The following is a 68,510-nucleotide window of genomic DNA, read 5'->3' as shown; positions in this document are numbered from 1 at the left end:
GGCCGTGCCTGGCCTTTGGAAGTAGGTGGCGGTGACTGCATGGTAGGTGGCAGATTGGGCATCCAAACACAAGAGTCAAACTGAAAGCAGAGAGGAGAAAATGAGACCGAGACTCTGGACTCCGTAACAATAGCTGTAGGGTTGACCTTTCCTTACCTGGCCTGCACTGACAGCTGCATGCTTGGCTGAGCAGGTGAATATCACCATGGTGACATACTGGACCAGGGCTTCCTGGGTATCCAACAAGGAGGGCATACCTGTCAGAAGAGCTGGGCTGGGGCCAGGCATCCTGGGGAACTGAGGACCTCACAGAGAGGCCGGGGTGGTGCTGTGCCCAAGGGCTAAGGTCCCTGTACCTGAGCTTTCTCTGCTGAGGAAGCCTTCAGAGAAGATCTCCCTCACCCAGGCCTGGAGCTCTTGGTCATCTTGGACAGATGTGTCACTTGGGTAGTAGATGCTGATTATCTCTGAGACAAAGCTGCAAGGAATACAGGCATTCAGACCCTGACTCCAACCCTGCTCCTCTCTGAGAAGCACCCTTGCCCGGGGTAACCCACACAAGGCCTCCTTGTTGTGAACCTTCCCAGTGCACCCCATCTCCTGCCCAGTCTTTCTGCCCACGTGGCTTCCTGGGGATGGCTCCCTCACCTCTGTATTGCTTTCCAGATCTGCATCCCATCGTCTCGGTAATAGTAGCCTGGGATGTCTTCTACCTCTCGGGCTCGGATATCTTCAGGGAGACACAGGACAGAATAGTTCAGCTGCTCCATGTTTCTCTTTATCAGGTCAGAGAATCCCCCAGTGCCAAGGCCTGTGGACTGAGGGAGAGAAGTCCTGGCTTCAAAAGCAGGGGCAGCAGAGGTGCTAGGGTAACAGGGGCCATGCCCACCCAGACCTCCATCTTCTTCCACCTGAACAGTGCCCAGCCCTACAAAGGCAGCTCCTACCTTGTCTACCACCTTCCCAGGGGCAATGAGCAGCTGACGGGCGAGCGTGTTGATGTGCAGTGTGTACCGCATGTGAGGAATCAACAGCTGCAAGGAGATGGCAAAATTGGGGAGCCGAAACCTGTCCCCACAAACCACCCACCCTGTGAGTCACACAGAAAGAGTCAGCTGGGACAGGAGGGCACAGTTTGTGACAGTGTTCCCTACCCAGTGAAGAAGGCTAGGCCCCATAGCACATCTCTAAGGCTTTCCAGGAGGCCTTTTCCTTCCTCTGACACCAGATCAATTTGTCAAATGAGCCTCTTGGGAACTTCCCAGGATTTCCTAGCCCCGTGGCAGGCAGAGCTCCTTTAGAAGCTGGGCTGGATCCTGGCCATGTGGAGCTGTTCCTCATAGCGCACCTCAGACAACCAGGTGCTGGGAGTCACAGTGAGAAGACTCAGAGTGAAGAGCACAGAACAGGCCTCCAGGGCCTCACGGGAGTCATTTGTTTCCTTCACCAAGTTAACCTTCCTCTGAGTAGGCAGGGCTTCCCCTCCCAGAGAGGCTTACATGTTCTGATTTCTCTTAGGCCTCAGATATGGCCTTACCTGTGTTCTTCAGTCAGATTGGGAGCCCTGCACCCAAGTGTGAGAGGATAAGGCCAACTGAGGAAAGGCTGCTTAGAAGAAGCACCACAGGACACCACATGATCCAAGGAATCTATAGGCATGGCTACAGGCTATGTAACCTTGTGTGTTTAGAGAAAGGGGCTCTGTGTAATACTCCTGGCTCTCCTGGAACTGTGCTATGGAGACCAGGCAGGTCTCAAACTCCTATGGGTCCTCCTGCCTCAGTCCCCCAGGTGCAGGGATTAAAGCTGTGTGTCACCATGTCTGGCTTGGGCCAACTTGTTGAGCCACTGACCTTGAAGAGAGGGTGACATTGGGGCAGCTGTCTCAGTGTGGCCAAGGCAAAGACTTCTGGGATCAGGTGGGCATGCAGCAGATGCGTGACAGCCTCGTGGATGGAAAACTCAGCGTTGCGTACCCAGGTCTTGGCCAGCAGCCAGTCCCACTTGTCATCGCTGGGCAGGAAGATGGGGTTGTCTGGCCCGGGAGTCTGGTTGAGCTGGTGGGCAAGGGCATCAGGGGGGCAGGCGGTGTCAGTATCTGTCACCCACTCAGTGGGACCCTGTGCACATTGCCCTTGCCCCTGTCTCCTGCCTTCTTACAGACCTGGATGGCGATGGGCAGCAGGGGTCCGGACCCTGAGCTCTGGTACAGCAGGGTCATCGGGGCTGCAGAGAACTGAGGTTTCCCATTGATGACGTTGGTCTGCACTCCAGAAAGAATGCCATGATCCACCAAGAACAGGGAGCCCTTCTGCAGGAGAAAGGGGAGCCCTGACTGCACCTGGCTTCCCAAAGCAGGGCCAGGGGGCAGGAAGAAGACCCAGGGTTACCCAGGGAGTGCATTTTGAGAGTTGGCTCTTGGCTTGCAAGGCATAAGTTGGTCCCTCTGTCTCCAGTAGCGGGGAGGAGCCTGAGGAAACTAATGGGGTTTGCAGAGCCTGCAGTCTGGGCCCCACCTACCTCCAACTCAGCCTGCAGACTGGTCCCAGGGCCCAGCACTGGAGCTACCATTTCATCAGTGACTGGGAAGTTCTCCGGGATTCTTCGACAGCGGCGAATCAGGACCGGGTTGATGCCATTTAGGAACTGGGAGGCAAAGAAGGCATCTTCCTGCCAGTGTGCGAACACATACTCTGCAGGAGGGGAGAGGGGGCCAGTCACCAAGGCTCCTGAAGGTCTCCTCCTCACTTGCATGGGGGAGTTCTCTTTTGTCTCTCCTGACTGCCTAGTTATTTATGAGAGTGATTTCGTGTGACCCCTTGGATTTGGTTACTGTCTATTCCCTAATGTCAGTCTGTCATCATACACACACGGTCGACCTGAACCCAGCCTGGGTGGCTGCTCACTAGCCTCCAGTGCAGGACAACTGTGGGCTCCTCTCCAGCTCAGCCTCCACTGTCTTCCTGGCATCCCCTTGACTGTGCATGCAGAGCCTAGAATCTCCCTAGGTAGCAACTTCCTTCTCCTCCCACTTAGCCACGGGCTCTCCCTCCTCGGTGTCTCTGCCCACCTGTCCACTGCATCCCTACACGGCCCTGGCCTGATGAAGCCACCAACCTCGTCCTCAGCTAGCACCCCGTGGCTGATCTTCCTGTCTCCTCAGCCTCCACCCAGTGCATGGCAGCACGTGAAGTGGTGCCGTCCCCAGCACTTGGCCAGTCACTGGCCTCATATTGTGCTTAGGAAAGCTTCCGCCTTGCCACAGCCCGCTCAAACATGGCCGTGACTTCTGCTCCCCGACTCTCTTTCCCTTAGTGCACTTGGGCTACAGCATCTTGTCTCTCTTACAGCTGTCCCATTCTTCCATCTTCACGGCCTTCATCTTTCCTTCCCCTGTCCCAACAGCCCTCGCTGCCCCATGCCCCTCATCCTCACTGAAAGCCCCTGCTAGAGCATCCTGGGACACCCTGAAAACCAGGTGGGTCCTGCTTTCACCTAATGATGTGACTTTGACTCTTATGAGAGACCACAGCCTGACTTCACTGTGAGGCCTGTGTCCACAGCCCCATCATAGTTTAACTTGGATTAGGTCAAGGGTCCCCTCTGCCTTCCACCTCTTTTGTGTCTATGGGAAATTTAAGGTCTAGGGGGAAGGGCAAGGAGCAGGTTAAAGTCACAAGGTGAATTGTTGCTCATCGTTAATTACATAATTAATTTTGTTCACGCCTCCTGGCAGAGATGGAACTGATATCCCAGAGAGCTTAGGATCCTGTCCCAGAGGCTCACCTGCTCCTGGAGTCTTGTGGAAGTTAAACATCCTTCTCATCTCCCTCAGACTCCTCCAGAGTCCTGTGCGGTCCAGGAGCCCTTTGATCTTCAGTTCTGTAAACCTGAGGGAAGATGGGGTGTGTGTGGGGGATGAGGCGCAAGGCCGAGAAGACCCTTCTCTGTCTGCCTAGGACAGTCAGTGCCCTAAGGTAGCCACTGTCCTGCAGGATAGGACACCACGCCTTGGGCAGGGCTAAGTGAACCATAGAAGTGAGGTAGGGAACTGAGGAGAAGAGAGAATGTAGGACTGTGGGCGACAGACAGGGAGGCATCCTCACGCTGAGTGGGCTTTAAGGAAGAATTTGGCATTCTTCATCGCAGAGTACTTGATGTTGAGGTCCAAGTCTTTCACAGTCTCGTGGTCGAGGCAGTGAGGCCAGCCTTCAATGTAAGTCTTCCAGCTGGAAGGGGGACAGGTGAATGAATGGTCAGCTGTGGCCTTAGGAACCCTTGCATGGAGACAGAAGAATCCCTGCCCCAGGGGACGCTGGCCTGGCCACAGTAGCCCCTTTCTGCCAGCAGGGGCTTCCCTGAGACACTCCCTGCCCCTAGGCTCACAGGATTGGATGCAGGCTACATGTCCCCACAGGGAGACTTCTGAGCACATGACCCAATTGGGTGAATTGGAGGAATTTGAGGTTGGAGCTGATCCAAAGCCCCGGGGTCTCTTGAGTATCTGGATTAAAGCATGTGAATGTTGGGCCTGTTACCTAGGAAGAGTGGGACTCCAGGAAAGCAGGGGGATGGGGGAGGAAAGGACGGGAAAAGGGAGAGCCAAGGAGAGAGGGGAGGAGGAAAAGCATCCTGAGAGGGAATCACCTAGATTTGTGGTCTGAGATGGGTCTATTTTCCCTGATAGCCCCTGTATTCTGCTGACACACGTCTCTTTTAATTGATCGGAACCACAGGATTCCCACACAGATGAACCCTGTGAAGGGATGGGGGCCTGGCGAGAGGTCACCCCAAGTGGTCACCGGCCTTGGCAGACATGTGACACAGGGGTGCTCAGCCTCCACATTGGGGACCATGTCGGTTCTACTCTGCCCTGGCCTAAGGTGACTGTGTCTAAGTCCCACAACCATGCAAGCCACAGCCAAAGACCTTTCAGGGAAATAATAAAATGTTGCTCCAACAAGCTTAACATTTGGTGTTTGGATCATATAAAAAACAGTCTTTTAGAGTTGAGGCTAATGTAGTGAGACGCTTACTCCAACCAAAATAATTTAAAAGGGTTGGGACCATGGCTCCGCAGTGGAGTCCCCGCCGAGGATGCACAAGGTCCTAGGTTCACTCTCCAGCATAAAAAATAAAACTAAATAAATAAAAAGTAAAAAATTAAGCATTAAACAGTTACTGCACATGTATGTGACCTCCACATACATGGAATAGCTTGTGGCATGTATGTGATAGGCCGTGTACATTCAGATGTACAGTGTAAAAAAATATGTAATTACGGGGTGTTTTTCTTTTTCTGATTTTTGGATTTTTGAGACAGGGTTTCTCTGTGTAGCCCTGGCTATCCTGGAACTGGCTCAGTAGATCAGGCTACTCTGAAAATCAGAGCTCAGTCTACCTCCTCCTCCAGAGTGCTGGGGATGAAGGGCAGCACAGCACTGCCTGGCGCACATCTATAAAAAAGTAACAAAATTAAGAGGGACCCGGGCATAAGTCAGTAATGTGTGTTTACTCAGAATGCAAAGGACTTAGGATCAATAACCAGTATCCAACAAACAATTGAACAATGAGAAATCTTTTAGATTTGAGCTTCTGATGTCAAAGGATGAGTTACAGTTAAAGTGGACTGCCGGACTGCCACCAGGTGGTGGCCAAACCATTTGTCTCAAGCAACCTAGTACTGGCTTCTTGGGGGAATCTTGGTAAAATGCAGATTCTCACTTAGTAGTATGGGGTGGCCTGAGTGCCCGCCTTTTCTGACATAATGCCAGGAGTGCCCCTTAAAAGCCTGGAGTTCTGACTGGATTTATGGCAGAAAGCAGCAACCCGACCAGTAAGAGAAAAGGAGAAGCAAAAGGACCAACTATCACAAGAGATGGAGAAGCAGAAGACACAGGGCAGGGTTGTTAGAACAGTGGGTTTCAAACTTCAGCGTGTGACAGTCACCAGAAAGGCGTGGTAAGATGCAAGTCTCTCTGCCCGGGACAGAGTCAGAGGTCCTGCCAATCTGCTTCTCTTGCAGGTGACCCCCTATTGCTAACACTGCTGGGTCTGGGGTTAGTCCTTGATTTGGCTGCTTTCAGTCCCATAAGTGAATCCTCCTGCAGAGGTCGCTATCTCCCTCCTCACCTGTACATGCCCTTCCTGGTCTCCAGCTCCTTCTGGCGCTGGTCCTGCAGTGTAGGGTGGTGGTCTTGCCAGGACACCTTGGCTGCGGGAGGGGGAGTGGATGGAATGGATACTCTTCTGATTCTCAGTCCTACTACTGTCAACCCTCTGGTGCCCTCACCCCGGGTACACTTCTTCCACTGCCAGCTGACTGCCACCACCTTCTGCTCCTGCCAGTCCCCTCCTTCCCCCTCTGCCCCTTCCTGGTGTCCACACCAGTTCACCTCTCCACTCCCCAAGCCCAGCCTCCTCTACCCTGCTGTGCGCCTCCTGCAGCCTCAGCCAGTCCAGTGGCGCCCTCACCTGCTCCCTCTCTCAGCACCAGCTCCCCCGCCCCTTCCAGCCACTGATAGCAGGGGAAGCGCAGTGCAGCCCCAGGCAGCCACTCCAGCTGGAACCAGCGGCAGAACCAGGCATCCAGAGGGAAAGACACCAGCGGGAAGGGCGACTCCGGGGGTGCCTTGCGGACTCGCAGCATCAGCACAGCGCCAACATCCTGGGGGAGCGTCACCTCGAAGTCTTCTTCCTAGGAAGGGCTGTTTAGTATGCCGAGGATGGCCCTCCCTAGGCCCCCTTCCTCCACAGTCGCCATTGCCCGCTCCCCAAGAACTCACAGCACCCGCGCTGAACTCCTTGCCCAGATGGTCCAGAGGTACTAAGGGGCTCTCTCCGTGGGTTCCCACGATGCTGACAGACACTTTGTCCCACGTGCCCGCCCCACAGGCCTCCCCGGTGGATACTCTCAGCCTGAATTTAGCCATCCCCCTGGCCAGTCTGACTCTCTACTGCAAGCTGAACTACCTGGCAGGATGATTTAACTTCAGGGATGCCCCGCCCCCAGGCCAGGTTAAGGGGAAATGTGTTTGCTACCCACTGGGTTCCAGTTCAGCTTCTTTGCCACCAGGAAGAGCCTTAAAATTTAGGGCAAGGAGTAGGTGGGTTGACACACTGAAACCTGGAGTGACAATGGGTGGCCCTGAGACAGGGAGGGGACTCCAGTTCTCAGGGCGAGTTCCAGATCCAACTGGGATGTGGGGTACAAGGATTAAGATGATTTTTGTGCTGTCTTAGCTTTAAATGTGTGCGAGGCTCCACTTGATTGTTCCTATAACTCTTCTCACACTACAAGGCTGCTTTCATTTCTTTTAAGAAGTGACTTTGAGAGCCATCACTGGCCAGGACTATTAGATGCTGCCAACACAGGTCCAGGCAAGACTCTCCTTTGCCTGCCTCTTTACTAAGATGAAGCATAGGGAGAAGACACTCAGAGACTCTAGGTATGTATTAGAGTTTTAGATGATGATGAATGCTGGGGAAGACATCAGACATTGCTGATGTGAGGACCTGAGAAGATGGGGTGGAGAGAAAGACCCTGAGAGACCCAGAGGAGGGGAGAGGTGAGCTCAGTCTATGTGTTTCTGGGCACCACTAATTGGACTCCGTGTGTTATTAACAAGGAAGAGGACCTGAAGTTGGGAGGGACATAAGGAAAGTCAGGGAGAGGTGTAGGGGGATGGGGTAGATATGATCAAATGCATTGTATGCATATGTGAAGTCTCAAATGATATATAAAAATGTTAAAAATATATTTTAAAAGGGTATGTCTAATGAAGCTCGTTTTCTGTTGGGGAATTATCTGTACAAAGGCCCTGAGGTCACTGGAGAAGGGAAGGCAGAGCTGGAGTGAGGGAGAGGGATGTCAGAAGGAAGATGGAGGCAGAGTTTACCCTTGAGGGAAACAATAGATTTGGGGGAGCTAGTCTGGAAATCCTCTTTCTGTGACCATTAGACATCCAAGTACAGTGGTCACCAAGGGTGTTTATATGGCAGTCATGGGCTCAGGGATGTGTCTGAGCCAGAGGCTAAGAGAATATTGCTGGAAAAGCACAGTGGATGCAGGCTTCAAGTTGCTAAAAAAATTTGAAAGCTTTGCAAAGGGGTAGAAACAACAACGATTATTCGGTGTGTGTGTCCCATCAGCTTTTTTGTTACTATGAAAAAGGAAACCTTTGTGTTGACCCCTAGGCTTGAGGTCCCACTCCCCACGGCTCTGGGGACTGATGGCTTGACCCAGAGGAGAGTTATGGTGACAATATGCTAGGCTAACATGGTTCCAGAGAAAGAAGCAACACATGCGCGCACGTGCACACACACACACTCAGTCACATACACACACACTGTTGTGTCACATCATTTCTGGGGAGATGAGAACAGCTATCTACTCACCCGATAAAGGGAACTAACAACTGATCAGAGTAGTGATACCACCCAGTCCAATCCATTGACTCAAATGGAGGTAACTTAAAGGAGTGTGGGGGAGGGGCTACTTAGAGGAGTGCAGCACCAGAGCCCATCCCAGTGTGGGTGACAGCTCAGGAGGTGGGACCCTGGAGCTCTCTGCATGACTGACAGGCAACTAACATGCTAGAGAGTCCCCCTCCTAGTCAGACCGTGCCTTTACATCCTTGGAAAGAGCCTGGAAATCTTCTAAGTTTCAGCTCTCCAGGGTCTGAGAAGATTGTTTAAATCTCAGAAAGGACTGTTTCAACTCAGAGAAAATTGCTACCCAGCACTCCCTGCCACCCCCATCTCTCCCACTCCTTCTGCTCCCTCTTGCAGCACAAGGTTCCCTGAGCTTGGGGGGACGTGACCTAGATGTCCATCTATGGCTACATGCCGGGTAACTGTCCACCACAGCAGCCATTTGTTCCCAGAAACCATCATTTTGGTAAAGTGGTTGTAGTCTCAGCACTCAAGAGGCAGACTCGGGCAGGTCTCTGTGAGTTTGAGGCCAGCCCGGTCTACACAGTGAGTCTCAGGACAGCAAGGGGTACACACAGAGAAATCCTGTCTGGAAAAACCACTTCCCACCCCTTTCACAAGGAAGTTTCCTTCCCTGACAGATTGGGGCTGACAGTGATCTGTGACTGAAAGCAAGAATAACTAGAGGACAAATTGACAGGTTCATCACGCCCTTTTAACAAAGCAACAGTAGTTGGATTGCCACCATTCACAGCTACAGGACTTTTATCTTGATTTGCAGTAGCATATGTGAGTTCCCTCCTGTGGGGGAGGCCTTAACTCCCATACTAAAGCACGTCACTCACATTGTATAGCAGGTGCATCCCGCCTGGTGTTTTGACCATAACTGATCAGCACTGCTGGTGACACCTGCTCTCCCGGCAGCCTGCATGGCACCTACAGCATCACAACAGCCAGTCAGTAATGTAGGAGCTTCCAGGTTTATTTCTTATAATGATAAGGTCAAGATAAGCACACCTGCCTGACAGGAAAGCCAAGCAGTGAAGAGAACGTCCTCAGGCATCAGTCAGCTGTGGAACTATAAAGAACACATCCACTGATACACTTCTCTTTCCCAGAGTTCCCTCTTCTGCTCTTACAGCCCAAGCCCCTGTCCCTGGACACACAGTACGCACTCCAAGGAGAGACCAGAGCCCTTCACTTGATCTCATAAAAGGACAATTCTGGCCATGTACAGAAGGGTCTTCTCTTTTAGGTCTATCAATTCTGATTTAACTTTTTTTCTTCTTAATTTTTGAGGCAAGTGGTGACCAACAGCAGTGGTCAAATAACCTTTATTTTATTTTGTTTTGTAATTTTGGAGACCATAGTAGTTTACTGCTACCAAGTTTGTAGGGAGGTAGCCAACCCTGGGGACTGAGATGAAACCATATAGCTTTGAGACAACCCTGTTGTCCTTCATCTCTAGATGTTTAGGAAATGGTTCTTTAAGCTGTTTGTCTTCATAAGACCCTCAGAGATTAGCACTGCCACACTCACTTGTGAAGCCTTTCACAGTCTCTGCAGGCTCACTGCTGTCCGTTCCAAGCCAGGGCTCAGTCGAGCTCAGATGAGAGCGGCTTAGGGCGCTGCTGAAGGTTAGCAAGGCAGGGACAGCAGACATTATACCAGTCAGCTCCCCCTACCCCATAGCCTTTCTCCCTGAGTCAGCCTGCTTCCTCTGGGGGCAACCTGTGGGGTGCAACCCCTTTGGGGGTACAATGACCCTTTCACAGGAGTCCATGGAAACACAGATATTTCTATTATGATTCATAACAATAGCAAAATTACACTTATGAAGTAGCAATTAAAGTAATGTTATGTTATGTGAGGGAGTCACCACAACCTGAGGAACCATATTAAAGGGTCGCAGCATTAGGAAGGCTGAGGCCCCTGCACTAGGGATGGGGCTACATTGCCTGTCCCCACACCTGAGAGATTTAGTGAGGATTGTTGAACAGCAGGCCAGGCCCCAGTCAAAGAGGACCAGGGCCATGTTGTGCCTGCCAATTCAGTTGGCTCCTCTGGCTTGACAGGCTGTAGGTTGTTGTCATTGCTATTTCCTCCTGTGTAGCAAGCTCAGTGGGCGCTAAACTTGGTCGCTGTGGCCACTGTCATTGTCCCTTTCCCAGCCACACCTGCCTGCTGTGATAACCCCAGGCTAGGTGGACAATATCCATTACCAGCATATTTCCTGCTGGAGGGAAATGAACACAGCTTACTGGGGGGATGGGGCATGGCTGCCCATCCTCTGTGAACATTGCTGGCCTTGCCCTGGGTGTATGGCTGTCTGTCCCATGGGGGTTTGTCTGGTGCTGTGTATTGAAATGCTAAATGCTGTACCCCAAGACAAGCAAATCCTTTCATATACCAGCCTTTGTTCTTTAAACCTTACTCCCCAATTTAAAGTTCACTGGTTTAGCTGGGCAGTGGTGGCGCACGCCTTTAATCCCAGCACTTGGGAGGCAGAGGCAGGCAGATTTCTGAGTTTGAGGCCAGCCTGCTCTACAGAGTGAGTTCCAGCATAACCAGAGCTACACAGAGAAACCCTGTCTTGAAAAAACCAAAAAAATTCACTGATTTATAAAAGGCCATAGCCTGTGATTGGGCAGTAGAGAGAGAAAGGAGGGGCTTCAGGATGGAGTGAGGGGTCTCTGCAGAGATCAGGGATGAAGGGGAAAGGAGAAGGGGAGGGGAGACCACCAGGGGAGGGGATGGATCACGCATGTGAGCAGCAGTGCTTCCTGAGGACAGGCTGACGGAGCAGAAAGACACCAGGAGAGACTCAGACAGCAAGTAGGAAGAGCTGAAGGTCGGGGGTGTAAGTCAGAATAGCTCACAACCTGCCAATCCAGGTTTACAGCTTGTAAATAAAATACTAGGATTTTCTGATTTTTATAAGGTCTAGCTAGGATAAATAATTGATATATGCATCAGGTTAAAGGCATATATGCAACAGGTTGATTTGCCGATGATTTTGCAATTTGGGTAGAGCTCCACGAACTGTCAGTCAGCTCCGTGACCTGGCCTTCCCACCCGTGACTCGCTGCCTCAGGCCTATCTGGAACGACTTCAGTGGCTCTGGGGCCTGGCAGGGCCACTCTCTCTGGCAGAATTGCTTCAGAAGCGTTTTATGGGCCAAAGACAGCTACAACCCAGCACTGTATCCAAACAGGGGAGAACTGGACTTCCCCTCTTGATCCAAAGAAGAAGGAAGAGTGGTTGATTAGCATTTTAATCGATCTTAGGGTCAGAGCTTAAAGTCAATCCTTCTGTTTTCTTCTAATTTTTTTCCTGTTGCATTTCTGGATCTGTAATTCCTGACTAATTTCACCAAAACCCATACCCTGTCACCTTTTATCATTTTCCATGTCCAGTCTCCCTCCTGGGAGCTGGGACGTGCATTCTGGGATTCGACTGACCTAGGAACATGAAGCCCGTGTTTAGGGCCCTGTGGTTCCTGTGACCTGCACACGTACAGACTCATTTTCTCCCCATGATTTCCTATACTCTGCGCCATCACTAGTATCTGCAGAGCCTTTGCATTGCTCCCGACACTGAGAGTCATCTAGAGGTGATTTAACGTGGATGGGAGCTGGGTGCCAGCTCTGCACACACTGTAGTTACATAAGAGACTTCAGAATTTGCAGACTTGGATATTTACAGAGGTCCTGGAAACAACCCGTCATGGATATCAAAAAACAGATACCCTTATGCTGACACCAGGAGTACCTATAGGTGCTTAGTGCTTCCTTCTCTTAGATGAATTAATAGAGACGTTACCTTGAGGTACTTAGTACTTAGTTCTCAGATGAATTCATACAGAGGTTTCAACTAAAAAAAAGAGTCATAGTAAAATATTTGCTCTTAATTTTGTTTTTTTGTGTCTTTCTTTCTTTGTAAGCTTATAAAATTATTAAAAATTAGTGAACAGGATTCGGAAGATGGCTCCCCAGGTAAAAATACTTGTCACATAAGCCTGACTATCCGAGTTTGATCCCCAGGACCCATGGGGGGACGGGGAAGATGGCTCAGCAGTTTAGAACAAGTCTTGCAGAGGACCTGCGTCCAGTTCCCAGCACCCACACAGGGGCACACCACCATCCCTGTAGCTCCAGTTTTGGGGGATCCAGTGTCCTCTTGTTTCCACAGGAACCCTCCATGCATGGAATGAACATACACATATGTAGGCAAAAAATTTAAAAAGCTAGATATTGTAGAGTCCATTTAGAAACCGGGCCCACCTAGATTAAATACATCATAAAAAAACAAAACAAAACAAAAACAAAATCAGTACCCAGGTCCTTTCTCTGTCTAGTAGCCTCAGACATTACTGATTTTTGGCATGCTTCATTTATTTTATTTTATATATGCATGGATGTTCTGCCTGCATGTATTCTGTGTAAGAGTGTCAGACACCAGAAAAGTAGAGTTACAGACAGTTGTGAGCTATCATGTGGGTGCTGGGAATTGAACCCAGGTCCTCTGGAAGAACAATCAGTACTCTTAATCACTGAGCCATTTCTGTAGTCCCCGGCATGAGCGATTTTTAAAACTTCTCTGGTGCGCGAGTCTCTGGCCTGAGGAAGTATCAGAGATAGTAGGAAGGTCCTCACTCATCATGGGTTCAGATGCTTCAGTGTTTGTCATGCGACTGTTCCTTTGGGTCTGTACCCATGCCATACACCATGGTGGGAGTGCCTGGCAGGGGCTTCCTGTTTACCCAATGACAGCCAGGGGGCCAAGAGAGACAGGAAGGGTCTGGGGCTCTGTGTACCCCGGAAACATGTCCCCAGCCTAATTTCTTTCCACATGTCCCTAGCTCATCAGAATTTTAATACCTCTAGAAGCACTGAGCTCAGGAGCAGGCCTGTAAGCTATAGACTTTGGGGGAACATTCCAGATCTAAGGCATGTTCTAATGTGAGCTGCTGCCCCATGCTCATGCTATGTGGAGTAAGAAGGACATTGATGCAGGAAGAAGAAACCCCTAGAGCGTATGCCTGAGGCCGACAGGGACGAGATCACAGCCCACTGGTGACAAGTAGGACGCAAATCCAAGTGACCGTCAAGTTCAACCCCAATTACATCTGCCATGCAGCAGCAGGCTGCAACCCAAGCAGCGGAGGTCAGTGTGTGACAGACAGTTCGTCCAGTGTGCACTCCTGTCTTGGCATCTCATACAACCAAGCCCGCTGAGGGCAGGAAGATGGATGCCAGTGGCTGAGTCACGCTTGTCTAGGTTGAGCAAGATGGTTCTATTCTCTGTCTCTTCAGCACTGGGCTGTCCCAGAGAGGAACTCAGGACTGATGATGCCTTTCTGTCTTTTCTCTGTCTCCTGTAGAGTTGACTTTACCTTCAGCGTTCATGGTTTGATGTAGGTTACAGGGTAATCTCTGAGCCAACCAACATGGACAGAAGGCTGAGGAGTCTATGGTTTTAAGTGGTCTTAAGGTAACACCCGTGCATCTGTGTAGCCAGGGCCAGTCCCTCCATCCTCCACCCGGTCACTTGACTGGAAATGGGAATGGGTGGTTCCCTGTGAAATGTATAGGATGGCCATTATTACCAGACGAAGATCTGGACTGCATGTTCCCTGAAAGGTACATTTCAGAGACCAGAGTTAGTCACGCAGACTTGTGTAGGCGTACATTTTTGCAACCTACTTTTAACAAAGGTTCAACTTCTCCTCTAGCTCACCACCCAGCATAGGCAGTGGAAGAGAAAAGCTGTTAGGATGTGGGGGAAGGGTACTGTTCACCAATAGGTCTTTGGGGGCGAGCACAGTCTTCTTGGGCAGCAGGTTGGTCCCGTAGCAAACACCGAATACGATTCAGCAGCTGCAGACCAGTCCTCTAGGCAGGCAGATACTGGGCACACACCGGCAGAGCTTTTAGCAAGAAGGCACAAGGCAGCTTTGGTTCAATCCTGAAGAAACCACCAGGTTTACCCACCAGCCTGAGGCAAGGCCACAGAAGCTGCAAGCTCCTGCTGGAACCTCCCACGCAGTTCTAGGGGGAGCTTCTCTCCATGTTGGAGTTATCACAGCTGAGCTCAGCAGTGCTATGGAAGGCGAAGTACATGCATGTTCTCAGTGAAGAAAAACAAACCAGTGCTCAGTATTCCTCTCCCGCTCTGTGGGCTGTCATATTTATATTCCTTCTTCAAGAGTCCATTCACCTGTCTGCTATATCCAAACATCCTTTCACCTGTGTGCCCCAGCAAAACCTCATTTGTCATAACTAACTTTCCAAAGAACTAGAAGTTTCCACTTCAGATTTATTCAAGGGAAAATTCACCAATGTTTTTTCTGTCCAAATCTTTTTGTCGGTGTTGTTTATTTCTTTCTTTGTTTTGTTTTCTTTTTCTGAGTCAGGATTTCTCTATGTAGTCCTGGCTGTCTTGAAACTCTTTGTAGACCAGGATGGCCTTGAACTCACAGAGATCTGCCTGCTTCTGAGAGTAAAGGCAGCTGACAAAAGCTTAAATAAAGTCTGTGTAGCTGTTTACCATGTAGGAAGTGTTATCTTTAGAACTGAGAATGCTGGGGAAGGTAGTGAATGCCACTCTTAACAAAAGGAATGAAGGCAAAGGGCTGATTCCAGGGGAGAAAAACAACTCTGGCAAGAACAACAAAGGAGCAGCCTGCTTACAGGGTCAGAAAAGGGACAATGACAGGGCAGACATTCAGGAGGAGCCGTCCTCCTCCCCGCCCCCCAGCCGGAATAATCAAATTTTGACAAGTTTCTATTCAGATGTATTTGGCTTGAAGGGCTGATCTGGCCTGAACTGATCCTGGGTGTGCATGTAAAACTTTATCTTCTAGTAAACTTTAGTGATAATCCCCCACTTACCAACTCATGCCTACGACGAATTGGGGATGCATGTGATTGAGATCAGTTGCATTATGGGAATGAACATGAGTAGTAGGAGAATGAATATAGGACCTAAACTACCAATGAGCAGACCCTCTGGGTCTGGTGGCCCATGCCTTTGTATTCAGGAGGCAGAGTCAGGCAGATCTCTGTGAGTTTGAGGCCAGTCTGGTCTACAGAGTGAGTCACAGGACAGACAGGGTTGTTACACAGAAAAACCCTGTCTCAGAAAAACAATACAAAATGAAAACAAACAACAAAAAAGAACATAGAGAACCAACAGAGCCATGCTCCTCATAACCAACTCCCCCTTCTCATGAAGCCCAAGAAAGGAGGCCCCCAACTAAACGTAGGGCCCTCGAGGAAGCTCCCTCACACGACCTCCTGGTTTCTCCACTGTGCCTCTCCGATGTTTGAATGAGAATGGCCTCCATAGGCTCATATGTTAGAATAGTTGGTCTTCAGTTGGTGGAAGTGTTTGGGAAGGACTAGGAGGTGGCCCTCTGAGACTGGGCTTTAAGGTTTCAAAAGACCAGGGCAATTCCCAGAGTTCCTTCTGATTCCCACATGTGGATGAAAAACATGAGGTCTCAGCTGCTCCTGCTTTGATGCCTTTGTCCATCATCATGGGCGTTGAAACCTTAAGCCCAGTAAAACACTTTCTTTTATAAGTCACCTTGGAGAGGCAGGTATTACGGTGAATATCTGTAATCCTAGCACCGGGAAAGCAAGAGCAGGCTAACCTCTAAGTTTGAGGTCAGCCTGGTCTACAGAGTGAGTTCCAGGACAGAACTACATAGAGAAATATGTCCCCAACAAACAAACAAAACATTGCCTTGATCATGGCTTTTTGTCTCAGCAATGTGAGAAGTTTTGACTTGGAGTGCATTATTGCCGTGACAATCCTGATGGTCATACGTTTTTGGAAAATGTGGAGGACTTTGGACTTTGGACCAGGAAAGAGATTGCCTACTCTAAGTGGTGTGTAATGTGTGGTCGTAGTAGAATCCCAGAAGACAGTGGTGCGATGAGAGCTTGTAAGGACTGCGCATGCCCAACTCAGGAGGCTTCTGAGGGAAGAATATTAGCTATTGGGCTACAGACAGTTCTTGTGTTATCTTGGCAAAGAATGTGGCTGCCTTCTGCCCTTGTCCTAAGGCAAAATCTTTCTCATATTAGCAAGACTAACAGGATAGGTAATCAATTGGAGCAGACACTCATGGTGAAGCTTAACTGGCTGAGGGTGGCTCTGTGGTTGAATGGCTACAAAACTAGCATGAAGCCTCAGACAACTGGAAGCAAGGAGGAGGGTGAGGAAGAAGCCTGGGTGTGTGGGGAGGTAACAGGAGCGGCAGAGGTACCACCAACCTTCCCTAGCTTGTCTTAGGTGGTGGCCAGTGTCTTCTTGATTGGGAAAGATGGCTGGAAAAGTGTCAGTCCATGACACACAGGCATTTGTGTGAATGTTCACACAGGCACACATGCGCGCGCACACACACACACACACACACACACCAACCTCTTTGACAGACCAGACAAGGACTGCAGTTTTACAGATGTGCATCGTTCCTTCGTGGAGGCTGAGTGCCTGTGAGATCCCTGTGAAGTAAAAAACATGGAATGCAGAGCCCATCGAATGGAGAACCACAGATTCATTTGCAGCTTGCTTTAGTTTTGAGATGGGGTCTCGTGTGGTTCTGGTTGACCTAGAACCTGCCGTGTTGTGAAGGCTTTCCATGAACTGCTGATTCTCCTTCTCTACCTCTCTAGTGCTGGGACTACAGATGTGTTCTCCGTGCCTGGTTCATGGGAACTTAACACAGCAAAGCAAATGTCAAGGTTTTAAAGCCAAGCAGCAGACAGAAAAAGTCTGTCTAATTTACTGAAAAATTATCCTTTCTCTCTGTCTGTCTGTCTCTGTCTTTTTCTGTCTGTCTCTGTCTTCCTCTCTCCTTTTCCTTCTCCCTTCCTCTCTCTCTCCCTCTTAATCATTGGAAATGATATGAATGATTATAATCTGTGAAACTGGAAAGACCTGAAGACTCTGGCCAAAGAGCTTTCCTTCTATAATGAAGAGAGAGAGAGAGAGAGAGAGAGAGAGAGAGAGAGAGAAGAGGGGAGGGGAGGGGAGGGGAAGGGAGAGGAGAGGAGAGGAGAGGAGAGGAAAGAGACCAGGTGGAGGGCAATGGCAGATCTCTAACTAATGAGGCAAGGTCAGGCTGCTGTCCTCTAGAGAAGGGACAACTCAGCCACAAGTCACATGTGCTCACCTGAGAGACCTGAGGAAAAAAGAGACTGCCAGGAGAGTGTGGGGCTGACTGAGTCCAGCAGGGCCTCAGGAGAGTGTGGGGCAGACTGAGTCCAGCAGGGCCTCAGGCACAGCCAAGTGGAAGGACTTCCCACTTCTGATCTCTCCTCTGTGCACTTCTACTTGGTTGTACCCTTCCACTATCCCTGTTCCTCTTCCAGTTCTTCCCACTGGCAGAAAAAGGCCACCAACATGTTCTGTGTTTTCTTGTTTTATGTCTGAGAGGGCGGAAAGACAGCCTTGGCAGTGTCTACATTTCCATTCCAAGCTCCCAGCAAAGGCTTCTTACTGACCCAGTGTGAGGCATGGGCACACCCCAGGCTCAGGGGGAGGGGAGATTATAGAAATTGCTAAGCAGCTGTTTCCACTGTAGGCAGGCCAGAGAAGCCATGTGCTGCTGGGGTGGTGTGGGTCTCTCAGAAGTGGTGGGAGACTGTAACAGACAGTAGAAACTCTGTAACATAAAATTCTCAGGGAATTCAGTGTCGGGGCTGTGAGTGTCACTCGACCTTAGCACCTTTGCTTATCACTGAGGCCCTGATTCTATCCACCATAAGTGGGTGGGAGTGCGTCCTTCCAGAGTGCATAACTATCCTGTTCCACACCTGACAGCAGTGGCTCTCAGCCTTCCCAGTGCTGCAACCCTTGAGTACAGTTCCTCATGTAACCCCCAACCACAAAATTATTTTTGTTGCTATATCATAACTGTAAGTGTTATGAATCATAATGTAAATATCGGTGTTTTCTGATGTTATTAGTTCATCTCTCATGAAGCGATCATGTTTCCCCCAAAGGGGTCATAACTCACAGGGTGAGAACCTCTGACCAATATTTTTCTATTACCCTCGTGTTGCCCCCGATACGTCTGCCTGAGTCATCTCCTACGCCCTGGCCACTAATGAACGAAATGTCTGGAGGCCTCTGGAAACACGGACACACCTGCTCTCAATATGTAACTCGCTCCATCAAGTCAGATGATTTCCTTATGCACGTGTGTACTGGCTTGTTTGCCAACTAGAGTCAGCAAAAGGAGGAAGCCTCAACTGAGAAACTGCCTCCATCACAGCCAGGAAAGGCAAGTCTGCAGGGCGTTTTGTTAACTAGTGATTGATATGGGAAGACCTAGACCATTGTGGGTGGGACCACTCCCAAGCTGGTAGTCTGGAGTCTAAAATAAGTAGGCTGACAAGCCCTGAGGCACAAGCCAGCAAGCAGCACCCTCCACCTCCGTTTGCCCTGGAATATTGGGGGGAAATGGCCCTTGGCTCCTGAAGTGACTGTCAGGCTGCAGCCGTGCGCGTTTGTCCCGCGCCTTTCACTCATGTCAGTTGTCTCTGAGTGCCCACTGCCCCACTATTCTATGGACCCTAGTGACCGCATGACTTTAGGCACATATGGTTTTTTGCTGTGATTCTCCAACTAGACCATGACTTTCCCGAGTATCTCCATACCCCCTGGGGATTGGGCCCCAGGAAGTTGGAGACTTCCAGGATGTGGATTTTTTTTATTATTTATTTATTTGTTTGTTTTTTTAGATTATAAGCTTTGTGTCCTGTCTCCCCTCTGCCTCCTCTAACACCAAGCCCTCTCACATTCTCCCCTGACTTCCTAAACCCTGCTGATAGCCAACAGCTGGCTAGCTCACCCCTAGTGAGGCTGAGAGGCTGGAGAAGAGTTCCTAGGCTGCTTCCCCTCACTAACAGCTCACAGACACAGCTCTTCCTCTCTCCACCTTCAAGGAAGACATATGCCTACTGTTGACCCAGGCAGCTTGTATTTCCTTAGGAGCTTAATCCTGTCGATTTCTGCCCCTTCATTAATAGAGTGTATGATTGCAGGACAATTACAGTCCTGACACTCTTTGAGTAACTAGCCTGTAACCAAAGGCATGCCACACAGCCACTCTGAGCCCTATCCTCAGGGGGGAATGCAGTTACAATGGTCCCTGACTCATTGGTTCTGGAGGCTATGGAGTGAGCTTTCTCAGGACTACTAGTCCCAGCCACAAGCCATCCTACTGATAACTTTTTGTTTGTTCGTTTTTTTTGAGACAGGGTTTCTCTGTGTAGCCCTGGCTGTCCTAGAACTCACTCTGTAGACCAGGCTGGCCTTGAACTCAGAATTCCACCTGCCTCTGCCTCCCAAGTGCTGGGATTAAAGGCGTGTGCCACCAACGCCCGGCTACTGATAACTTTTTACAAAGATTTGTAAAATCTTCCTCCCACCTGGCATAACCTTTCTTATACTCTACCCTGCTCCTATTGGATACAAAACCATATTTCTCTGGAACCCCAGCCACCGTCTCTCCCTCAACACTGGCTTCTTCCCTTCATCGTGTGGTTTGGTTCAGATCTCTCCAATCTTCACAAAAGCACACATCTCTAACTGCAGACTCCTCCCTGGTTTCTGACTTGATAAGGACTATCACAGCTGTTTTGGCATCTCTGGGGCCACCTCAGGGAACACTGAGATGGGAGGATCAGTTTCTGGGACCAACTCCCATTTGGGGAAGAATCTTAGGTCATCCAGTTCAACCACTTCAGTGCACATGGATGTTGCCAATATTCCAATACCACCATGGCCTAGGGGACTCCCCCAAGGTGGAGATCTGGTCTAGACCTGCCCTCTTAAGGGCCAGGATGCATGATCAGCTGTAGTGAGGATACAGTGATTGGCAGACTTCCTTCCTCAGCTCCATTTCCTGGTGAAGTCTATCTGGAGCCTTTCACTGTCAACCTTAATATCCGGAGGTCTTAGAGCAGTTGGGGTCACCTTTGACCTTCCCAGTCCCCAAATTAGGCAGAGACTAAGGGAGGGAGGGACCTCTGTAAGACAACCTGGCCTGGAGTGGAGCTCAGCTGAGGGGAGAGGGGCCTAGGGACCAAGGGGAGGGACATGCACGCAGCACGCCTAGACCCCGTGTGGCCTCCAATCAGACCAGGCAGTGATGGTGGCGACAGGGCTGTTTGATGGAGACAAGCAGCTTGGGTCAGGTGTTCAGGACCCAGGGAGAGAGTTGGAGCCTGAGCGCTGGTCAGCGGTGCAGGGATGGGGTGAGCCGAGTCAGAGGTGGGTGGACATTTATGTGCTTGGCTTGGTGGTTTAAGGGAGGAGGTCTGGCAGAGCCTCCGGCTGAGCTCGTACTTTCTGCTCCAGCACACCAGTGCTTGGTCTGCATGAAAAGGCCACGAGAGCTTTGTAGTGTGGAAAGCTATTTTATTTGACGTTTGAAAATGATGTGGGCTGGCAAGATTGCTCAGAGGACAAAGGCGTTTGCCACCAATCTAAAACCCTGCGTTCCATCCCTAGGACCCACATAATGGAAGTGGAGAACTAAGTTCTCCATATTGTCCTCTGACTTCCACACAGTTGCTGGGGCACATGTATGTGTGTGTGTGTGTGAGTGTGGTTGTGTGCACTTGTGCATGTTAACAACTCAAGCTGAAGGGGCAGCCCATTCATACCCCTGCAGTAGCTGCATGTGTTCTGAGAACACCCCTCCCCGCCCACATACACTACAACACAAGGATGCTCACACCAATATGGCAAGTGGTGTTGGATTTGTACAGAACCAATATCCACCCTCATATAATTTAAGACATAGCTTAATTACTCTTAATACCTCCTTTAATGTCAATGCCATGTAAGTAGTAGTCACACTGCATTGTCGAGGATCAATCACACACAAACATGTGTGTTCACATTGAGTGTTTAGTATAGACAAAAACATCACAGGCTTAACTAGATAGTAGGGAGACGATTGTCAAGAATATAACCCTTTCAGCCAGGCAGTGGTGGTGCACGTCTTTAACCACAGCTCTTGGGAGGTGGAGGCAGGCAGATCCCTGTGAGTTTGAGTCCAGTCTACAGTGCTATTTCTAGGATAGTAGGGATGTCCGAGAGAAACCAAACAACAGTAGCAGTAACAAAAGAAGAGAACACAAAACAAACAAACAAACAAGCAAACATATAACACTTTCAAAGATGGAGAGATGCTTATCAACTAAGAACACTTGCTCTGACAGAGGAACTGGGATTGATGACCTGCACCCATGTAGTGCCTCTCAATTGTCTGCAATTCCAGTTCCAAGGGATCAGATGTCTCAGGCAGCAGACACACACACACACACACACACACACAAGGTACGCAGACACAGATGCAACTGAGACACTCATACATAAACACCTACACACACACACCCAAACATGTATATAAGTACATGTATACATACATATATATGTATACATACACATATATAGCATACATATATGTAGGTATGTATCCATGTATATATATATATATGCATGCATGTATATATGTATACATACATGTATGTGTATGCAAACTTTAAAATACCAACATTTTCCTCAGTTGTATTTGATTGAATTGAGGGTTCTGATCCCACAGGCACAGAAGACAGACTATATATTAATTTTACTATAATAAGGTGTTGAGTTAAAATTTTCCTGTGGCCAAAGAGTTAGAAAAAGGGCCACACCTAAAACAATTAAGTCCTGAGAACTCCACATCCTGTAGAGAATCTGGCTGCCCCGACATGTGCTCTACACCAAGAACTTCTGAGGGATTTGGAACTGTCGCTGTCCTGGTCTGTGTCCTCCCGTCCCAGTCTTCGTGGTAGGGTTAGGTGTGGGTGAGAGAGGGGGAGGAGTAGGCAGAGGCAGCCTTCCCTCATCCTGTAAGTGGTTTCTCAGGAAAACCCACTTACCTAGTGTGCCGGCACAAGCTAGAGTGATCTGAAGGAGGGGCCTCGAGTGAGAAAATGCCTTCACAGATCCAGCTGGAAGGCATTTTCTTGCCTAGGGATTGCTAAGGGAGGGCCCAGGCCATTGTGAGTGGTCCTGTCCCTGGGCTGGTGGAGCTGGGGGGCCAGAAGGAGGCTGAGCAGGCCATGATGCACAAGGCAGGGAGCATCTCCTTCCATGGCCTCTGCATCAGCTCCTGCCTCTAGGTTCCTTGCCCGCTTGAGTTCCCGTCTGACTTCCATCAGCGATGGACTGCGATGTGGAAGCACAACCCAAATAAGCCATTTCCTCCCCATCTTGCTTTTGGTTGCAGTGTTTCTTCTCAGCAGTAGAAACCCCTAACTAAGGTAAAAAGGTGAAGGCGCCTTCCATCATGGGAAGTGGGCACATCATTTCTGGCCCCATGGAGTTTCAGGGCAGAGAGGGCTTGAAAAGAGGGCATCCTAGTCTCCTTGGCTTTGGGGACAGTTCCCGCAACAGCTCATGGAAGAGGACCCATCATAGTCTGACTGGAAACTGGCTCTGCCCAGGCTTCCCTCAGAGCCACACATGCAGAGGGAGATGCGCACTGTCTCATCCGAGGGTGCTCGGCAATGGCCAAGGCTGAAATCCAACGCCGAGGAATCACAGGAAGTATTAAAGTTCAATGTAAATGTTAGAAGGTTGCCTAGTTTTCAAGACGTTATTTATTTATGATTCACTATTTATGTATGTATGTATTTATTTATAGACAGTGTCTCACCATCTATCTCTAGCTGACCTGGATATTTAGACCAGGCTGGCCTTGAACTCACAGAGACCCACCTGCCTCTGTCTCCTGAATGTTAACGGTAAAGACATGCATCATCATACCCAGCCAGTGTTTCTGTGATTACAGAACATCTTCAAGCTGGGTGTGACGGTCCACTTGCCGTGAATCCCAGCATACCCGTGTCGGGCTCCTAGGCAGGTCTGAAGCAGACAAGAGAGCACACGGTCACATTTTTATTTTTTAGAGCACTCACATCATGCATATGTCCCATCTGGGCAAGGACAGACACATAGAGACTTCAGCGACTGACCCAAAAGCAGACTAGAGATTTCCCCCAACTGGTGGCCAGCCAAGCATCCGCTGTGGTTTTTGCTTTAGAGAAGAGAAGCCAGAGCCTAGGGATCACATGATGTAACCTCATGATCTTCCTCTTCTTAGTAAGCAGCCACAGTGGGACAAAAATGAAGTTAGGAGCGATGAATTTCCCTCAGGTCTCTGGAGGCAGGACTAGGAGCAGGAGGATGCCTGGTCTCAAGTAGACTGAAATTTTGAAGGCAGGTTGAGGATTATAAAGTATGTTCATATCTCCCTACTCAAACTTTCCCATAGTCTTACTGCATGGACCAGGACTTGCAGGTTTGATTGTGGTCTTCACAAAGAGGAGCCAAGTGGTCACGAAGCAGGAAAGACTCTGTAAACGACACAGCATCCTTGACAGCCACACCAAAGCTGAATCTAATGCTCAGACTGTCCCTGCATCTTGCACTCACCAGGCATGTAACCGCCAACAGGGCAAGACTGCCAGTCTGGAGAGTGACAGTGAGGTGAGACACCTCTGGGAGGGACAAATCATTTTTAGTTGGAATGGGCGTGTCTCTGGGATGTAGACATTCCCATGCCCTGTAGGATGCTGGATTCCCCAATATCATAGGTGTCTCCCAGTCTCTTCTTGGGAGCCAAAGGGGAGATGTGTCTCCACACCAAGTTCCTTGTCAAGGATTAGTCATTCGGTTCCCAAGGTGCCAGCACGATGCTGTCATGAGTCTACCCGACTGAATTGCTCTCTTACTTGCTTTATTTCAACTTAGAAACAATGAGCCCTTCCCTCCCCAGGTCCCTACATTTCCTTCTTAGGTTCCCAACAGCCCCAGGGCTGGGTCGGCTGGTTGTCTGTGGAGTCTGTTCCTTGTGTCTGCATCTTGCTGATACACCCTTAAACCTCTCACAAGCACCGCTCTCTTGGTGTTTTTCATTTTTACAAAAGGATTTTATTTAGTATTTTGCTTGCTTTTTCGAACAAGGTCTCCCTGTGTAGCCCTGGATGTTCTAGAACTTGCTTTGGATACCAGGCTGTCCTCACACTCACAGAGATTCTCCTGCCTTGCCGTTCAAAGTGCTGGGATTAAAAGTGTGTACCACCACTGCCTGGCCACACAGCCATTACTTCTGCTTGCATCTATTGGATTCACTGACTGGATATATCTATATCTATATCTATATCTATATATCTATATCATCTATGCTGTATATCTAGATAGATGATATCAATGTAAAATGCTAGTTATATAGCATTTCATAATATAATCTACACTAATATAATAAAATCTATATACATATATAATATACACTATATTATATAATTTGAAATATTAATATATTATCTATCTACTTATTTGTTTTATAATATATATTATCATAATATATAACTATGTATAATATATTATATATTATACTATGTAATTATGTATAATATATTATATATTATATATAATATATAACAACATATTATATAATATATAATGGTTGATCAAATATATATACATATATATACATATATATGTATATGTGTATATATATATAAAGTTTACATGTAGGTGTATGTCTGTGTGTATGTGTGTGTGTGTGTCTGTGTTTGTGTACAGGAGTACTCTGCCTGTCAAGGCTAAAATAGCGATCAGATCCTTTGTAACTGGAGTTACAGGCTGCCTGTAAGAAGAGCAGCAAGTGCTCTTACCCCCTGGACCATCCAGCCCAACTGGATATGTTACAATTTGAGTATTGTTGCATAAAAACTTACTAAACCAAAGACTCAGAACTTTGATGCCTATATTACGAAAATCACCACGTGACTTTGAATGGATTTATTTGTTACTTTAATGAGTATTTATGGAATCTGAGCCAGAAAGAACAAACAAAACATGAAATAAAAAAACCAGAACTAGAGAGTTGTGATGGTTTGAATATGCTGGGCCCAGGGAGGGGTAATATTAGGAGGTGTGGCCTTGGTAGAGTAGGTGTGTTACTCTGGGCGAGGGCTTAAGACCCTCACCCTAGCTGCCTGGAGTCAGTCTTCCACTAGCAGCCTTCATATGAAGTGGTAGAACTCTCAGCTCCTCCTGTACCACGCCTGGCTGGATGCTGCCATGTTCTCACCTTGATGATAACGGACTGAACCTCTGAACCTGTAAGTCAGCCCCAATTAAATGTTGCCCTTAGAAGACTTGCCTCGGTCATGGTGTCTGTTCACAGCAGTAAAATCCTAACTAAGACAAGAATATATATGAAATATCAGTATTGTATACTGAAGAAGGACTTTAGATGGCATAGTATTACAAATTTGTTAATATTTTCTAATACTCTGAAAATGAGGCCTGGTTTACACTTCACTTAAGGGGAAGCTTTGAGAACACATAGACTGAAAATGATAATGTCCTTATTCCTTAAAACAAAAAAACATAATTTTATGTCTACTGGTGTTTCCCCTGTGACCTGGAGTCCTCTTGGCCACAAGAGGCCCTGGAATTAGAATGATACACGGCGGGGAGCTACCCTGGTCTTCTGGAGGAGCAGCAGTGTTCTTCTGCTCGGGGCCATGCCTTCGCTCTGTTCTTCTCTGTGTGCCTGGCTCCAGTAATCCCTTCTCAGTGCTAAACAATTACAGTGTGAGGTCGTAGGTCATGATGGACCTCGAGGGTTGACTGGTTTCCTGTGGAGCCGAGAAGACTGTCTGATAGCTCAATTATGTCAGTGACTGTGAGATGTCCGTGGCTGTGTGCAGTGGCCCCGGGGTTCTGTGCTTCTGTTACAGTCCTTGGTTAATGGGATACAAAGGAAACCAGCAGAGTCCTTAATCAGAGCTACAGCTCAGGGCCTCGAGACATTTGATGGCTCTCTGCTGTGAGATCCTGTATTCTGTGGGAATTTAGCTTTGTCTGTTTTGATTTTATTAGGGGTGTGTGTGTGTCTGTGTGTGTGTTGTGTGTCTGTGTGTGTTGTGTGTGTGTGTCTCAGGGGTGAGTAAGATGGGGCTTTGTTGTCCAGGAGAAGCATTTGGGGACCTGTATTACTTTGAAAGACTACTTTCTCTCTGTGACACTTAGCGTGGAGAGGCATGGTCAAGAGGTCTACACGTCACATGGGACTGTGTTCTCCAAGACTTTAGATGGAGACGCTGTTCTCAATGAGGGGAGGATCCAGGTAGGTGTAGGGCAGTGCCAGGCTTTGGTTCCTCTCCCTGATGCCATTGGAGATCTGGATCAGCTTTCTCTGGAAGGCAGCCACGCTTCTCCGCGGGGCATCCTCTGTGAAGTGTTCATCTGGATAGTGGCCCAGCGGCCTCTGGGGACCAAGCACAAGGTAGAGCTGCTGAGCTCTCCACCTTCTGCAAGATGCAGCAGCTGCAACCCACCATGGCTGGCCACACCCACAGTGTGTCCCCAGGCCCCATCATCTTACACAATCATTGGTTGAGCCTCACCCTGTCTCTATCCTAAGCTTTTCCTAAATGACAGTGATCTGTAAGTAATTAGTCTTTTCAATGTAAAGACTTAAAGGAGCATTTACTCCCATGTTACCATCATTAATTAAAGTGAGTTGGACACTTGATCCTCACATGAAGATGGTTGAGAGTCATGGGTTAAGAGCTAAGGTCATTAGGAAAATTTAGTGAGGTGAGTGTGCCAGGCAGGGGGAGGTTAGTCAGGGATGAGTTTGGGCCAGGAAGTACAAACCATACACCTTTTCTGTCCAGCCTAGCCTGGCCTGAGTCCTAGGTCTACACTTACACGGTCCCCAGGCTCCTTGCTTAGCAGCCAGAGGGCAATGATGTGATAACATGTGGCATTGACTGCTGGGAGCGTGGCTATGAAACCCTCTGGCCGTGCCTGGCCTTTGGAAGTAGGTGGCGGTGACTGCATGGTAGGTGGCAGATTGGGCATCCAAACACAGGAGTCAAACTGAAGGCAGAGAAGAGAAAATGAGACCGAGACTCTGGCCCTCCGTGACAATGGCTGTAGGCCTGAACTTTCCTTACCTGGCCTGCACTGACAGCTGCATGCTTGGCTGAGCAGGTGAATATCACCATGGTGACATACTGGACCAGGGCTTCCTGGGTATCCAACAAGGAGGGCATACCTGTCAGAAGAGCTGGGCTGGGGCCAGGCATCCTGAGGAACTGAGGACCTCAGAGAGAGGCAGGGGTGGTGCTGTGCCCAAGGGCTAAGGTCCCTGTACCTGAGCTTTCTCTGCTGAGGAAGCCCTCAGAGAAGATCTCCCTCACCCAGGCCTGGAGCTCTTGGTCATCTTGGACAGATGTGTCACTTGGGTAGTAGATGCTGATTATCTCTGAGACAAAGCTGCAAGGAATATAGGCATTCAAACCCTGACTCCAACCCTGCTCCTCTCTGAGAAGCACCCTTGCCCGGGGTAACCCACACAAGGCCTCCTTGTTGTGAACCTTCCCAGTGCACCCCATCTCCTGCCCAGTCTTTCTGCCCATGTGGCTTCTGGGGATGGTTCCCTCACCTCTGTATTGCTTTCCAGATCTGCATCCCATCATCGCGGTAATAGTAGCCTGGGATGTCTTCCACCTCTCGGGCTCGGATATCTTCAGGGAGACACAGGACAGAATAGTTCAGCTGCTCCATGTTTCTCTTTATCAGGTCAGAGAATCCCCCAGTGCCAAGGCCTGTGGACTGAGGGAGAGAAGTCCTGGCTTCAAAAGCAGGGGCAGCAGAGGTGCTAGGGTAACAGGGGCCATGCCCACCCAGACCTCCATCTTCTTCCACCTGAACAGTGCCCAGCCCTCCAAAGGCAGCTCCTACCTTGTCTACCACCTTCCCAGGGGCAATGAGCAGCTGACGGGCGAGCGTGTTGATGTGCAGTGTGTACCGCATGTGAGGAATCAACAGCTGCAAGGAGATGGCAAAATTGGGGAGCCCAAACCTGTCCCCACAAACCTCCATCCAAGTGTGATAGGATAAGGCCAACTGAGGAAAGGCTGCTTAGAAGAAGCGCCACAGGACACCACATAATCCAAGGAATCTATAGGCATGGCTACAGGCTATGTAACCTTGTGTGCTTAGAAAAAGGGGCTCTGTGTAATAGTCCTGGCTCTCCTGGAACTGTGCTATGGAGACCAGGCAGGTCTCAAACTCCTATGGGTCCTCCTGCCTCAGTCCCCCAGCTGGGACTTAAATCAGCTGGGATTAAAGTTGTGTGTCACCATGTCTGGCTTGGGTCAACTTGTTGAGCCACTGACCTTGAAGAGAGGGTGACATTGGGGCAGCTGTCTCAGTGTGGCCAAGGCAAAGACTTCTGGGATCAGGTGGGCATGCAGCAGATGCGTGACAGCCTCGTGGATGGAAAACTCAGCGTTGCGCACCCAGGTCTTGGCCAGCAGCCAGTCCCACTTGTCATCGCTGGGCAGGAAGATGGGGTTGTCTGGCCCGGGAGTCTGGTTGAGCTGGTGGGCAAGGGCAGCAGGGGGGCAGGCGGTGTCAGTATCTGTCACCCACTCAGTGGGACCCTGTGCACTTTGCCCTTGCCCCTGTCCCCTGCCTTCTTACAGACCTGGATGGCGATGGGCAGCAGGGGTCCGGACCCTGAGCTCTGGTACAGCAGGGTCATCGGGGCTGCAGAGAACTGAGGTTTCCCATTGATGACGTTGGTCTGCACTCCAGAAAGAATGCCATGATCCACCAAGAACAGGGAGCCCTTCTGCAGGAGAAAGGGGAGCCCTGACTGCACCTGGCTTCCCAAATCAGGGCCAGGTGGCAGGAAGAAGACCCAGGGTTACCCAGGGAGTGCATTTTGAGAGTTGGCTCTTGGCTTGCAAGGCAAAGTTGGTCCCTCTGTCTCCAGTAGGGGGAGGAGCCTGAGGAAACTAATGGGGTTTGCAGAGCCTGCAGTCTGGGCCCCACCTACCTCCAACTCAGCCTGCAGACTGGTCCCAGGGCCCAGCACTGGGGCTACCATTTCATCAGTGACTGGGAAGTTCTCCGGGATTCTTCGACAGCGGCGAATCAGGACCGGGTTGATGCCATTTAGGAACTGGGAGGCAAAGAAGGCATCTTCCTGCCAGTGTGCGAACACATACTCTGCAGGAGGGGAGAGGGGGCCAGTCACCAAGGCTCCTGAAGGTCTCCTCCTCACTTGCATGGGGGAGTTCTCTCTTGTCTCTCCTGGGTGCCATTGTGTGTGCTGCCATCCCTGGGCTGGTGCTCTTGGGTTCTATAAGAGAGCAGGCTGAGCAAGCCAGGGGAAGCAAGCCAGTAAGGAACATCCCTCCATGGCTTCTGCATCAGCTCCTGCTTCCTGACCTGCTGAGTTCCAGTCCTGACTTCCTTTGGTGATGAACAACAACTTGGAAAGGTAAGCTCAATAAACCCTTTCCTCCCCATGCTTCTTGGTCATGATGTTTGTGCAGGAATAGAAACCCTGACTAAGATAAGCTCCAAACTCAAGATGTCACACATAGGTGACACCTGTTGCTATGTCCATCACATGCCTTCCCAGAGCCTACTTCCCACACTCAGCTGAGAACAGGTTACATCACAGTCTATATAAAAGACAGACCTTTCCTCACTTTTGCTTCCTTTTTCCCCCTTTGTCTTTCTCTTTCCCCTCTTTGTCCCCAGTAAACCTCTTACACATGGAACTGCTTTGGCCTGGTATAGTATGTCAAGACTTGAGTCACTATTCTAACACATCACTTAGTGCTGAAAGCGGGGACTCTGAGGTACAGCAGCACAGGTGGTGAGATCACGGCCACGTGGATCATCACCCGGTGGAGGGCTGCTGTGACTGACCTCAGGCTGCTGTGACTGACCTCAGGCTGCTGTGAGCTCAGGCTCACACCTGCCACCAGTGGAGCACACCAGAACCGTTGCTCATGCCACAGCTGCAATCTGTGGCCAGGCAGAACTTAAGCCCGGCCAGCTGTGCACGCAGCTGTCTTTGGAGCGGTGCAGCCCCCACCACACGAGAACTGTCTGGCCCAATGGGAGCTTGTCAGGATTGGTGCATGGGAGCAGAGAAGAAGCCCTCACTGCCCCAAACCCTCTTCTAACCGGCTCCATTGGCAGAGGCCATCTATCCGGCCCAGAGTCCTACTGCGGCCCTGCTGCAGAGCCACTGCCTCCTGCTGGTCACTTCCACCACGTGGGGCGCTGCTGCTTCCTGGACATAGAAGAACCTCTATCACATGAGCTGTGCCTCCTTGGTCCACCCTGAGGGGCTAGCTTCTGCCGGGTCCTCACCAACCACTCAGTTCCACATTTCCTGCTACCAGATCGCTAGAATTCTCTCACAGTCATCAGCATATTGATTGATAAGGAGTTTCTCTGGTCAGTAGGAAGGACCCTAATTTCCCAGATAGGTCTGGCCAGCCTTTTCTGGGGGCTAAGGGGTTAGCATTTCACAGCCACGGTCCTTATGACCAGCCTCCCAGCTGACAAACAAGATAGGACATCAGCCCTTGGGTGACCATACCCCTCGAAAGCGGCTCTCGCGCTCCTGTCCCCTCGGGTTCTTGCAGTCATTTAAGAACCCCCTAGGCCAAGGGAAGAGACATTTTCTATAAGTATGGGAATTACCGCGTATAGCCTCTAGGGGGCCCTAGTGATGACTTACACCTGTAGCCTGGCTGAAATTTATTTTTGGTTATTGACTTATTCTTAGGACACCAGTATGTATAATCCAATAACTCCCCAATGGGTGCTGTGATGTCTTCGAATGTATCACCGGGCACTCCTCTGGGATGTCTCCTGGAAAATTTCAAATCTCTGAAGCTAATGCCTGACTTGAGGGCATCAATATTAATACACCTCTGCATTAAGGTCTGGGTTCAGTACCAGTTAGATAATAGTTCCACATGGCCACTTAATGGTACCCTAGAGCCAATTGTTTTAAGGGCTCTTAATACATACTGCCAGCGAACTGGTAAATGGAAAGAGGCCCCTTATGTCCAAGCATTCATCTGTCTTCGCTTCAATCCCTCCATGTGCTCCTCTTGATCCCTAACCCAACTTCTCTTAGCCATGAAACCTCCACAGCCTCCACCAGATGATGCAACAATGCTTGATCCAGCTAACGAACCGGCTCCCTTTCGCCGCAGTCCTGTTTCCATGCTGCTGCTGAAAACCCAAACTGCTGCCTCAGTTTCTCCTTCTCACCAGGATATCCCAGAGCCCTCTAGCTGGGACTCTCCAGACGCCCCCTCACCCCCATGCCAGTTGCAGGTTGCTCCAAATGCCCTACAATGGCGCTGACCTTTATCCCCTCCTATCACTCGATTTAAGGCTGCAGCCAGACCCCCCCCCCCACGTCCTTCTCCCCCAGGGACACCTGACTCAGCATCGGTCCTTCCACTCGAGAAGTTGCTGGGGTAGATGGCCTTGTCAGCGTGCACGTTCCTTTCTCGCTGAGTGATCTTTCTCAGATGGAAAGCAGACTGGGCTCGCATACTTCTAACTCCTCCGCCTTTATTACAGAGTTCCAGTACATAACTCGGCCTCATAGCTTGACTTTCCACTATGTACATATGATACTTACTAATAATAACTTGCTTCCTGAGGAACGCAGGCGAGTTTGGGAGCAAGTGAGAATGTGTGCAGACGAAACTCATCAAACAGATAGAGCATATCCTATTGGATTGGAGGCAGCGCCTGACCAGGATCCTCAATGGAATTATAATTTTAGCCAGAGATAGATTTATAACATGCCTTCTGGCCAGCCTAAGAAAGGCAGCCTTAAAGCCAGTAAATTTGAAAATCTCCCAGAGGTTTTCCAGGACAAACAAGAAAATCCATGTCAATTTTTAGAACGCTTCACTTTAAAGGCCTTATTACTGTATAGCAATCTGGGCCCTGAAAACCCAGAAGGTAGCAACTTCTGTCCTACCTCTTTTCCCAGAGCTACCCCACATAAAAGCCAAACTTAGAAACCTGGAGAGGGGACCCCTAACTCCATAGGCAGAAGCCTATGCGCTGACCTTCATGGTTTAGTGTGTACCATGAGAGAGATGAGAAAGCCCGCAAACAAAAATACCATATGTTGGCAAAGGCTGTCAGACCAGCTCCAGCCACTGCCCCGGACTCCTGGTCTTCTAAGACTCAGAGACCACCAGGCTCCTGCTACAAATGTGGTCAACAAGGTCATTGGGCAAGAGCTTGCCCTAACTTCTGCAAGTCAAGGGGGCCATGCCCTATGCCATCAAGAGGGACACTGGGATGTCGATTGTCCTCATGATGCACAGAACAGAGAGACATCACCCCCAGATAGCCCTCCCACTGACCTTGTAGGCTTGGCTGTGGCCAACTGAGGAGGCCCGAGCTCCCCTGACTGACCATCACTAGCAGGGAGCCCCGGGGAGCCGTCGTGGCATATGAGTGGTCCATCTCCTTTCTCTTGGACACTTGGCCACTAACTAGGTCTTGATGGAGTTTTCAGAACCCACCTCCCTCACTGGTTTTCCTATCATCGGGGTAGGATATCAACATTCCCATCTTTACCAGACCTCAACACTTAGTTGCATTTTTAGGGGTAAACCTCTCACCCATTCCTTTTTGGTAGTGCCAACGTGTCCTGTCCCCTTATAGGGAAGGGATTTTCTAGCTAGGTTGGGGGCCTATATTTGCTTTGCTCCCCATTCGCCTAAACCCAAGCTTGCCAGCAGTTCCTCTGCTCCTTCTTCTAGCCAGTCAACCTACTAACACTGACATGTTGTCTCCTTTACCAGCTTCTCAGGCAGATTCCTGAGTCTGGGACATCCAGAACCCCTCTGTGGCTAAACACCGTTCTCCTCTTCTCATCCAGTTACTGGGCTCTACCAGGTACATCACTCTCTCAACGCCTCTCTCTCTCCAGAGCCTCAGGGGACTTAAGCCTGTCATTTATGACCTCTTGGAAAAAACTCCTTCACCCCACCTCTTCCCCCTTTAATATCCGTATACTAGCAGTTAGAAACCTGGTGGTAACTATCGCCTGATTCAAGACCTTAGGCGCATTAATTCTGCAGTGGTTCCCCTCCATCCTGGTGTGGCCTTACACACCCTTACACACTTCTTTCCTGGTGTGGCCTTACACACTTATCCTGGTGTGGCTAACCCTTACACACTTCTTTCCACTATCCCCTCGGGGACTGCCCATTTCTCAGTCCTAGATCTTAAAGATGGCATTTTTCTCTATCCCTCTAGATGCCCAGTCACAGAACATATTTGCCTTTACCTGGACAGATTCTGATACCCACTGTTCTACTCAACTTACCTGGACTGTTTGTTCTACCTCGAGAATTCCAGGACAGCCACACCTATTTGGTCAGGCCCTGGCTTCTGACTTACTGTCTCTGTCTCCCTAAATCTAAGATTATACTTTATGTAGATGATGTCCTTCTCTGAAGCCCCTCTCTAGAGATTAGCCAAGCTGACACCTCTGCTCTTCTAAATTTCCTTTCCAGTCAAGATTACAGGGTCTCACCTTCTAAAGTCCAACTGTTCACTCCTCAGGTCACCTATTTGGGATTAACAATTACCCCCAACCCACAAGACCTTAGATAAAAAAGAATCTGATTCAGTCTCTAACTGTTCCTTCTACAAAGGAAGAGATTTTCCATTCCTAGGAATAGTCAGTTTCTTATGTTCCTGGTCCCTTCCGTTTCCCTCTGTTCTCGTCCCTTATATGAAGCAGTGTTAGGCCCCACCCACGAACAGCTTCTCAAACCTGTTACCAAGCCCTTCCAGAGGTTCCAACAGGCTGCCTCTACATCTACTACAAGGCCCCAGCCCTACATCTCTCTGACCTGACTCGTCCTTTTTCCCTCTATGTAACTGAAAAGGAGGGATTTGCCCTTGGGGTCTTAGGTCACCAACTGGGACCCTCTTTTACACTCATAGCATACTTGTCAAAAAACCTAGATCTAACCATCCAGGGATGGGCACCTTGTATCCGTCCCTTAGCAGCCACTGAACTCCTTATTTGAGAGTTAAACAAACAAACAAACAAACAAATCCTAACCTTGGGGTCACCTATAACTGTCTTCTCTTCTCATAACCTGTCACAGCTCCTAAATTACAAAGGCTTGTAGACTCTCCCTCCCTCCAGGGTTCTTTCTCTTCAGGTAGCACTAATAGAAGACCCACACTCACCTTCCAATCATGCCCCCCTCTTAATATTTCCAATCTTTTTCCTCGGCCTAATACTAACCATTCCCTGTCTCACTCCTGCACTGAGACTTTAGAGGAACTATTACCTCATCCTTCACACATACAGGAGGACACATTGCCTCAAGCCATTTATACCTGGCACACAGATGGAAGCTCCTTTGTATATGAAGGGACTAGAAAAGCTGGCTATGTCATAGTCTCAGACACCGAGGTGGTTGAGGCACAGGCACTTCCTGCACACACCACTAATCAACAGGCTAAGCTAATAGCCCTTACCCATGCCTTTCAACTGGCACAGGGACAATCCCTCCACATCCACAGAGATTCCAAATATGCTTTCCATGTCCTCCTGTCCCACACTGCTATTTGGAAGGAGCGCGGGTTACTTACCACTAAAGGAGGATCAGTAACTAATGCAAACCACATTATGGCCATGCTGAGGGCCTCTCATCTCCCCACAGCTATTGCGATTGTCCACTGCAGATGACACCAGACAGATGATGACTCTATTGTCTCCAAGGGAAACAACCAAGCTGATGAGGCAGCTAGAGCTGTGGCCCTTAGGGGCCTGCATGTGTCTCACCCTCCCCAGGACGTCCTTACACTGCAACCCACATTTCCACCTTCACCCCTTGACACTTGCCAAACTCTGTCCTCTCTTCACCAACTCTTTCATCCTAACAGCCAGCCATTGTCTTATTCTGTTAAGACCCATCTACTGCCTACTCCTGAAGACTTAAGTTTCTTAAAATCTGTATCACAGCTTCTTGAAGAATCTGTCAGATGTCTGACTCCAACTCAAGGTATCATAGCACCCCTTTTCATACCCATCAGGCTAGGGGTACCCTTACCTAGCCTAGAACTGACTGGCAACTTGAATTTACCCACATGCCTACTCTCAAATGTGCCAAGTTCCCCCTTGATGGACACCTTCTCAGGGGTGGGTGGAGGCATTTCCCACAACTAACATTAGGGCTCTGACAGTCTCTGATCTCCTCTAAGAGATCATCCCCAATTTGGTGTCCCAGCCTCCCTCTAGTCAGGCAATGGTCCTGAATTTACTCCCCAAATTTCTCAAATTCTAGCTAAGGTTTCTAGACATCCCCTGGCATTTTCATATTACCCACCACCCTCAGTCTTCAGTCAGGTAGAAAGAACCAATTGCTCTTTAAAAAGCACTCATGTTAAGATGTCACAGGAACTACACCACGATTGGGTAAAACTCCTACCTCTGGCTCTTTTCAGGCTACGAGCTCTCCCCATCTCTTCATCTCGCCCTTTGAACTCACGCATGGGCATCTGGTCCTAACTCCTGGTCTTTCACCTAAATACTCTCCCCTCCCAGACCATCCACTTACCCCATTACTTTGCCACCTCAGTTCTCTCCTATGGAATTTTGCTGACCTCCATCTACTGCACTGACCCTTGACCACTGCCTGTCAACATCGGAGACCAGGTCCTTCTATCCCCTCCAGACCATCGGCCCTTACGCCTTTCTCCTAAATGGCAGGGCCCTTTTAAGATAATCCTTGTGACCCTTACAGCTGCTAAACTTGAGGGACTCTCTCATTGGGTCCATCTGTCTCACCTAGAACCTTCATCCCTCCACCTAAAAATGAGTTTTCTCGATACACATCCACCCTAACAGGACCATGCTCTGGTAAGCTTCAGAAGACATCGAGCCCACCCACCTTGCTCCCAATCCCAGAAAATGAGACTCCACTCCAGCAGCTGCGCTCTACCTCCCTGGATTGGACGTGGGTTTCTCATCGTCCCCCTGCTCTTCGTTTCCACCCAGGGTAGCCCATACATCTGGAGATTTGAGGTTCAAGAAGCCCTCACAGATAACAGTCTCTCCAAATAGGGTCCAGAAAACTGCTCCATAGCCAGATGCCAGGAACTGATCCAAATCGCTATCATCCCTATATCTGTTATCCCATCTAAATATTATGATCTCTGTACTTGTTTTCTTTTTGACCAGACAAAAGGTTATTGTAGAAATGGCCAGATGTATTTGGGGGCTGCCCATATTGGTCTTGTCAGATACATATGTTAGGACCATGGATCAATCATTTCTTCTATCAACACCGCAAGACACTCTTCTTCTACATACAAGACCCATGGGATCTCAGGTGGGAGATAGGGGTTGTTCGTAAACTCTACCATAAAAATCAATCCAGGTCTCCCATAAGTACTATCCAAATCCAGAGAAAATATGTCTCAATTGCCCAACCTCTAGATATTAGAAAAGTAGGAGACATAATCAAACACTCCTCTGAGGTCCTTACCTCTTTGACAGCACCCCTCATAAAAGGCACTAACTTGTCATTTCACCTTTTGCTTCAGACCTTAACCTTGGCGCACCAACTTCTTAATGTCACCAGACCTGGTCGCTTTAAAGATTGCTGGCTATGCGTACCCCCTGGACTAACTCACAATTGCCACTTATGGCCTCTCTGGTGATACTGCCCAGTAACCTTCCTTTTGTCAGCTGCCTTGACTCCAATTTTGCCATGACTCCATACATTACCTCTATCCCTCACCTCGGTGTGAGAAACTGTTTTAAGACCTTCAGGACATGTTCTCTAGGAATGCTAAGCTCCCTAGACTGCAAAAGAACCACAACCCTTGATATATCATCTCCGCCACAATGCTCTGCAGTCCAGAACACCTCAATTCTTTGTGGTACTCAGGTATATCATCGCCTACCCACCAGCTGGTCAAGAGTTGGCACATTGATACTCCTTTTTCCTGAACTGGGAGTAATCCAGGGAAACGAGCCCCCGCCAATCCCAGTTGTAGCTGCCCCACATAAGAGGGCAGTTCAGGTCGTGCCACTCTTGGTTGCTACTGGAATAGCAATAGGTGCTGGTACTGGAATTGCAGGTATATCGATTTCCATGACTCAATATGATAAATTCACTTCCCAGTTTAAAAGTAATTTCCAAGAAATGTCTGAATCCATGCTTACTATTCAGAAACAGATCGAGTTTTTGGCAGCCGTGGTGCTTCAGAACTGATAGGGGCTAGATGTCCTGACAGCTAAAGAAGGTGGTCTTTGCCTGTTCCTCCAAGAAGAATGCTGTTTCTACATCACCCAATCTGGGATAGTGAGAAATAAAATCCAGACATAGAGAATTTCAGGAAACATGAGGCCTCCAGTTCTGGGATTTTCGAAAACCCTCCATGGAAGTGGACTCTGCCTTTCATAACACCTCTTCTAGTCATCGTCCTGGCAATATTATTTGTTCCCTGCCCCACTAATCTTGTTTCTACATTCCTTCAATGGCAAATAAAAAAAAATTCTTACCAAACTATTAATCAATTCCTATTACAGGATTCCCAGCTTCTGTCCACAGAGGAACCTGATGTGAACGTTTACCAAGTAGACCCTGATTGTGAAAGTCAGGTACACCCCAGAATTGATGATGCCCCAATCCCTTTTCACCATCACCTTCCCCTCCCCTTTTTTCCTCCTCTTTGTGATAAGAAAAGAGAGGAATCTTGGCATCAAAAGACCAGTTTTGCAGATCAGCTCCAAACTCAAGATGTCACACATAGGTGACACATGTTGCTATGACAACCACATACCTTCCCAGAGCCCACTTCCCACCCTCACCTGCAAACATGTTACATCACAGCCTATATAAAAGACAGACCTTTCTTCACTTTCCTTCCTTTGTTTTCCCTTTGTCTTTTACTCTTTCCCCTCGTTGTCCCAGTAAACCTCTTACATGTGTAACTGCTTTGGCCTGGTGTCCTATGTCCAGACTCGAGCCGCTATTCTAAGACATCATCCACAGCCCCAATCGTAGTTTAACTGTTGGATTAGATCAAGGGTCCCCTCTGCCTTCCACCTCTTTTGTGTCTACGGGAACTTGAATGTCTAGGAGGAAGGGCAAGGAGTCGGCTAAAGTCACAAGGTGAATTGTTGTTCATTGTTAATTAGTTAATTAATTTTGTCTGTGCCTCCTGGCAGAGATGAAACTGATATCCCAGAGAGCTTAGGATTCTGTCCCAGAGGCTCACCTGCTGCTGCAGTCTTGTGGAAGTTAAACATTCTTCTCATCTCCCTCAGACTCCTCCAGAGTCCTGTGCGGTCCAGGAGCCCTTTGATTTTCAGCTCTGTAAACCTGATGGAAGATGAGGGGAGGGGGATGAGGCGCAAGGCCGAGAAGACCCTCCTCTGTCTGCCTGGGACAGTCAGTGCCCTAAGGTAGCCACTGTCCTGCAGGATAGGACACCACGCCTTGGCCAGGGCTGAGTGAACCATAGAAGTGAGGTAGGGAACTGAGGAGAAGAGAGAATGTAGGACTGTGGGCGATGGACAGGGAGGCATCCTCACTGTGTAAGCTGAATAATCCCTTTGCTTCCCAACTTGCTTTTTGTTCATGATGTTTGTGTAGGAATAGAAACCCTGACTAAGACAAATTGGTACCGGTAGTGGGGTATGCCTGTGACAACCTCACCATGTTTGGGGGAGGACTGTGGAAGGACTTTGGAACTTTGAGCTAGAAGAGCCATTGAGATGTTGAGTTTTGTGGAATGTTGTGCCTGGAAGATAATGTTGAGAACAGTGCAGAAGATGGAGGCCTGGCTTGTGAGATGTCAGTGGGAAGACTCTTATCAGGGCTGTTGCTATTTTGATTGTGAAGATTCTGTGGTTTTAGTTAGCTGGGCCTGAAGAATCAGCTGAGGTTAACAAGATACCAGAACTACTAAAGTAAAAACCTTTGCATTACTGGTACTATTGATGCTGGTTAGCTGGAGCTAAGAAATTAGTGGTGATTAAGAAGAGACCAGCATCATCGAGGTGAAATCTGGGAAGTGTTTTCTGAGAGCACAGAGGCTGTGATTCTGAGATAGCCAAGGTGTATCCAAGACATCGAATAGAGTTTGATTTTGATTTTGATTGTGACTGTGCCCTGATATTTATTCCCTCTTGAAGGAAGAAAGTATTTTAGTGGAGCCCACAGTTAAGATACTTTGAATTGTCAAAGACTTTGAATTTTAAAAGATATTGGATATTTTAAAGGGATTGAAATGTTAGTATGTAAGAATTTGTAAAGACTGTGGGATTTTTAAAGTTATTTAGATCGTGGGGATGAATAAGTAAGAATTGAGACTTTCTAGTGATGTTTGTGTGTCAAGTTGACGAGGGGTCCAAACCTGCTTGAGTTCCAGTCCTGACTTCCTTTTATGATGAACAGGAATGTGGAAGGTGTAAGCTGAATAAACCCTTATCTCCCCAACTTCTTCTTGGTCATGATGTTTTGTGCAGGAATAGAAACCCTAAGACACTCACGCCGAGTGGGCTTTAAGGAAGAATCTGGCATTCTTCATCGCAGAGTACTTGATGTTGAGGTCCAAGTCTTTCACAGTCTCGTGGTCGAGGCAGTGAGGCCAGCCTTCAATGTAAGTCTTCCAGCTGGAAGGGGGACAGGTGAATGAATGGTCAGCTGTGGCCTTAGGAACCCTTGCATGGAGACAGAAGAATCCCTGCCCCAGGGGACACTGGCCACAGTAGCCCCTTTCTGCCAGCAGGGGCTTCCCTGAGACACTCCCTGCCCCTATGCTCACAGGGTTGGATGCAGGCTACATGTCCCCACAGGGAGACTTCTGAGCACATGACCCAATTGGGTGAATTGGAGGAATTTGAGGTTGGAGCTGATCCAAAGCCCCGGGGTCTCTAAAGCATCTGAATTAAAGTATGTGAATGTTGGAACTGTTACCTAGGAAGAGTGGGACTCCAGAAAAGCAGGAGGATGGGAGGGAGAAGGGGGGGAGGACGAGGAGGAGGAGGAGCTTAACATTTGTTGTTTCGGTCATTTAAAAATAAACTTTTAGAGTTGAGGCCAATGTAGTTAGAGTCTTTCTCTAACCAAAACAAATTTTAAAAGGCTGTGGCTGTGGCTCAGCAGTGGAGCTCCTGCCTAGGATGCACAAGGCCCTAGCTTCAATCTCCAGCATAAAAAATAAAACTAAGGGTCTAGAGAGATAGCTCAGTGGTTAAGAGCACTGTCTGCTCTTCCAGAGGTCCTAAGTTCGATTCCCATCAGCCACATGGTGGCTCACAGCCATCTGTAATGGGATCTGACACCCTCTTGGCTTCCAGGTGCACATGCAGATAGAACTCTCATGTGTAAAATAAAGTCTTAAAAAAGAAAATAAAAAAGTAAAATTTAAACCTTAAAAAGTTACTGCACTCTGTGAAACCTGGCATGTATGTGACCTCCACATGTGTGTGATAGGCTGTGGCAAATATGTGACCTCCACATGCATGTGGTAGGCTGTGTACAAACAGACATACAGTGTAAATAAAATGTAATTACAGGGTGTTTTTCTTTTTCTGATTTTTGGATTTTTGAGACACAGAGAGGGTTTCTCTGTGTAGCCCTGGCTATCCTGGAACTGGCTCAGTAGATCAGGCTACTCTGAAAATCAGAGCTCAGTCTACCTCCTCCTCCAGAGTGCTGGGGATGAAGGGCAGCACAGCACTGCCTGGCGCACATCTATAAAAAAGTAACAAAATTAAGAGGGACCCGGGCATAAGTCAGTAATGTGTGTTTACTCAGAATGCAAAGGACTTAGGATCAATAACCAGTATCCAACAAACAGTTGAACAATGAGAAATCTTTTAGATTTGAGCTTCTGATGTCAAAGGATGGGTTGCAGTTAAGGTGAACTGCCACCAGGTGGTGGCCAAACGCTTTGTCACAAGGAACCTAGTACTGGCTTCATCTGGGGGGGAATCTTGGTAAAATGCAGATTCTCACTTAGTAGGTGTGAGGTGGGCCTGAGTGCCTGCCTTCTCTGACCAGCACCCAGAAGATGTTAAGGCTGGGGTTTGAAGCCTCAGTTTAATTATAAATGCTGAGGGTTCACACAGAGAGAACAGACAGAAAACAGCACTAACCATAGGCATTTAGGCAGGGCTTAGCTAAATTCATGTTGTTGAGTCCTTTTATTTATCTTGGTGGTTGTGGGGGCAGGATCTCACATAAAGTAAGCCTCCAGGTCACTATACAGCTAGAGGTGACCTTGAACTCCTGATCCTCCTGCCTTCATCTCAAGGATGCTGGGATTATAAGTATGTCTCACCCTACCTGGTTCACGTGGCATTGGTGACCAACATTAAAGCTTTACTTGTTACCTGCTCTACCAGCCAGGTTACACCCCGACTCTATTTTTTCCCTTTATAGTAAATTCAGTGCTGAAGAAGAAACCCACAGCCCAGGAATGCAGAATTAGACTCCCGGGTCTTCTTAACCATTCTCATTGGTTTTTCCCTAACAACCCAAAGGGAGAAGAAAGCCTCAATTAAAGAGAGTAAGTGTGTTACCCAAGATCTCCCAGCTCCTTTTGTTACAGTCTAGACTGGCCCTGCATCATGGAGGATGTAGATTTCATTATCCGCCCCTCTGCCCTGTTTGCTGCTGTGAGGCTTTTAATGCCATGGCTTTTATGACAAAAGTCGAATCACCAAGAACCAAATGAGTCTGTGCTTGCTCAGTTTCCAGAGACCTAGGGCAAAAGTGGGGGCTCAGGATTTGGAAAGCGACCAGGATTAAGAGCACCAGGCGATTTTGACACTGTCCACCTGAGTACAGTTGCTGCTTTTACCCCCTTGTAATTCCCACCTACTGTGATCTCGGCATGATCTCTGCTCTAACTCTTAATGCTGAGCTGGGAAAGCGCTCCTGTCTGAGCGTTTCTCTACTGTCTAGGGATGGGTTTGAAGGTCCTCCTTAAATGCCAGGAGTTCTGCCGTATTGATGAAGAAAGCAACAACCCAACCAGTGAGAGAAAAAGAGAAATGAAAGCAACAACCACCCCAGAGAGGAGAAGAAGGCAGAAGCCACAGGGCAGGGTTGTCTGAACAGTGGGTTTCAAACTTCAGTGGGTGCCAGAGTTATCTAAAAGGCGTGGTAAGATGCAAGTCTCTCTGCCCGGGACAGAGTCAGAGGTCCTGCGAGAATCTGCTTCTCTCGCAGGTGACCCCTATTGTTAACAAGGCTGGGTCTGGGGTTAGTCCTTGACTTGGCTGCTTCCCATCCCATAAGTGAATCCTCCTGCAGGGGTCGCTGTCTCCCTCCTCACCTGTACATCTTCTGCCTGGCCTTAAGTTCCTTCTGGCGCTGGTCCTGTAGTGTAGGGTGGTGGTCTTGCCAGGATACCTTGGCTGCCGGAGGGGGCGTGGATGGAAAGGATACTCTCCTGATCTCTGGCATTCTCCCTCCAACCCTCCCGTGCCCTTATCCCGGGTACACTTCTTCCATTGCCAGCTGACTGCCACCACCTCCTGCTCCTGCCAGGCCCCTCCTTCCTCCTCTGCTCCTACCTGGCATCCACACCAGTTCACCTCTCCACTCCCCAAGCCCAGCCTCCTCTACCCTGCTGTGCGCCTCCTGCAGCCTCAGTCAGAGGGAGCCTCACCTGCTCCCTCTCTCAGCACCAGCTCCCCCGCCCCTTCCAGCCACTGATAGCAGGGGAAGCGCAGGGCAGCCCCAGGCAGCCACTCCAGCTGGAACCAGCGGCAAAACCAGGCATCTGGAGGGAAAGACACCAGCGGGAAGGGCGACTCCGGGGGTGCCTTGCGGACTCGCAGCATCAGCACAGCGCCAACGTCCTGGGGGAGCGTCACCTCGAAGTCTTCTTCCTAGGAAGGGCTGTTTAGTATGCCGAGGATGGTCCTCCCTGGGCCCCCTTCCTCCACAGTCGCCATTGCCCGCTCCCCAAGAACTCACAGCACCCGCGCTGAACTCCTTGCCCAGATGGTCCAGAGGTACTAAGGGGCTCTCTCCGTGGGTTCCCACGATGCTGACAGACACTTTGTCCCACGTGCCCGCCCCACAGGCCTCCCCGGTGGATACTCTCAGCCTGAATTTAGCCATCCCCCTGGCCAGTCTGACTCTCTACTGCAAGCTGAACTACCTGGCAGGATGATTTAACCTCAGGGATGCCCCGCCCCCAGGCCAGGTTAAGGGGAAATGTGTTTGCTACCCACTGGGTTCCAGTTCAGCTTCTTTGCCACCAGGAAGGGCCTTAAAATTTAGGGCAAGGAGTAGGTGGGTTGACACACTGAAACCTGGAGTGACAATGGGTGGCCCTGAGACAGGGAGGGGACTCCAGTTCCCAGGGTGAGTTCCAGATCCAACTGGGATGTGGGGTACAAGGATTAAGATGATTTTTGTGCTGTCTTAGCTTTAAATGTGTGCGAGGCTCCATTTGATTGTTCCTATAACTCTTCTCACACTACAAGGCTGCTTTCATTTCTTTTAAGAACTGACTTTGAGAGCCATCACTGGCCAGGACTATTAGATGCTGCCAACACAGGTCCAGGCAAGACTCTCCTTTGCCTGCCTCTTTACTAAGATGAAGCACAGGGAGAAGACACTCAGAGACTCTAGGCATGGATTAGAGTTTTAGATGATGGTGAATGCTGGGGAAGACAGCAGACATTGCTGATGTGAGGACCTGAGAAGATGGGGTGGAGAGAAAGACCCTGAGAGACCCAGAGGAGGGGAGAGGTGAGCTCAGCCTATGTGTTTCTGGGCACCACTAATTGGACTCCGTGTGTTATTAACAGGGAAGAGGACCTGAAGTTGAGGGGGGACATAAGGGAAAGTCAGGGAGAGGTGTAGGGGAATGGGGTAGATATGATCAAATGCATTGTATGCATATGTGAAGTCTCAAATGATATATAAAAATATTAAATATGTATTTTAAAAGGGTATGTCTAGTGAAGCTGGTTTCCTGTTGGGGAATTATCTGTGCAAAGGCCCTGAGGTCACTGGAGAAGGGAAGGCAGAGCTGGAGTGAGGGAGAGGGATGTCAGAAGGAAGATGGAGGCAGAGTTTACCCTTGAGGGAAACAATAGATCTGGGGGAGCTAGTCTGGAAATCCTCTTTCTGTGACCATTAGACATCCAAATACAGTGGTCACCAAGGGTGTCTACCTGGAAGTCACTTAGGATGTCTACCTGGAAACCATGGCACAGGGACAGCTGTGAGCCCTAGGCTAAAAGAATATTCCTGGGAAGGGGCAGTGCAACAGGTTGCAAGTTGCTCAAAAATTTGAAAGTTTTGCAAACTAGGTAGAATCAACAAAGATTGTTCAGTGTGTGGGTTACTTTAACTGTTTTGTTATTATAAAGAAGTCAAAGCTTTATGTCGGCTCCAAATTTTGAGGCCTACTCCCTACTGTTCTCGGGACTGATGGGCTGACCCATCATGGTGAGTATATGCTAGGTTCACATGGTTACAGAGAAAGTAGCAGACATAGCTTCCCCACTGCTGCCCCCCCCCCACTGTTGTGTCACATAATTTCTGGGGAAATAAAAACAGATATCAACCCATAAAGGTAACTAACAACTGATTAGAGTTGTGATACTACCCAGTCCAATCTGTTGAGTCAAATTCAGGTAACTTAATGGAGGATGGGGGAGGGGCTACTTACAGGAGTGTAAGCACCAGAGCCCACCCCAGTGTGAGTGACAGCTCAGGAAGGTGGGCCCCTGGACTGGTAGGCAACTAACATGCTAGAGAGTCCCCTCCCTGGTCAGGTTTTGTCTTTATATCCTTGAAAAAGAGCCTGGAAATCTTCTAAGTTTCAGCTCTCCAGGGTCTGAGAAGATTGTTTAAATCTCAGAAAGGACTGTTTCAACTCAGAGAAAATTGCTACCCAGCACTCCCTGCCACCCCCATCTCTCCCACTCCTTCTGCTCCCTCTTGCAGCACAAGGTTCCCTGAGCTTGGAGGGACGTGACCTAGATGTCCATCTATGGCTACATGCCGGGTAACTGTCCACCACAGCAGTCATTTGTTCCCAGAAACCATCGTTTTGGCAACGTGGTTGCATTTCAGCACTGGAGAGGCAGAGTCAGGCAGGTCTCTGTGAGTTTGAAGCCAGCCCAGTCTACACAGTGAGTCTCAGGACAGCCAGGGGTACACATAGAGAAACCCTGTCTGGAAAAACCACTTCCTACCCCTTTCAAAAGGAAGTTTCCTTCCCTGACAGATTGGGGCTGACAGTGATCTATGGCTGTAAGCTAGAATACCTAGAGCTAGATTGACAGATTCATTACGCCCTTTTAACAAAACAGCAGTAGTTGGATTGCCACCATTCACAGCTACAGGATTTTTATCTTGACTTGCAGTAGCATATGTGAGTTCCGTCCTGTGGGGGAGGCCTTAACTCCCATACTTAAGCACATCACTCACATTGTATAGCAGGTACATCCTGCCTGGTGTTTTGACCATAACTGATCAGCACTGCTGGTGACACCTGCTCTCCCAGCAGCCAGCACAGCATTACAACTGCCAACAGTAATGTAGGAGCTTCCAGGTTTATTTCTTGTAATGATAAGGTCAAGAAAAGCACACCTGCTGACAGGAAAGCCAAGCAGTGAAGAGAATGTCCTCAGGCATCAATCAGCTGTGGAACTATAAAGAACACATCCACTGATATACTTCTCTTTCCCAGAATTCCCTCTTCTGCTCTTACAGCCCAAGCCCCCTGCCCCTGGACACGCAGAGTTCACTCCAAGGAGAGACCGGAGCCCTTCACTTGATCTCATAAGAGGACAATTCTGGCCGTGTACAGAAGGGTCTCTGATTTAACTTTTTTCTTCTTAATTTTTGAGGCAAGGTTTCTCTGTGTGGCCCTGGCTATCCAGGAACTCCTCTTTTAGACCAAACTGGCCTCCAAACTGGAGATGCAACTGCCTCTGCCCCTGGAGTGCTGGGCTTCAAGGTGTGATCTACATCTTTGGCAATAGCGTCTTACTCTCTAGTTATGGCATACAGCCAACAGCAGTGGTCAAATAACTTTTATTTTATTTTGTTTCATAATTTTTGGGGCCATAGTGGTTTCCTGCTAACAGCTTTTAAGGAGGTAGCCAACTCTGGGGACTGAGAAAAACCATATAGCTTTGAGACAACCCTGTTGTCCTTCATCTCTAGATGTTTAGGAAATGGTTCTTTAAGCTGTTTGTCTTCATAAGACCCTCAGAGATTAGCACTGACACACTCACTTGTGAAGCCTTTCACAGTCTCCGCAGGCTCACTGCTATCCGTTCCAAGCCAGGGCTCAGTCGAGCTCAGATGAGAGCGGCTTCGGGCGCTGCTGAAGGTTAGCAAGGCAGGGGCGGCAGACATTACACCAGTCAGCTCCCCCTGCCCCATAGCCTTTCTCCCTCAGTCAGCCTGCTTCCTCTGGGGGCAACCTGTGGGGTGCAACCCCTTTGGGGGTACAATGACCCTTTCACAGGAGTCCATGGAAACACAGATATTTCTATTATGATTCATAACAATAGCAAAATTACACTTATGAAGTAGCAATTAAAGTGATGTTATGTTATGTGAGGGAGTCACCACAACCTGAGGAACCGTATTAAAGGGTCGCAGCATTAGGAAGGCTGAGACCCCTGCACTAGGGATGGGGCTACATTGCCTGTCCCCACACCTGAGAGATTTAGTGAGGATTGTTGAACAGCAGGCCAGGCCCCAGTCAAAGAGGACCAGGGCCATGTTGTGCCTGCCAAATCAGTTGGCTCCTCTGGCTTGACAGGCTGTAGGCTGTTGTCACTGCTATTTCCTCCTGTGTAGCAAGCTCAGTGGGTGGCAAACTTGGTCACTGTGACCACTGTCACTGTCCCTTTCCCAGCCACACCTGCCTGCTGTGATAACCCCAGGCTAGGTGGACAATATCCATTATCAGCATATTTCCTGCTGGAGGGAAATGAACACAGCTTACTGGCGGGGGGGGGGGGGGGGGGGCATGGCTGCCCATCCTCTGTGAACAATGCTGGCCTTGCCCTGGGTGTATGGCTGTCCGTCCCATGGGGGTTTGTCTGGTGCTGTGTATTGAAATGCTAAACCCAGAGACAAGCAAATCCTCACATACACCTTTGTTCTTTGAATCTTGCTCAACAATATAAAGTTTACTTGTTTATAAAAGGCTACAGCCTATGATTGGGCAGTAGAGAGAGAAAGGAGGGGCTTCAGGGTGGAGTGAGGGGTCTCTGCAGAGACCAGGGATGAAGGGGAAAGGAGAAGGGGAAAGGAGAAGGGGAGGGGACAGACCACACATGTGGCCAGCAGTGCTTCCTGAGGACAGGCTGATGGAGCAGAAAGACACCAGGAGAGACTCAGACAGCAAGTAGGAAGAGCTGAAGGTCGGGGGTGTAAGTCAGAATAGCTCAAAACCTGCCAATCTAGGATTACAGCTTGCTTCTAAACAAAATACCAGGATTTCGTATCTTTTATAAGGTCTAGCTAGAATAAATAATTTATATACTCAACACATTAAAACAGAAAGAATTTGTTGATTTTCTCATGATTTTGCAGTTTGGGTAGGGCTCCATGAACTGTCAGTCAGCTCCGTGACCTGGTATTCCCACCCGTGACACACTACCTCAGGCCTATCTGGAACGACTTCACTGGCTCTGGGGCCTGGCAGAGCCGTTCTCTCTGGCAGAATTGCTTCAAACACATTTTATGTGCCAAAGTCAATTACAGTCCAGCACTGTATCCAAACAGGAGAGAACTGGACTTGCCCTCCTGATCCAAGGAAGGAGGGATCATTCACTGCCATTTTAATGGTTCTTAGGGTCAGGCCAAAAGTCCATACTTCTGTGTTTTCTTTTAGTTTTTTTTTTTTCCTGTTGCATTTCTGGATTTCTAAATTCCAACTAATTCCACCAATAACCATAGCCTGTCACCTTTTATTATTTTCCATGTCTAGTCTCATGCCTGTGAGTTGGGTTGTGCATTCTGGAATTCAACCAACCTTGGACTATGAAGCAGGTGGTTAGGGCCACAGTGGTTGCATGTAGGGGTGGTTCCTGTGCTAAGGTCCTGTTCCCCAATCATTTCTTGATCTATCAGTAAAGGTACCAAGGGCCAATTGCTGGGCAGAAGGAATAGGTGGGACTTCCAGCTCCCTCCAGGCAAGCTGGCAGGCGCAAGGGAAGGAGAGGGAGAGTTTGCTATGCTTGGGAGAAAAAAGCCAACCAGTCATGTGAGATGAGGGCAAAGGGGCCACAAGCTGCTTCTGTGGTCAAGAAGTTGGGGATGCTGAGCTGGGACTAAAGGTAACTGAGCAACTACAGGCGAGGATTGATTTAGGGTGCTGAGGTAAGAGTATTGGGAGGGCAGGCTAGTCATGGAGATTAATAATGCCCAGTAATTGAACCAATTTGGTAAGTTGAAATTTAGCAACATGTCTGTCTGTGTTTTTCATCGGCAGCTCCAATATTCTCCCCAGCTGGTATAATCAAATTTTGACAAGTTCCTATTCAAACATATCCATAAAGTATCTGGGCTAGAAGGGCTGATCTGGTCTGAGCTGATCCTGGGTGTGCATGTAAAACTTTGTCTTCTAGTAAACTTTTGAGATAATCCCCCACTTACCAACTCATGCCTATGATGAATTGGGGATGCATGTGATTGAGATCAGTTGCATTATGGGACCGAACATGAGCAGTAGGAAAAATGAATATAGGACCTAAACTACCAATGAGCAGAACCTCTGGGTCTGGTGGCCCATGCCTTTGTACTCAGGAGGCAGAGTCAGGCAGATCTCTGTGAGTCTGAGGCCAGTCTGGTCTACAGAGTAAGTCACAGGACAGACAGGGTTGTTAAACACAGAAAAACCCTGTCTCAGAAAAACAATACAAAATGAAAACAAATAACAAAAAAGAACATAGAGAACCAACAGAGCCATGTTCCTCATAACCAACTCCCCCTTCTCATGAAGCCCAAGAAAGGAGGCCCCCAACTAAAAGTAGCGCCGTCGAGGAAGCTCCCTCACACGACCTCCTGGCAGTCTTCACAGTGCCTCTCTGTGGTTTGAATGAAGTGGTTTGACTTGCTGTGGTGATATTTTGGGGGAAACATGAAAGATTTTAGTACTCTGGACTCCAAAAGTAGTTGGTGTAAGTGGTGTGTAACGGGATTCTTAGCAGAATCTTGGAAGACAGTGGAACAGACAGACATGGCGAAGCTTAACTGGCTTCGGGTAGCTCTGTGGTTAAGTAATAGAAATTGCTAAGCAGCTGTTCCCACTGTAGCCAGGCCAGAGAAGCCATGTGCTGTTGGGGTGGTGTGGGTCTCTCAGAAGTGGTGGGAGACTGTAACAGACAGTAGAAACTCTGTAAAATTCTCAGTGCATTCAGTGTTGGTCCTTGGCGGAATGAGTTTTAAACGGGGCTGCGAGTGTCACTCGACCGTAGCACCTTTGCTTATCACTGAGGCCCTGATTCTATCTACCATAAGCGGGTGGGAGTGCGACCTTCCAGAGTGCATGACTATCCTGTTCCACACCTGACAGCAGTGGCTCTCAGCCTTTCCAGTGCTGCAACCCTTCAATACAGTTCCTCATCAGATCATGGTAATCCCCCAACTATAAAATTATGTTGCTATTTCATAACTGTAAATTTGGTAGTTTGAACCATAATTTAAATATCTGTAGTTTCTAATGGTATTAGTTCATCCCTCGTTGAAGGGTCATTTGTCCCCCAAAGGGGTTACGTGTTGCAGGAGTTTCCCTGTCTAATCACATCAGGACGGCAAGAGGCCAGTGATCGGAAAGGGAAAAGGGAGGCGGAGAGAAGAGGGAGGGAGACCTGGAGCATCTTGGGAGAGAAAGAGAGGAAAATGGAGGCCGATGTGATGATATCACAGGTTAGATTAACTGAGATAAAGCTTTTATCATTATCAATTGGCTCTGAAATTATTGTATTGGCATCTTGTAAATTGTGAATTTATCGATACATAAATCTGATTAGTTAAGTACAAGCTTTAAGAGTTTTAATTGTACTGGGTTACTGGGTATTATAATTTCTAACTGAGAGGTTGGCGGTTCATTTGGTTACTGGAATGTGGGACCTCTGATTACAGGAGATTATAGCAGAGAGGGAACTAGTGTCTCCCAAGACAAGGGAGCCAGACGCTGTGGGGGCGTGGGGGGGCTAGCTAGAGGGAGCTGTTGACTGTGGCTGCAGGATCGGGGACCTGTCCCCCTGGGGAGTTGGCCGGTTCCTTTTTAATATTTCCCACAACAGTCATGACCCAGAGATTCAGAACCATTGACTTTTCTTTTACTCTTGTATTGCCTCAGGTAACTCTGGCTGAGTCACCTCCTACTCTCTTACCACTATAGGAACCAAATGTCAGGAGACCTCTGCAAACTTAAGTACTCCTTCCTCTCTGAATCTGCAACTGCGTCTACCAAGTCAGAGGGTTTCATTGTACATGTTTGCACTGGCTCAAGTGTACTGCCACCTTGACTCAAGCTACAGTCAGCAAAGAGTAGGAAGTGTCAACTGAGAAATCGCTTTCATAATATCCAGCGGCGGGCAAGCAGGCAGGAGACGAGCTCCTCGGCTGCTTCTCCCCACTAACAGCAGACACTTGCTTTTCCTCTTCCTGTCTCCAAGGAAGACATTTGCTTACTGTTGACCCAGGCAACGTGTATTTCCTTAGGAGCTTAATCCTGCCAGTTTCTGCCCCTTCATTAATAGAGTATGATGGTAGGACAATTACAGACCTGACACTCATTGAGTAACTAGCCTATAACCGAAGGCATGCCACACAATAGCTCTGAACCCTATTGTCAGTAGGGACAATGAGTTACAATGGTCCCTGACTCACTGGTGCTGGAGGCTATAGAGTGAGTTTCTCAGGACTACTAGTCCCAGGCACAAGCCATCCTACTGATAACTTTTTACAAAGATTTCCCTTCCTCACAGCTAGCACAATCTTTCTTATACTCTACCCTGCTCCCATTGGATACAAAACCATATTTCTCTGGAACCCCAGCCACCGTCTCTCCCTCAACATTGGCTTCTTTCCTTCATCGTGTGGTTTGGTTCAGATCTCTCCAATCTTTACAAAAGCACACATCTCTAACTGCAGACTCCTCCCTGGTTTCTGACTTGATAAGGATTATCACAGCTTTTTTTGGCATCTCTGGGGCCATCTCAGGGAACACTGAGATGGGAGGACCAGTTTCTGGGATCAATTCCCATTTGGGGGAGAATCTTAGATCATCCAGTTCAACCACTTCAGTGCACATGGGTGTTGCCAATATTCCAATACCCCCATGGCCTAGGGGACTCCCCCAAGGTGGAGATCTGGTCTAGACCTGTCCTCTTAAGGGCCAGGATGCATGATCAGCTGTAGTGAGGATACAGTGATTGGCAGACTTCCTTCCTCAGCTCCATTTCCTGGTGAAGTCTATCTGGAGCCTTTCACTGTCAACCTTAATATCCGGAGGTCTTAGAGCAGTTGGGGTCACCTTTGACCTTCCCAGTCCCCAAATTAGGCAGAGAGTAAGGGAGAGAGGGACCTCTGTAAGACAACCTGGCCTGGAGTGGAGCTCAGCTGAGGGGAGAGGGGCCTAGGGACCAAGGGGAGGGACATGCACGCAGCACGCATAGACCCCGTGTGGCCTCCAATCAGACCAGACAGTGGCGACAGGGCTGTTTGATGGAGACAAGCAGCTTGGGTCAGGTGTTCAGGACCCAGGGAGAGAGCTGGAGCCTGAGCGCTGGTCATCGACGCAGGGATGGGGTGAGCCGAGTCAGAGGTGGGTGGACATTTATGTGCTTGGCTTGGTGGTTTAAGGGAGGAGGTCTGGCAGAGCCTCCGGCTGAGCTCGCACTTTCTGCTCCAGCACACCAGTGCTTGGTCTGCATGAAAAGGCCACGAGAGCTTTGTAGTGTGGAAAGCTATTTTATTTGACATTTGAAAATGATGTGGGCTGGCAAGATTGCTCAGAGGACAAAGGCGTTTGCCACCAATCTAAAACCCTGCGTTCTATCCCTAGGACCCACATAGTGGAAGTGGAGAATTAAGTTCTCCATATTGTCCTCTGACTTCCACACAGTTGCTGGGGCACATGTGTGTGTGTGTGTGTGTGTGTGTGTGTGTGTGTGTGTGATTGTGTGCACTTGTGCATGTTAACAACTCAAGCTGAAGGGGCAGCCCATTCATACCCCTGAAGTAGCTGCATGTGTTCTGAGAACACCCCTCCCCGCCCACATACACCACAACACAAGGATGCTCACACCAATATGGCAAGTGGTGTTGGATTTGCATAGAACCAATGTTCATCCTTCCTCCATATAATTTAAGCCATTAGTTAATTACTCATAGTACCCATTTCAATGTCAATGCCATTTAAGTAGTAGTCACACTGAATCATCAAGGATCAATCACACACAAATATGTCTGTTCATATTTAGTATCTAGTAGTCACAAACCTCACAGGTTTAACTAGATAGTAGGGAGCAGAGTGTCAAGAATATATCACTTTCAGCCAGGCAGTGGTGACGTGTTGGGGGTTTGATTCATGCTTGCATGGGAATTCCCACATCTGCTGCAAGTCCCTGCCAAAGGTTTGGATGGGCCAATAAAGAACCAGAGGCCAACGGCTGGGCAGAGTGAAAGAGGAGGGACTTTTAGGATTCCTGGGCAAGAAGGGATTGCCTTCTCCTCCTGGGGAGGAGAAGAAGGGATTCTGCCATGAGAGGGGTGTAATGCAGACCATGCTGTGAAGGAGCAGGAGGGTGAGAGGCCAAGGTGTAGGTGCAAAGGGAAAGCGGCCCCAGGGGAGGGCTGCAGAAGGAAACAGGCAGCAAGGATAAAATATCGATTTAGAAAGTGTTAACTCAGGAATACCAGAGGGGAGTGTGTGCTAGCTGTGGGGAGGTTTGGAAGTGTCCAATCATTGAGCTAGTCAAGGCATACCAAAATATAAAGGGTGTGTGTGTGTGTGTGTGTTTTCATTCATGAATCCAGAGAACTCTGATGGATGGCAAGAAGTACAGTCACCTGCTGGGAGCTCAGAGCGAATTACTGTTTACTGCTACAGATGGCACATAACATGGTAGGAAAGAACTTACTATTAAAAATTACTTAGAGATTCTCAGATTGAATATTCACCTGCTATGATGTAAGATAAGGAGTTGGAGAGAATTGGCTTCCTAGTTGGCTACAGATCCGTGTGGCACGGGCGTGCGTGCACACACTCACTCAGCTACATGGGGATTTCTTCCAGCAGTACAGAATTCCATAGAAAGAGTTTGGGCTCAGAGGCCATTGAGCCCCTGCTGTGCAAAGAGACCTTTTGTCTTTGCTGGAAGGTCATGCAAAGACAAAAGGTGGAATCTGCCTCCCTCCTGCAACCAGATAAATAAAGAAAATTGGTAATTGTTTAAATGTTCTTATATATACATGCAATAAAGAAATGCAGGCTTTTGTTCTCCAATGCATGAAATAAAGACAAGGAGAGGGAATAGAAGGAATGAAAAAAATGCTTTAAAGAAAATTCAAAAGGGTCTGTGCAAGGGCAAATACTCATATTCGTTAAATGTGGTCTACATGGGAATTCTGGAATTATTTAGCCTGCTATGGCAAGTTAGAAGCCTAAGAGTAGGCTTATACAGTAAGTAGGAGGAAATGTAATTGAAGTTAAATATATAGATGAATAAATTGAGGCTTTTGATCTTAAATTACAGGTCAAAGAGCAGGGGATGAGTGGGAAAAAACTTAGACAGATAATAGAAGTGTAATTTAATTCAAGTTATATAAAGAGAAAGGGGACTTGTGTACCCACAGAGATATTAATCTCCACAGAAGGGAGAATTGAAGCATACAATGAATAAATAACTTAAGCCTTGATCTTATGTAGGTCAGGAGCACAATCTCCACAGATAATATTTTGTTTAGATTGTATTAATTGTTTTGTATTGTTTTAATTATCAAAATGAATGTGGTTATGAGCTTGGTGGTTATATGAAAATTCCTCTGGGAGAGGGGTCAAGCTATTAAGTTAATTCAATCTATACCTTTAATGATTTCTGGTTACTGGATTGAGGACATACTATTTTGGGGGAGATGCTCTGCTTTTGCGTTGTCAGGAAAGGAGAAAATGTTTAAGACTCCTTCCAGAGTGATATGGATCAGATATGACAGGGGAGACCCCTTGAAGATCTTGGCCACAGAAAAGAAAAACTAGAGAAAATCAAACAGGACAGGTAACTGGATCTGCTAATTCCTTGATATGGGATCAGTCCTATCACTGGCTTAGACCTAAAATGTCTCAGTCAAAACTTCAGCTAAAATTAGATAATACATCTTGTTGGTTGTAAAATCCTTAAGATTCATAGTGCCATCCTCCATATGACATGAGTGAAGATTTATTACATTGGTTATCGATCAAATTAACTCATAAAAAAGAACAGATGTCTTTTACCTGCTCAAAGAAGGAACACAAATTCATCCTTAGCTGATCTGTGCATCCTGCACAATTCATATGGATATCTTAATAGCACTAAAATTTTGGTTGTAAGATTCATATATTACACAATTTGGAGCTCTGACAAGATCCATCCAGGGTCATTCTGAACTGACCTGCTCTTCCCGCCCCTGGTTTCTGAAACTGCCCAGAGACTTGCTTCCAGAACAGCTTTAGGAGCTGCTGCTGATTCCCGATGGTCTCCGTTCATCCAGCCTTTCAGACAGATCCAGTCAGAACTTCTAAGCATTCAGAGCCGGTATAGCAGATACTAAAACTAGCCTTTGTAAGTCTAACCAAATTGTTTTAACTTTTCTACCCCTCCCCACCCATTTAAATAATTTCTCATCACCCCTATTCAGCAGGAAGAAGTTGTGGAGAGTTGTCATCCTCTTCCCTCGGGTTTGGGTGTCTGGTTATGGTTATTTTATAAATTACAGATAGGTTGTCATTTAAGGAATGATTTGGAAATGGTCATAATTTTGAACAGGCAGGAGATGGATGGAATGGTTTTCTAAATATATTCTTAAGCAAAACATTGTATATCCACAATCTACATTGGTAGAAATCTTTATAATTGATACAAATTGAAGTTATAATTTTACATTAGTACAGAATTTATAGATTGATGCAGATTTAAGGTTTTCATTGGTATACGTTTCTTATATTGATACAAAGTTAGAAATTAATATTGTTACTCTTACATAGGCATTGTGCCTATGCAACTCATTTAAGAATGCAAGGCTTAGACCCAGTTCTTCTAATAACTACTATTACAAACTGTTTAGGATGATTAAGTAAGATAAATTAAGGACCAGATTTTAAGGTCATGGTTATATTAGATTCTTATCTAATAATATTAAGGTGCTTTCTACAGTATTCAAATAGAAACAGCTAAGAGTAGTCAAGGTTTAGCAGTTTAGATACACTTTATATAAATGGATAGTCTGATACACTTTATATAGATGGATAGTCTTCACAAACATCAGAAATCCATAGAACATGACATTTAATATTAATTCATTACTAAAGATCATTTGACTAGAGACATGTCTGCTCCTGACAGTATCCTCTTCACAGTTCAAAGAAGAAATTGAGCATCAAAATCTCCATAGGGAGTTGCTCCAGTTATGGCAAAGTAGCCACTGGACAAGAATTGTCCTAATTCATCTACAGACAAAAAATACTATCCAAGAAAAGATACACAATGAGGGATAGTCAACAGCTTAGCTCTTTTTCTTAGTCAGGGTTTCAATTCCTGCACAAACATTATGACCAAGAAGCAAGTTGGGGAGGAAAGGGTTTATTCAGCTTACATTTCCAAATTGATGTTCAATACTAAAGGAGGTCAAGACTGGAACTCAAGCTGGTCAGGATACAGGAGCTGATGCAGAGGCCATGGAGGGATGTTTTTTACTGGCTTGCTTCCCCTGGTTTGCTCATCTTGCTTTCTTAGAGAACCTAAGACTAACAGCCTAGGGATGGCACCACCCACAAGGGGCTAGGCCTTCCCCATCTTGATCACTTATTGATAAAATGCCTTTCAGCTGGATCTCATGGAGGCATTTTCTCAACTGAAGCTCCTTTCTCTGTGGTAACTCCAGCTTGTGTCAAGTTGACACACAAAACCAGCTACTACACTCTGCCAAGATAGAGTAAACTAGGCCTTCATAGTTCCTGCTTTCATTTAAATGTCAGATGATCCTGGGCCAGAGGGCTGAAGACATATGCTCCAATGTTTTGAGGAATAGGGGACTGTCCAAGTGTTTGGATGTCTCTACAATTTGGTTAAGTTGTGAAAGCTATGTGTTTGTGCTTCCTATATATTCAGGTAATATTTAATTTGTCCTCGGACTTCTTGAAGACTAATTATAGTCTCATAATCAAACTTAAGTTGTTTAGCATTGAAGATGATATAGATTTGCAAGGATGTTTTTCAGATGGTAATACAAGTTAAAGTCAGAAAACAATTCAGTTATGGAATTATAAACTCTTTAAGTCAGGATAGATGGTAGAGTACTTTATCTAAATTGACAAATATGATTGACAAGATGTTCATCATATGTCATACTTTATAATTTACATAAGTGTTATAATTATGCTCAATTCATGTCTGAAAGAAAAGAGCCTTTTTTATTGGACAAAAGGGGTGGGATGCTGGGGGTTTGATTTGTGCTTACGTGGGGATCTGCATGGCTGCTGCAGGTCCCTGCTAATGGTTGGTTTTTTGACAGGTCAGTAAAGAGCCAGCAGCTAATGGCTGAGCAGAGTGAAAGAGGCCAACTTCTAGGATTCCTGGGGAAGAAACAAGAGGGAGGAGTAGAGAGGATTCCACCATGAGAGGAACATAGGAGGGACCACGATGTGAAGGAGCAGGAGGGTGAGAGGTCAAAGTGTAGGTGCAAAGGGAAAGCAGTCCCATGGGAGGGCTGCAGAAGGAGACCAGCAACAAGGATAAAATATCGGTGTGTGTGTGTGTGCGCGTGTGCGTGTGCGTGTGCGTGTGCGTGTGTGTGTGTGTGTGTGTGTGTGTGTGTGTGTGTGTAGCTCAGAGTAGATTAACTCTTTACCATTACATGATGCACATCTTAAATCCCAGCACTAGGGAGGCTGAAGCAGGTGGATCTCTGTGAGTTTGAGATAGTAGTCTGGTCTACAGTACAAGTTCTAGGACAGGCAAAAATATACTAGAGAAACCCAACAACAACAACAGAACTAAAACAAAGCAAAACAGACAAACAAACAAAGAATATAACATTTTCAAGGTGGGAGAGATACTTAGCCACTAAAGATTCTTGTTCTTGCGGAGGACCTGGATTTGATTACCAACACCCATGTGGTAATCTCATGGTAGTCAAACACTCAACTATCTGTAATTCCAGTTCCAAAGGATCAGATGTCTCAGGCACCTGGTATACACACATAGTGCACAGACATACTTTTAGTGAGTACATGTGTGTGTATGCATATATATGCATATATGTATGTATGTACATAGGTCTGAATGCATATATATACATATATGTATGTGTGTGTACAAGTTTTTTAAAAAATCAACATTTTCCTCAGTTGTATTTGATTGAATTGAGGGTGCTGATCCCACAGGTAAAGAAGGCTGACTATATATTAATTCTGCTATAATAAGGTGTTAAGCTTTTCCTGTGGCCAAAGAGTTAGAAAAAGGGCCCACACCTAAAACAATTAAGTCCTGAGAACTCCACATTCTGTAGAGAATCTGGCTACCCCAACATGTGCTCTACACCAAGGACTTCTGAGGGATTTGGAACTGTCGCTGTCCTGGTCTGTGTCCTCCCGTCCCAGTCTTCGTGGTAGGGTTAGGTGTGGGTGAGAGAGGGGGAGGAGTAGGCAGAGGCAGCATTCCCTCATCCTGTAAGTGGCTTCTCAGGAAAACCCACTCACCTAGTGTGCCGGCACAAGCTAGAGTGATCTGAAGGAGGGGCCTCGATTGAGAAAATGCCTTCACAGATCCAGCTGGAAGGCATTTTCTTGCCTAGGGATTGCTAAGGGAGGGCCCAGGCCATTGTGAGTGGTCCTGTCCCTGGGCTGGTGGAGCTGGGGGCCAGAAGGAGGCTGAGCAGGCCATGATGCACAAGGCAGGGAGCATCTCCTTCCATGGCCTCTGCATCAGCTCCTGCCTCCAGGTTCCTTGCCCGCTTGAGTTCCCGTCTGACTTCCATCAGTGATGGACTGCGATGTGCAAGCACAACCCAAATAAGTTACATCCTTCCTGGGTCTGGGCCGCTGCCCTGAGCAGACCTTGGGCACAAACTCTGCAGCCGGTCCCACAACACCCAGAAGAAGCTCTACTCCTAGGTGTCTAACACACCCAGGATCATAGAATACCAGGATCCCAGGACCCCAGGAGCTTGGTCACACAATGATCACAGGATTGAAGAATCACAGGATCACAGAGACAGCTTGACTCTGAGAAGTTCTGACACAACCAGGATCACAGAAAGCACAGGCTCCAGTCAGATATAGCCAGGACAGGTAGCACTAGAGATATCCAGATGGCGGGAGGCAAGCGTAAGAACATAAGCAACAGAAACCAAGGTTACTTGTCATCATCAGAACCCAATTCTTCCACCATAGCAAGCCCTGGATACACCATCACACTGGAAAAGCAAGATTTGGATCTAAAATCACTTCTCATGATGATGATGATAGAGGACTTTAGGACGGACATAACTCCCTTAAAGAAATACAGAACACAGGTAAACAGTTAGGAGCCCTCAAAGAGGAAACAAAAATCCCTAAAAGAATTACAAGAAAACATAATCAAATAGGTGAAGGAAATGAACAAAACCAACCAGGATTTAAAAATGGAACTAGAAACAATATAGAAATCACAAAGTGAGACAACCCTGGAGCTAAAAAGGAAAGAGTCCAGGAGTCATAGATGTGAGCATCACCAACAGAATACAAGAGATGGAAGAAAGAACCTCAGGTGCAGAAGATACCATAGAAAACACTGACACAACAGTCAAAGAAAATGCAAAAAACAAAAAGCCCCTAACCCCAAACATCCAGGAAATCCATGACACAATGAGAAGACAAAACCTAAGGATAATAGGTATAAAAGAAAGTGAAGATTCCCAACTTAAGTAAATATCTTCAACAAAATTATAGAAGAAAACTTCTCTAACCTAAAGAAAGAAGCCCATGAACATACAAGAAGCCTACAGAACTCCAAATAGATTGGACCAGAAAAGAAATTCCTCCAGTCACAGAATAATCAAAACACCAAATGCACTAAACAAGCAAGCAAACAAACAAAAAGAATATTAAAAGCAGTAAGGGAAAAAGATCAAGTAACATATAAAGGCAGGCCTATCAGAATTACACAAGACTTCTCACCAGAGACTATGAAAGCCAGAAGATTCTGGGCAAATATCATACAGACTCTAAGAGAACACAAATGCCAGCCCAGGCTACTATACCCAGAAAAACTCTCAACTATCATAGACAGTGAAAACAATATATTTCATGACAAAACCAAATTTACACAGTATCTTTCCACAAATCCAGTCCTACAAAGGATAATAGATGGAAAACACCAACACAAGGAGGGAAACTACATTCTAGAAAAAGCAAAAAAGTAATTTTTCAACAAACTCACACAAACATAATTCCACCTCTAACAACAAACATAATAGGATATAACTATCACTTTTCCTTAATATCTCTTAATATAAAAATTAATATTACCAACATATCCTAATCGATTGAAATTCAAAAATATAAGAAATTAGAAATTTGTTGGCTGTCACTCAGTAGTCTCTCTAATTTGGTAATTGGAGAAATAGGTCCAATATTGTACAATCCATGTACACTTTCTGCTTGTTTGTGTGTGACAGTGTCTTTCTGTGTACCACATAATGGTCTTGAAGTCATGCTTCTCCTATCTCAGCCTCTCTATTAGGAGGATTGTTTATTTGATGTTTTTACACTATACTATGGTTTTCAGAACAGCTTACATATTTCAAAATTATTCATATAGCCAAAAGAAATGTAGACAATTAATTTGGGAGGTGGCTTGTAAGAGAACAACAAAGAGTGAGACTGAATATTTTGCTTGATAAAAATTATCAATTTTGAAGAAGATGACCTTATAAGTTACTCTTTTTTTTTAGATGAATGCTTTTCAAAATCATCACAGCCAATGAATCCTCACCTAATGTCTGTGCCACCCTCCAAGCAGAACCATTGTTCATTGAAACAGTTGATGAATGATTTTATGGATAGACCATCTTAATACACACACCATTTATTAAATGGATGTAACCTGTTCCCTGTGGGCTGAGAATGATGACAATCACTCAAGTCAAATAGCAGGAGGAAATCTGTATCCAAATAATTGTGCCTACAATTCATTCCTTGGTGCAGCAGAACTGTCAACTCTTAACTTAGCTACTATGGAGGTAAAATCCTTTGGTGATGTGAGGGACAATGAAGTACAGCATTATCACAATGAACTCCAATCTCTAAAAATTGTTCTTGTTTTGGGTTTGTATCATAGTAAGAGTCAAGACTTTAAGCTCTACTAAAAACAAACACACAAACAAACAAAAAGATGTTATCTTTTTATGTTCATTTAATAACAGGTACAACAGGTATGATTGGTATAAAAATATATATTGTATTGAATATAATAAAAAAATTAGTGACTTAAAAAATAAAATAAAACCGAAAGGAAAAGAAAAAAAGCAATAATCTATTGACAATTCTTAGCATTTTACATTCAAAGCTGTATTTTAGACAGTTATAATTCCATCCCCCAGTGCCGTCGAATGTGGCCCTTTTCATATATAAGGCTGTTATAGACTTATTGAAGTTAACTCGAGGTCAGTAGAAGGGCCCTAATGGAGTTTGTTGATGTCCTTACAAAAGTAAAACATTTGGACAGATGGGTACAAACAGAACCCGAGGTGAAGAAGGAGGGGGAGGTGGGTTGACACGCCCATCAGTCAGAGCAAAGCCCCGGGAACTGAAGAGATAGCAACGTTCTCCTTCAGAGCCTTCCAAAGAAGCCTGAGCCCGTAGTCACCCTAGTGCTGCATTGTTGCCTCTGCAGCTGAGACCACGCAGTTTGATGGCGTTTACTGCTGGATGATGCTGGCAGTCATGTGAACGCCCAAGGAAACAATAACCTGGTGCGTATGCCTGTGTGTCTTTCTGGTGTGTGTGTTATCGAACCTCTGAGCTCTGGGTCACAGGATGGGGCGCACGTGATCATGCCACGTGATCACTGTCCCTACCATTCCCCCCAAGAACAATCGATGTCTCCACGTTTCTGTTCCCTTCACACTTTCACAAGAGCACAGTAAAGCTGTCCACTACCTAGATCCCTTTCTAGGGCCTTTCGGTTTGTCTAACTTGGCAAGTGCTTGAAATTTGCACTGCGTTTTTAATTCTGAAAACCACTTATCAATAATAGCTGTGGCTTTTTAATGTTTATCTTTTATTGGTTATTGTATTTACTTACATTTCATGTTATCCTCCTTTCTGGGTTCCCCTCTACAACCCCCCCTATCCCATATCCCTCCCCACTGCTTCTATGAGGGAGCTCCCCCACTTACACACCCACTTATACCTCACCACCCTGGCATTCTCCTACACTGGGGCACCGAGCCTCCACAGGACCAAGGGCCTCTTCTTCCACTGATGCCAGATAAGGCCATCCTCTGCTACATAGGCAGCTGGAGTCATGGGTCCCTCCATGTGTACTCTAGTTGGTGGTTTAGAAGGTATATTGTAAGTAGTTTCTTTCTCTCCTTTGCATTCTCTATTTTGGTGAATGAAAACTTATATTAATATTTCTCTTGAGAATTAATACATTCAACTTTTATCTCATCACCCATATATAAAAATATAGCATATTAGCATTGCATATGAATAATACAAGAATACAAATATAAAATCTATATTTTGTTAGACAAAAAAAAAGTTACGTCCTCCCCATCTTGCTTTTGGTTACGGTGTTTCATCTCAGCAGTAGAAACCCCTAAGTAAGGTATCAAGGGTGGAGGTGTCTTCCATCATAGGAAGTGGGCACATCATTTCAGGTTCTGTGGAATTTCAGGGCAGAGAGAGTCAGAAGAAAACAGTAGCTACACTAGGCTAGTTGGCTGAAGTTTAAGAAGTGGGGGTTTGAGGATAGTTCCTGCTGCAGCTCGTGAAAGAGGACCAATCTAAGCTAGACTTGAAACTGGCTCTTCCAGGCTTCCCTCAGAGCCACGCATGCAGAGGGAGATGCTGCATCCCGACAGATCTGCACTGTCTCATCCGAGGGTGCTCGGCGATGAAGAAGGCTGAAACCCAATCTCAAGGAATCATGCAAAGTATTAAAATTCAAATGTAAATGTTGGAAGGTTGCCTAGTTTTCAAGGTACTGTTTATTCATTTATTTATAGATAGACAGGGTTTCACTATCTGTGGATATCTGTGGATATGGCTGGATATGTAGACCAGGCTGGCCTTGAACACACAGCAATCCACCTACCTCTGTCTCCTGAGTCTTAAGATTAAAGGCATACACCAGCATACCTGGCCTGTGTTTCTTTTATTAATGAACCTCTTTGAGCTGGGCTTGATGGCCTAATTGTCCTGAATGCCAGTATAGTTGTGTAGGTATACTAGGCAGAAACTTGAGCAGATAAGAGATTGCACACATTTTTCAACTTTTTGCTACATGGAACACTCACTTCCTGCACATGTCCCATCTGGGCAAGGAGGGACTCTTAGAGACATCAGCATCTGAGCTAAAAGCAGACTCGAAAATTCTCCCAACTGGTAGCCAGTCAAGCCTCCACCACGTTCTCCCCACCCTCTTTGGTGAAGAGGAGTAAAAATCTAAGGATCATATGATGCCCCCTCATCTTTTGACTAAGCAGCCACAGGGGACAAAAATGAAGACAGCAGATACAAAGTTCTTTCTCAGGTCTGACAGGCAAGACTAGGAGCAAGGAAACTGATGGATGGATCTCAGACAAGTCTGAGTAGGAGAAGAGACAGATGGATGGATCTCAAACAGGCATGACTAGGAGCAGGGAGACAGATGGATAGATCTCAGGCAGGCATGACTAGGAGCAGGGAGATGGATGTTTTCAATCAGAGTGAACATTTTAAGGCAGTAATTTGAGAAATAAAAAGTATATTCACATTCATATCTCACCACTCAAACTCACAGTCTTATTGTACAGACCACATGATGTGCAGTTTTGATTGTGGTCTTAACAAAGAGGAGCCAAGTGGTCACGAAGCAGGAAAGTCTCTGTAAATGACACACCAAATCCTTGACAGCCACACCAAAGCTGAGTCTAAATGCTCAGACTGTTCCTGCATCTTGCACTCACCAGGCATGTAGTCGTCAACAGGGCAAGACTGCCAATCTGGAGAGTGACAGTGAGGTGGGACACCTCTGGGAGGGACAAATCATCTTTAGTTGGAATGGTTGTGTCTCTGGGATGTAGACATTCCCATGCCCTGTAGGATGCTGGATTCCCCAATATCATAGGTGTCTCCCAGTCTCTTCTTGGGAGCCAAAGGAGATTTGTGTCTCCACACCAAGTTCCTTGTCAAGGATTAGTCATTCGGTTCCCAAGGTGCCAGCACGATGCTGTCACGAGTCTACCCGACTGAATTGCTCTCTTACTTGCTTTATTTCAACTTAGAAATGATAGCTGGTCCCTCCCCAGGTCCCGATATTTCCTTGTTAGGTTCCCAACAGCCACAGGGCTGGGTCGGCTGGTCGGCTGTTGAGTCCATTCCTGGTGTCTGCATCTTGCTGATACACCCTTAAACCTCTCACAAACACAACTCTTTTGGTGTTTTTCTTTTTTAACAAAAGGATTTTGATTGCTTGCCTGCTTGCTTGTTTGTTCAGGCAGAGTCTCTCTGTGTGACTCTGGATGTCCTACAACTTGCTCTGTAGACCAGGCTGACCTCAAATTTACAAGAGATCCTCCTACCTTTGCCTCCTAAGTGATGGGATTAAAAGCATGCACCACCACCATCTGGCTGGTTTATTTTGTTTTTAATTATGTATATCTGTCTATAAGCACTGGTACTTGTGGAGGCCCGAGACATCAGATTCCCTGGAGCTACCGTTACACGCATGGGTGAGCTGCCTCACGTGAGTGCTGAAACCAAACTTAGTCATGGAGATCTCTCCAGTCCTCTTATTTTCTTTCTTGTTAAGTTGGTACAGCCTCTACTGCCTTCCATAATCCTCTGTGAGAGTATTAAGATATGTGGGCTACAAAGAACAGAACCCCCAATTCAACTTGACCAACCCCCCTAAAACAAACAAACAAACAAACAAATGCAACACAAAACAAAGCAAAATTTAAAAAAAAAAATTTTCCAGCCTGTGGTACTTGTGCCACCTCAGGTCCAGCAAAGAGCAGCTATGAAGACTCTGTCTCCCTCTGCCCAGTCTGCTCTTTGTGTTGGCAGAGTGTGTTATGAAATACAATGTGGCAAGGCGGTACCTAGTGGGCCCTTGCTAAGGTGTGCCCCTGAGTAATCAAGCCATGCAAAAGATCTGGTGTAAAGGGGGCTTATTGGGGGAAGAGAGAGGAAGGAAGAGGAGTGAGGGCCTGGAGAAGGGAGAGAGGCAGATCAGTGGACATGGAGACAGACAGACAGACAGACAGACACACACACACACACACACACACACACACACACACACACACAGACAGGAGCAGAGCCACGAGGATGGAGAAGGGGGTTACAGAGGAAGACAGAGAAGGGTGGAGGGAGAGAATGCTGGGAAGAGAAGGGACAGAGAGTATGTGAAAATAGAAAGAGCTGGGGTGGCAGGCCGTCCTTTTACATGCAGCCCACGCCTGGAACACCTGGTGGCAGCAGCAAGGGATGGTGGCAGGTAACGGTGCTAAGCCATTGCTAGGTCCTTGAGAGGAGTCTAATGGAATCGTCTAAAAGCTAACGCAGACCTGTAGGCTTATATTTTTCAAAACCTACTTTAATAAAAGTTTTTAAATGCTTTAACCTCCCTTCAGCCCACCACGCACCACAGGTAGTGGAAAGGAAATGTTAATAGGCCAAGGAGGATGTGGACCTGCTTACAAATAGCTCTCTGAGGCCATTCCAATCTTTATTGTCAGGATAGCAGCAGTTCAGTTCGCACCAATCACTACTACTATCTGCAGTAGCTCAATCCGCTCACAGACATTCAAATCAGCATCAGCAATTCGATCCAGAAGAAACCGTGAGGCTCTGCCAATTGGCCTAAGTCCTCGGAAGTGGTAAGAAACCACCAGAACACCACCAGAAGTTCTTTGGTGCATTTTTCTCTATGAAGTCACCAGCAAAGAATGGCAAGGTGAACCAATGCCAGAGCATTGCCCACCATCGTCTGTTGGGTTATTCTTACTCCCTTTCTACATATCACACGTTCTCCCAAGTGTCCACTGCAGTAAAATATCGTATACCCATCACATGTCTGTTCTCAGCCAAACATCTACCCATGTGTTTGCTTCAGCAAAAGCATCCTTTCATAAGAGTTTCCTGAAAAACATCACGTGACACAACTTAGTCTCCAAAAGAACCAAAATTTTCCACTTCACAGACCACTCAATAGCCCTTTCCCTTAGCAAGTTGTTTCAGAGAAAAGAAACAACTGCTTCCTGAGGCATAGACAGAAAGAAAGATGTCAGGGATCAGTCCTACTTAGTCACATGATATTATGGTTTGAGTGAGCTATTTTGGAGCCTGGCTGGCAGAAATAAGTCAGTAGGGACCTATGAAGGTTATATAGAAACCCTACCAGAGTTCCTGACGGCTATAACAGAGACTCTGCCACATGTTCCTGTTGTCATGAACTTCACTGTGCCTTCAGAATGATTAGAAATAGCTCAGAAGGTGTTTGACAACAGAGGGAGCATAAAAGATCTTTTACTAAAAGAGAAGTTTCCAATTAATGTTCAGAACCTTCGAGAGCAATCAAGACACTTTAGCTCTGAAGGTTGGCCATTGTCAGAAACGTCTTTGTGTGCACCACCCTTGCAGCTCAGGAAAGGTGCAGAGGATGAACAGAACTTTAAAGGAGAACTTTACTAAATACATTCTTGAGAATGGAGATAACTGGTTGACCTCTTTCCTTATGTGTCTCTCAGGGTCCACTGCTGTACTCCCTACCGAGAAAAGTACACTCCACATGAAATAATCTGTGGGTGATCGCCCCCCCCCCCACTCCAATCTCTGAATCCTTAAAGGGACTGCAATTAACTTTGGATAAGATTTTTCCTCAGGTCCACGCTGCTCAGCCTGCTGGGTACTGACCAGCCCACCATCCTTCAGCTTCAAACTCGGCCAGCTTGAACCTAGATAGAAAGGACCTTTCGTCATGATTCACCGGACGCATGCTGCTGCTAAGGTTGTTGGTATTTCTGCCTAGATTCATCACTCACCCCTCAAAAAAAGCACGTGAGGAACCTGCGGAAGAGGAGCCCAACCCCCAGAGGTGGAAAGTGACTGAAAAGAGATTAAAAATCAAGCTTTTCTAAGGTTTCACTAACATAATTTATCATTGTGTTCTTGATGTTGGCATTTGCACCATGACTGTCCTATGACTAACAGTTTTACTGACCTATTTTCAACCCGTGCAAACAGAATGTTGAAAGGAAATGAAACATCCTGATGTTGTCTGGCCACTCCAAAGACTGCTTTTATTGCCGTGGCCCATGGCTTAGTCAAAAGAAGGGGTCCTTAGCCAGATGGATAGAGTATATTTGGGATGGACTAATCAAACTCACGAATCCCAGCATGATAATACAGACTTCGTCATAATCAAATATTCTTTAAAACGTTCTGATAACAGAAATTACAGGTGTGCTAAATAAGAAGGGGAAGGAAAGATTCGTAGATCACTTCAACTGAACTCAACATAGCAGAGTAACCCTGTCTGTAACTAATGCTCTAGGTTATAACCTCTGACTCCATCAAGCCCTCAGAAGCCAACAAGAAAAGTTCTGTGTCAAAGGAGATCCCTCTACTCCCAAGCTCTTGAAAAGAAATGAATACGGAATAGGGGTTATATATGAAAATTATAAAGGGTTATATATGAAAATTATACAAGGATAACAGGGGTCAAATGGAGAATGCCTCCACCAGTATTTCTGGAGCTGGAGCTGATGTTCCTTTTTTTAAATTTTTATTTTCTATATTCTTTGTTTACATTCCAAATGCTTTCCCCTTTCCCAGTTCCCCCCTCCCCATAAGTCCCATAAGCCCTCTTCCCTCTGCCCATTCCCCAATCACCCCCCTCCCATTTCTCTGTCCTGGTAACTCCCCTACAATGCTGGATCAAGCCTTTCCAGGTCCAAGGACCTCTTCTTCCTTCTTCTTGGGAATCATTTGATATGTTAATTGTGTCTTGAGTATTCAGAGCTTCTTTTCCCTCCACTAAAGCTGTGGTTGCGCTAACGGTCCCTCCCTTGTAATTCCACTTCCGATCATGCCCTCCCCTCTGGTAATCGATTGACCTTAGGATAGATCATTTTCTGTGAGAATAATCCTTATTCTGCTTCCCCCGATGACACAAAGGTTTATGTGGGAGAGGACGTGTTATCCCCATTTCACTCAGCAAATCCTTAAAATCAATTGACAGAGTCACAAGAGCTTTACCTGAAATTGTGTTGATTCCTCGCCCAGCATGGTTGCCGCTGCCCCTCAGCTACTCTGCAGTACCAAGTCTGCCTGCATACCTCCATGCTTCCCCCCAGGATGACAATAGACCTCAGAGCTGTAAGCCAGCCCCAGTTAAATGTTTTCCTTTATGAAAGCTGCCGTGATCACGGTGTCTCTTCACAGCAATAGAACCCCTGACTAAGACAACCACAGCGACTTGACTTTGAGAACCATGACCTTCTCTAGTCAGTGGTAATAACTATTGAGATTTTTCTGCCCTCTTCTAACTGCTCATTGCCTCACTTCTGTACACCTGCTTTGTAGCTGCTTCTGATTGGATGCCTTAAAAGAAGCCCCAGAAACCGGCAGTGGTGGCGCACGCCTTTAATCCCAGCACTTGGGAGGCAGAGGCAGGAGGA

At 47.3% G+C, this 68,510-nt stretch overlaps 2 protein-coding genes across 6 annotated transcripts in view; both read right to left on the bottom strand.

The window, feature by feature from the left end:
• Positions 1–6,932, bottom strand: part of LOC127694689 (polyunsaturated fatty acid lipoxygenase ALOX15B) — a 7,639-nt gene extending 707 nt beyond the window's left edge. Inside the window, exons 1-13 of one of the 3 annotated variants that reach the window (XM_052196281.1) lie at positions 6,786–6,932; positions 6,475–6,697; positions 6,133–6,214; positions 4,107–4,229; positions 3,787–3,890; positions 2,521–2,693; positions 2,165–2,311; positions 1,854–2,057; positions 948–1,034; positions 649–818; positions 357–478; positions 157–257; positions 1–80 (exon numbers count right to left, since the gene is read on the bottom strand). The exon at positions 1–80 is cut by the window's left edge and continues 91 nt beyond it. In XM_052196281.1, the coding sequence (XP_052052241.1) occupies positions 1–80; positions 157–257; positions 357–478; positions 649–818; positions 948–1,034; positions 1,854–2,057; positions 2,165–2,311; positions 2,521–2,693; positions 3,787–3,890; positions 4,107–4,229; positions 6,133–6,214; positions 6,475–6,697; positions 6,786–6,932 (1,763 nt within the window). Of the gene's footprint in view, positions 81–156; positions 259–356; positions 479–648; positions 819–947; positions 1,035–1,853; positions 2,058–2,164; positions 2,312–2,520; positions 2,694–3,786; positions 3,891–4,106; positions 4,230–6,132; positions 6,215–6,474; positions 6,698–6,785 lie in introns of all 3 variants that reach the window. The other 2 variants (XM_052196282.1, XM_052196283.1) reach the window with 2 other exon arrangements.
• A 19,676-nt stretch (positions 6,933–26,608) lies between these two features.
• On the bottom strand, positions 26,609–43,505 carry LOC127694865 (polyunsaturated fatty acid lipoxygenase ALOX15B-like). 3 transcript variants are annotated; one of them, XM_052196595.1, is made up of 14 exons: positions 43,359–43,505; positions 43,048–43,270; positions 42,712–42,793; positions 39,917–40,039; positions 38,641–38,744; positions 29,375–29,547; positions 29,021–29,167; positions 28,710–28,913; positions 28,273–28,359; positions 27,974–28,143; positions 27,683–27,804; positions 27,483–27,583; positions 27,235–27,405; positions 26,609–26,788 (listed from the first exon to the last, which is right to left on the bottom strand). In XM_052196595.1, exons 1-14 carry the CDS (start codon positions 43,503–43,505, stop codon positions 26,609–26,611), a joined length of 2,034 nt encoding a protein of 677 aa, XP_052052555.1. The 3 variants fall into 3 exon arrangements, with proteins under 3 accessions (XP_052052555.1, XP_052052556.1, XP_052052557.1); XM_052196596.1 differs by lacking the exon at positions 28,273–28,359; XM_052196597.1 differs by lacking the exons at positions 27,683–27,804; positions 28,273–28,359 and having other exon boundaries at positions 27,483–27,584; positions 27,988–28,143.
• Between the last annotated feature and the right edge of the window lie 25,005 nt (positions 43,506–68,510).

The sequence above is a fragment of the Apodemus sylvaticus genome, chromosome 10, assembly GCF_947179515.1.
Source record: "Apodemus sylvaticus chromosome 10, mApoSyl1.1, whole genome shotgun sequence".
In the NCBI taxonomy this organism is placed as follows: domain Eukaryota; kingdom Metazoa; phylum Chordata; class Mammalia; order Rodentia; family Muridae; genus Apodemus; species Apodemus sylvaticus.
This window is presented reverse-complemented; position numbering and strand designations above follow the sequence as displayed.

Bases quoted from the DNA above. Each gene is read 5' to 3' on its own strand.
- LOC127694865 (XM_052196595.1), bottom strand. From the start codon at position 43,505: ATGGCTAAATTCAGGCTGAGAGTATCCACCGGGGAGGCCTGTGGGGCG. The intron at 43,271-43,358 runs GTGAGTTCTTGG...AGCCCTTCCTAG, and splicing joins AGGAGTTCAGCGCGGGTGCT to GAAGAAGACTTCGAGGTGAC. The intron at 27,406-27,482 runs GTAAGGAAAGTT...CTCTGCCTTCAG, and splicing joins CAGCTGTCAGTGCAGGCCAG to TTTGACTCCTGTGTTTGGAT.